At 36.3% G+C, this 72,089-nt stretch overlaps 3 protein-coding genes and 4 long non-coding RNA genes across 11 annotated transcripts; 3 read left to right on the top strand and 4 right to left on the bottom strand.

The window, feature by feature from the left end:
• The first annotated feature begins 1,244 nt into the window (after window positions 1-1,244).
• Window positions 1,245-10,246, top strand: LOC118484338. Of its 3 annotated transcripts, XR_004873378.1 has the most exons (7): window positions 1,245-3,026; window positions 3,750-3,940; window positions 4,398-7,790; window positions 8,094-8,210; window positions 9,157-9,203; window positions 9,284-9,651; window positions 9,742-10,246. It is a non-coding gene; the product is annotated as an uncharacterized LOC118484338 (long non-coding RNA). The 3 variants fall into 3 exon arrangements; XR_004873377.1 differs by having other exon boundaries at window positions 4,398-8,210; XR_004873379.1 differs by having other exon boundaries at window positions 1,250-1,692; window positions 4,398-8,210.
• A 6,375-nt stretch (window positions 10,247-16,621) lies between these two features.
• On the top strand, window positions 16,622-18,497 carry LOC110891456. The gene is made up of 6 exons (XR_002565359.2): window positions 16,622-16,730; window positions 16,803-16,922; window positions 17,636-17,773; window positions 17,861-18,013; window positions 18,177-18,320; window positions 18,424-18,497. It is a non-coding gene; the product is annotated as an uncharacterized LOC110891456 (long non-coding RNA).
• Window positions 18,498-37,275: 18,778 nt separating this feature from the next.
• Window positions 37,276-37,671, bottom strand: LOC110924507. Its single transcript, XR_002584346.2, has 2 exons — window positions 37,600-37,671; window positions 37,276-37,505 (listed from the first exon to the last, which is right to left on the bottom strand). It is a non-coding gene; the product is annotated as an uncharacterized LOC110924507 (long non-coding RNA).
• Window positions 37,672-38,188: 517 nt separating this feature from the next.
• On the bottom strand, window positions 38,189-38,931 carry LOC110924506. Its single transcript, XR_002584345.2, has 3 exons — window positions 38,856-38,931; window positions 38,488-38,561; window positions 38,189-38,332 (listed from the first exon to the last, which is right to left on the bottom strand). It is a non-coding gene; the product is annotated as an uncharacterized LOC110924506 (long non-coding RNA).
• Window positions 38,932-41,813: 2,882 nt separating this feature from the next.
• Window positions 41,814-43,570, bottom strand: LOC110922053. The gene is made up of 6 exons (XM_022166376.2): window positions 43,442-43,570; window positions 43,198-43,359; window positions 42,970-43,120; window positions 42,807-42,902; window positions 42,599-42,721; window positions 41,814-42,166 (listed from the first exon to the last, which is right to left on the bottom strand). Exons 1-5 carry the CDS (start codon window positions 43,540-43,542, stop codon window positions 42,620-42,622), a joined length of 612 nt encoding a protein of 203 aa, XP_022022068.1. The 5' UTR covers window positions 43,543-43,570; the 3' UTR covers window positions 41,814-42,166; window positions 42,599-42,619.
• Window positions 43,571-58,568: 14,998 nt separating this feature from the next.
• Window positions 58,569-60,388, bottom strand: LOC110925415. The gene is made up of 2 exons (XM_035980216.1): window positions 58,635-60,388; window positions 58,569-58,575 (listed from the first exon to the last, which is right to left on the bottom strand). The coding sequence occupies exons 1-2, from the start codon at window positions 60,386-60,388 to the stop codon at window positions 58,569-58,571; spliced, it is 1,761 nt and encodes a 586-aa protein (XP_035836109.1).
• A 1,203-nt stretch (window positions 60,389-61,591) lies between these two features.
• LOC110925974 (monosaccharide-sensing protein 1-like) lies at window positions 61,592-63,453 on the top strand. Of its 3 annotated transcripts, XR_002584894.2 has the most exons (4): window positions 61,592-61,710; window positions 62,195-62,852; window positions 63,116-63,176; window positions 63,309-63,453. XR_002584894.2 is itself a non-coding variant. In XM_022169759.2 (2 exons), exon 2 carries the CDS (start codon window positions 62,320-62,322, stop codon window positions 62,818-62,820), a length of 501 nt encoding a protein of 166 aa, XP_022025451.1. In that variant the 5' UTR covers window positions 61,592-61,710; window positions 62,195-62,319; the 3' UTR covers window positions 62,821-63,098. The 3 variants fall into 3 exon arrangements, 1 of the variants encoding a protein (XP_022025451.1); XR_002584893.2 differs by lacking the exon at window positions 62,195-62,852 and having other exon boundaries at window positions 61,600-61,710; XM_022169759.2 differs by lacking the exons at window positions 63,116-63,176; window positions 63,309-63,453 and having other exon boundaries at window positions 62,195-63,098.
• Window positions 63,454-72,089: the final 8,636 nt, after the last annotated feature.

Genomic DNA, 72,089 nt, shown 5'->3' on the forward strand with positions numbered 1-72,089 from the left:
ATTTTTATTGTATACATTAAGTATTCCTTATACTTAATTTCATATTAATTATTCCAGAATATTATCTTTAATAAAAGCCCACCAATATATATTTCCAGAATATGTACTGTAGTAAATATTATATAGAAAAATTATTTATAATTTTTCTTTTGGCAAAAACATTTGTATTTTCTCATAAGTTTCAAAGATAATATATTTTCTTGTCTAACTTGGAAAATATACATATAAACTCATTTTTCTCCAAAAATGACATATTTCATATTTATTCGGAAAGTTATATCTTTCGCCTCAAAATATTGTATTTGGTGTGTGTTAGAAAATATATATTTCTTAAAAATAATACATCTTCTAAAAATTTCAAGAAAATACATATTCATACATGCTAAAACTAATATATTTTTCCCTTGTCAAAAATCTGATATAACTTTGTAGTAGTTATGAAAATCCCATTTTCATTCTCTTGGTGTTCAAAATGCCGATTACCAAAATATACTTGCAAATAATTTTCCGGAATATTTTGTGAGTTATATTCCTTTGTTTGGTTCTACCGGTATTTTGGGTATTCTTTATATATTTATTCCTCAGAATTTTGGTAATATTTAGGATTGTAATTTTTGGTATTTTGATAAGTTATATTATTTCAAGCACCAAAATAATATAACTACTACACATAATATACACACTACGTCACTGGGCTTTAGCCACATTTTTCCCAAAACCGCCCTGCCATACATCTGAGAAAATGTGTGGCTAAAAGTCATTTATAATATTTTAAAATACTTCTAGCCACACAATTTATTATTAATGTGACTATTGTATGCCAGTTCGAAACCTTTAGCCACACTTTTCAGAAAAAATGTGACATTTACTAGTATGTCTAGCCACAGCTTAAAAAGTGTTGCCAAAGATAACCTATTGCCACAATATTTGTTTGATTTTTTTAATTAATGTGACGGAAACACATTTTTTTGAAACCTTTAGTCACACTTTCAATAAAAAGTATGGCAATTACTAGTCACGGTAGAAAAGTGTGGCCAAATATTACTAACCGTCATAGTAGGTTTTTAATGATGTGGCTAAAAATGATTCATATAAATGACTTTCAAATTGTCTGACCAAAGATTATTATTTATTTAGTCACTTCTAAGTTTTATGTGTGGCTAAAAGTTATTAACTGTGTCCATAAAAAATTGTGGCTATATGTATTCTATAATCACACTTTAATTACTTTACTTTACGTGACCAACCTTTTCACTCCTTATCCCCTCCATTTCTTCAATCCCCAACCATGTTCTCTGCTTCAACAAAGCTACTCAGTCTCTCTTTCACCAAAAAACCCTAATCCCCAAATCCCAGTTTCACCCAAAATTCAATATAATAAGCCATTTATTCGATGCGATATAACAAGGTCTAAATGAACATATGCCAATCGGAGAAAAGGAAGCTTAAATCAATATAACATACTAAACCATTTATCCGAGGTCCGTTTCGAGGTGTCTGAATGGTGGTAATTCGGTTGTTGTTGTTTCTGGTGATGGTGATAGTGTGAATTTGTTCTAAGAGGCGTGGGAGGTCTGTGTCTAAGAGAAATGATGGTGATGATGCTGGTAGTGCAGTTAGGGTTGTTTCGGATAGTGATTGAGGAAAAGGCGGTCTATTTCGGTTGTTCAGCATCAGATTAGTGGCTCTAGGGTATAATTTGATACTTAATTAGTTAATTGTATTATGTTGCTGTGTTTATAGAGTGTTTTCATGAAGTGTTAGTGAAATTAAGTGTGTTTGTTTAGTGCTTTTGGTTTATTGATTAAGAATAATGCTAAGTTTATAAGAGAATTTCACTACTACATTACCAAATCAATAAAACCATTAAAGAGGTTTCAATTTCACAACACACTAATAACCTACACCTATAGTACACACACAAAATGAATCAAAAAACATGGTTCTATGTAGCTAGTGATAGTAAGAAAGCTTATACACAAATCATTTCCACATCTTGTGCTTTCTAAACATGCCCCCCTTGTGCCTTCCAAACATCCCATGCTTCCATCTGTTCCCAAACTTTCCATCTGTTCCCAAACGTTTTATGTTTTATCTCTTAACGGGTCAAATGGATAAATTTAAAAAAAAAATAGCTGAAATGGAACTGGTTAAACGAGTAGGCTCTATAAAAAAATAGTTAAAATGATGCGGGTCAAATGATACAGGGAAATAGGTACTTTTAGCTTGACCAAGTTGATGCGTTTTATGTTTTATCTCTTAACGGGTCAAATGGATAAATTTTAAAAAAAATTAGCTGAAATGGAACTGGTTAAACGAGTAGGCTCTATAAAAAATAGTTAAAATGATGCGGGTTAAATGATACAGGGAAATAAGTACTTTTAGCTTGACCAAGTTGATGCGTTTTATGTTTTATCTCTTAATGGGTCAAATTGATAATTTAAAAAAAATAGCTGAATTGGAACTGGTTAAACGAGTAGGCTCTATAAAAACAGTTAAAATGATGCGGGTCAAACAAATCTAAAGTTGTGAAAGTTTTTTATAACACACATCACCTTGTAGTTTGTTTATAGAAGGTTATTATTATTATTACTATGGTATAGGTTTGTAATAACATCTATTTACGATGAGCGGTATTCTGGGTCAAATGGGTCAACAAATGGGTAATATATTATAAATTAGCTGAAAATGAAATGGCTAGCCGAGTGGCAGGGGATTCATGTGGCTGGAGGTGGGAATGGAAGAAGGCGGCTTTGGATGGGAATGAGTCTAGGGAGCTGCTGCAGTTTGTGTACGTAGTGGGGGTTTTGAGGGTCACATCGGGTCGAGATAGATGGGTAAAGGTGAGCATAAGTAGGTCCGACCCGACTAGAATCCGATAACCAAACCGAATAGTACCCGAAACCGACCCTAATAGAGTAATTCGGGTGTAAAAAAAGCTCTGCATTTGCCCATAAATTGCTCAAATCTGATATCATACTGCATTCTCAGTTATGGTTTCGTTGAATCCGTATGCTTTCGGAAAGGTAACATAACTTGATTTTTGTATTCAGCTCTGTATTTCTGTCCAAATGTTGATTTTTGTCAAAGTCAACGTACCCGTCTGCAAAAACTTAAAGTTTGATTAATGTTTGTATTTGTCTATATGTGCGGTTCTGTGTTCACTGTTCAGGATAGTATAGCTTGCTTATTGTATTTGACTAAGTCAACGCACTAGTTTTCTGTCGAAATTTGACCAATTCGATCAAAACACATGATTCTTCAATAAAACTTCAATAATTTTCATCACTTTTGCAAGTTTTGCTGCTTCACGACTCACGAGGTACATGGTTTCCGACACATGTAAAAGAACATGCATGCAGAATCCATATATAAAAACTAAATAATATAACGGGTACGGGTACACAGCTTATTCGCAAGCCGGTCTGCAGCTTATTTGCAGCCTGTTCGGAGCCTGTACGCAGGCCTGTTCGCAGGCCGGTACGTAGCTTATTCGCAGACTGCTCGCAGCCTGTTCGCAGCCGGTACGCAGGCCTGTTCGCAGCCGGTACGCAGGCATGTGCGTGGCCCGTCTGAGTTGTCAAACATGCGATGTTTATAACATTGTTAGAATTAAACATGCCACTTTTCTTAACCATTTGAGTCCAAATTTCTAACATTATTAGAATTATTCTGTTAACTTTTGTTAAATGACCAAATTACCCTTGTACTTAAATAACCAGTTTATCATTAATCTTATTCCAACACAGATTTCGATCTCTACGATCTTCTAGGCGTCGATAGTTCTTCCGATCATTCGGCGATTAAACACGCGTACCGGTTTCTGCAGAAGAAATGCCATCCGGATATAGCTGGTTTGGTTGGACACGATATGGCTATTGTTCTCAATGAAGCTTTTGCTGTTTTATCTGATCCTCTTTCACGTTTCTTGTATGATAAGGTATACTTTAATAGTATAATTGATCATTTGTAGTTTAATTTTGTTATTTGAAGCTTAATCTGAAGATTTTTTTAATTCGAGTTCATGCTAATTTGTACTTCAGGTTTGTAATTATATACATATTTCTCAAACATGTGTTCTTTTATTCATGTTTGTAATTATATAAATATTTCTCAAACATATGTTTCACCTGGACATCATGCTCTTATTTACAAAAAAGTTTGGAGCAAACAACTCAAATGAAGATCTTCAATCTCAACTAATTAGTTAGATCAGAACTGCCATTAGTGGCATACTTCGAACCTTTGAGTAGGTGACAAAGGTTATCTATTTGACATAAAGCGTTGTTGGTGCTTAAATTTTGTAATAAGGATTTTTAGTTAGGTATCATATTTTCAGTACTGGGTTACAGTTGTGTATTTTCCATTGTTACCACTTACCAGTTAATCGGTTTTAGATCAAGAGGAAGAACGTCGATGGATGGCTCAAGAAGTACGCAGTTACGTTGAAGCAGTTCTCAACAGCCTTGCTGCCAATGTCCAAAGGTGTATTTAAATTATCCTATCATAACCCATTATGTTTTTCTTAACTTTCTTTTTATATTTTTTCTTGTTATGCGGGCAGTTGTTCATTGCCAAATAGAAAAGGCTAAAGAAGATAGCTCAATAAACTAGTTTTGTAAGTTTAGCTGCTATATCTCGTCCTCCTTGTCTTGTATAGTATTAGTAGAGAATCTATCAGTTGGAATACTAGCAGGAATGGTCAATCTAATGGTGCCATTGCATTGATGGAAGTATTCAAATACCATCGGTTGATTAATGTCCTGGTGGTTGCTCAAAATCCCTACATTTTGATGCATATTTTTGAAGATGGTGCTAAACAGGTTTAATCTGATTGGGAAGATCTTGTGGACCGATAACGGAGCCCCCTTCATATATAGGAAGTATTTAAAAAACTCAGTTTTCAATGGAAAAGCAATATATATACCAGATCTAGAAATTTAATAAGGTAGGGGTAATATGGGAATTTTTTGAAATGAAAACCAACTAGCAAATTGTTGGATTTTATTTGATGAGTTATAAGTGGGGCTAGCTCACTTGGTAGAGGCTCTTGCCTCTTAGTGGGAGGTCTTAGGTTCAATCTCAAGCAAGGGTGAGTTATTTGTACATTCATCTGACATATTTGTAACATGTGTTACACCAAAACTTGTTTATTTTTTTTAAAATATCTACTCGGCGCTTTTTTGATTTTTTTTTGCCCAAAACCCTTAAAAACATGTATATAACATGTGTAAATTTTTTCAAGAAAAAAAAACATCGGGAGCTTTGAGTTTCCCGGGTTTTCTAAATTAAAGTGGGTTTCTATAGATACTTACATTATATATATATATATATATATATTATATAGATGACAATGGATAATAGTAGATCATATATTGTCTTAATGGACAATATTGGGTGTTGATGGATCATAGTGGATAATAGTAGTTCATACATGTCTTAATGAACCATATTGGGCCTTAATGAATCAGAATGGACAATAATATATCATATATGTCCTAATGAACCATATTGGGCCTTATCGGATGACAATGGACAATAGTAGATCATATACGTCTTAATAGACCAAATTAGGCTTTAATGGATCATAATAGACGATAGTAGATCATATATGTCTTAATGGACCATGTTGCGCCATAATTGATCACAATGGACAACATTAGATCATATATGATTAACGGAATATTTTGGGCCTTAATGGATCATAATGAACAAAAGTAGATCATAATTGTCTTAATGGACCATATTGGGCCTTAATGGATAACAATGGACAATAATATATCATATAGGTTTTAATGGACCATATTCGGCCTTATTAGATGACAATGGACAATAGAAGATTCTATACGTCTTAATAGACCATATCAGGCTTTAATGGATCATAATAGACGATAGTAGATCATATATGTCTTAATGGACCATATTGGGCCTTAATGAATAACGATGGACATTGCTAGATCACATATGTCTTATTGGATCACAATGAATAATAGTATATCTTATATGTCTTAATGGACCATATTGAGCCTTAATGAATCACGATGGACAATAGTATATCAAATATGTAATAATAGACCGTACTGGGCCTTAATTGACCATGATGGACAACATTATATCATATATGTCTCAACAAAACATATTGGGCCATAATGGATCACGATAGACAATGGTAGATCATATATGTCTTAATGGACCATATTGGGCCTTAATGGGTTATGATGGATAATAGTAGATCATGTACGTCTTAATAGACTATATCAGGCCTTAATGGATCATAATAGACGATAGTGATCATATATTGACTTAATGGACCGATCGTCGACACAAGGTGATTAAGAAATTAGGGGTCCGTCACGACAGTCATTGGGCTACTCACTGTCTTCGGGCAATTAGGTATGGTAGCAGTTTCTGGTATTCTTTTATTTTACTAGATTATTACTTTTTATTTTTTATACTTGATTAGTTTATTAGTTATAGCATTTATACATATGTATTTTATCATATAAACGCGTATTTTCTAAAACTCAAAGTAAATGTCTATATTGAGGAGATCTATTAATTACCAACTAAATTAATAATAAAATAATGAATAAATTAATAATAAAATAATGAATAAGTATAAGAAGATAAAATTCTTCGTAAAAAGGTAAATACATGATACTAGCGAATGTAAAAAAGAAATATTACGACTTTACGATTAAAATTTTCTAGTTTATATATTACCTATAACAACAGAAGACATGGCAGGGAATAATGTTTCTCTGTCATTGGAGGAAATGGGCGGCCAACTGCTTGCGTGGTACTTTCCTATTAGTCAAGCCAAATTACGATTTTGTCCTCTTTAAATTACAGGTTTGCCATTGGTTTTGTTTTTCCCATCCCAGCCAAATTACGATTTTGTCCTCGGCCAGTATTACAGTTTTGCCATCGTCTATGTTGTTTCCCCTGTCAAATTACGATTTTGCCATAATGTAAAATTATAGTTATGCCATCGTTTTAGTTTTTTTTTTTACAAAGTAGTGTTTTGTTTTAATTGGTTGACTCAGTGTTGTTTTTATTCATGCCAGCCGGCTGTCTGACACACACTCATTAAAATACAATTTCCCCCAGTTAAAAATTATAGTGTTTCATCATTTTGGATGGTTGACTCGATGTAATTTTTTTGAGATCATGTAATGAGTAGTATGTACAAGTAATCAAAACACAGACCTACATGTTATGAGAGGAAAGTTTTCGGTTTAATGCCTGCAACGCGGGCAGGATAAAAACTAGTTAATTTACTAAACAAAGTTGTGTAATTTCAAGTTACTTTTATAACTTTATATTTTCCTCCTAAAATTTTCACCCCTAAAAATTTCCCTCCCAACCTAATCTGGCTCCCATTTTGAACTCCTCCCAAAAAAATTCTAATAAACAGCAAAACTCTAGACAAATAAATCAAAACCCTAGCTTCCAATTTTACACCAATGGTTTCCAACTCTTTGATCACCATCGTTCCTCTGCCCCTCCATCTCCTATCTCACTTTTGTCAGATTATACAACGAAATCCCTAAATACGGCAAAGGAAGAATCAATGGAGTCTGTGACGGAGGCAATGAGATCTGCTTCGGTAAATTATACAACCCATGAACGTTCGTCGTTTGTTGTGGTGTGTTTGCGTTCAAGTTCGGTCAAGTTAACACAACACTTACTCTGTGATCTCTCTTTTGTCCAACTTTTTGGGCTCACATGTCATCTATCGGTCGAATTAATGGAGTTCGTGACAGAGGCATGAGTGTAACGATCTTTAGGTAATTACGCTTCATCGTCTTGTTGTTTTCAAGAGTTACTTCGATTAACCTGATTTTGCAACGATTGCAGCGAGTATAATTAGATCATTAACTTGAATTTCTATTGTATTGTTGTATAAGAGGGTTTATAGAAACTACTATCAGGAGAAGGCTGTTGAATATGCCAGAGCTCTTAATGCTGCTAAATTACATAAGGCCATAGTTTATAGGATATAGTTAATTAATTTGTGTTTAAATCTTATGTTGTAGTTTGAGTGTGAATTATTTTTTTTTTGTATATTGATGTTTGTGGTTGCAAGCTAGATTTGCGTGATGAACACTATCTTGTTAACCTTTTGAGTCTAGAGCTGGTGATGGCTTCAATAATGCAACAGGGAGATTGAAACTTGTATTGAGTGTTCTGCAGCTAATCTTGTACAGGTATGATATTTGTTTAACTTCAATTAATGATATGAAGTTCTCAAGTTTTAAGTTTAGTGTTAATTTTTGCTACAACTAGACAATTAGAATATTCATGGTTATGCTTTTTTTGAGTTGAATTAACTCAAACGTGCTATTTTACTATGTAAAAGTTCTATATATTGCCTTAATACCATATACTTTATGTATAAGTATATTATACTACTAAAGCAAATCTATTTAATATTATATACATAATCTAATCTAGGGGTGTAAACGAGCCGAACCCAGCTCGAGCTCAACTAGGCTGGAGCTTGAGCTCGGCTCGTAGGTAATTTTCAAGCTCGATCATGGCTTGGGTTTGATTCGTTTATTATTCTATTAACTACTTTATATTTTATATAATTATTATTTAAATATATATTTAATATATTAATAAAACATTATATGATCGTTTAGGCTCGTGAGCCGACTAGACTAAGCGAAGCTCGGGCTCGTTTACTAAACGAGTTTTTTTCTAGGCTTGTGCTCGAGCTCGATTAAGCTCGGCTTGTTCAAGTTTTATTTCAAGCCGAGTAGCTCGGCTCGTTTGCACCTTTAAACTAATCTTATAAAAACGAATAATATAATTGGCAATTGTTTTACTTGGTGATCTGGATGTCGATAAATGGATACCAAACTACCATATGCTTAGATAACTGCCGATCAACCAAATTGATAGCTGTTATATGTTTTTTTTTACCTTTTTAAGTGCGTTTTTTAAATACCATGTGAGTGTTGGAGATAGTTTTTGAGCCCACACCTAGTTTCATTCATAGTTTTTGAGTAACAATTTTGATGTACAGTTCTAGTATGAAGTTTCACCAGGCAAGTTCTCCATTCCTCTACTTGACCAAATGTACAGTTCTAGAAAGTATGCTACACCATGAGGATGATATCTTAACATTCTATGTTATTTTAAATTCAGGAGCTGGCTCAAATGAGGCATCGTCTTAGAGGGCTAACGTGATCCGCGTAAGTTGTTTTGTTAATAAGCTGTGTGACCAAGTTTGATTAAAGTTGTATAAATTCTTGGTTGTTTTATTGTTAATCAGAAGCACATGCAAGAGACATATATGCCACAACAAGCCTGGTGGGATTTTGGTATAATCGAGACCCAAAGAAACATCTGAAGAACATGGTTCTTGGTCTCCCTTGACTCCCAGCTAACGGGGCACCAGAAAACACATGTGTTTGCCCAGCAATATTGTGGAGTGGTGTTAGGCCTTCTAGATCTGGTTCTGTATTTGCAATACAACCTTGGAGTGGTGTTACGACTGCAATGGTTTAAACAATTCCAAAGTTGTCACCGTAGGTACACTAATTCTTGGCATGCTTACAAGTGTTTAATTCTTTTTATATGCTGCTCTACGTGCTGGTTCTTCGACATCATTCCTATCCCCTCTATCTTATCCGAGAGAAGGTAATACTTGTACTTTGATCATAGAAATTGTATTTTTTTTTTTCAAATTTGATTCATGAAACTAACATTTTAGTTCACCTTTCACAACAGGTGAGCGATCACCATTTCTAGAAGCGGAGGAACTGGAATCAGGCAAAGGCAAGAAACAAGTGGAAGCATAACCAGTGAGTTATTCGTACACGTTTTTTCATATGATATTTACATTGGCGAGCATGTATTCGGACATGCTTTTATTGGGATTGAGTAGTTCAGAAAGCCCGGATCTCATTGATGTTGGTTGGCTGGTCATTGATTGAATTGTTCACAACTTGAATCTGGTGGCTGGTTATTGATTTTGCAATCAAATCTTGGAGCATTCCACAACGACAAACCGACTTGATATAAATTTGTAGCACTTTCAAGTGTAAAAGAAATGAGTATATTGATTTGAAGACACAACCTAGAATTAGTTCTTAGTTTATGTCTAGAGGCATTCCCTTTGCAACTTTGGTAGATAGGTTTTGATTAGAAGTTTGTCTTTAAATAGTATTTTGAAAACTTATGTATGGATTTTGGTTTATTATTGTTAATATCATTTGGTTTTAAGGTTTTCTCATGATTACTGTATAAAATTTGAAAATAAAATGGCTAATTATATGAAAATGGCCACATAAAACCACACTAAATATGTGTGATTAATGTTAGACAATAGCCATACTTAAATTATAAAATTTCATGTGGCAATACATAATTGTTAGCCACACTTTCGTCAGTTTGTTTTTTTTTTTATGTGGCGGAACCATAACAAATGTGAGGGAAAAAACAAATTATGTGACCAAATGTTGATAACAGGTACACTTAAAATTACCAAATTTCATGTGGCTATACATAACCATTAGCCACACTTTCGTGACTTTGTTTTTTGTTTGTGTGACGAAATAATAGCAAAAGTAATGGGGAAAACAAATAGTGTGACCAAAGGTTAGACAATAGCCACACTTAACATTACAAAAATGGCGTGTCTAGTAAACGTTTTTTGCCACACTTACAATAAATTAATGTGACTATATACTAGAACCGGCCACAATTCGTCACATTGTTTTTTGTTTGTGTGACGAGATTATAGTAAATGACATGACTAAAACAAATATGTGTGACCAAAGGTTAGACAATTAGTAAATGACATGACTAAAACAAATATGTGTGACCAAAGGTTAGACAATAGCCACACATAATCACTTTGTTTCTTGTTTGTGTGACAAAATGATAGAAGTCGCCATAAGAAAAAAAATGTGTGTCACCAAAGGTTAGACAATAGCCACACTTAAAATTACTTGATTTCGTGTGGCTATAAATAACTATTAGCCACACCATAATCACTTTGTTTTTTTGTTTGTGTGTCCGTATAATAGAAACAACTACACTTACAGTAAGTTCATGTGATTACCCAAAAAAAAAAAAAAGTTCATGTGACTATATAATGGAAATGACTACACTTACAACAATTCATGTGGCCGTTGCTACCATCTAGCCACAAGTAATGGGCAAAAAATTGATCAAAACAACCCTTTTTGCCACACTTTTTTTTAATTGATGTGGCTAAAACAAATTATTTTGGTAGTTTATGTGACTATATATCAGTAACGGTCATGCTTAAAGTAAATACATGTGGCCGTTGCTATCATTTAGCCACACTTAATGAAGGAAATGCTAGATTTTAACAAGAAATGTTGGTACCCTTAAGCCACACTTTTAAGCTCTACGGCCATTAAAAAGTGTGTGTGGCCGTATGATACCTACGATGACTCGAGCTTTGGTCACACTTGACCTGAAAAAAATATGTGAGGCGAAAAACATATAGTCACACTTTTTTTATGTGGCTATATCCCTATTTTGGCGTAGTGACAAGTAATCACACATGTGTGCCTTCAATGTATATATATTCTAAATATTTATATTTAGCCACTTTTATTTATAAAAACCAACCTCCAATAAGTATAATTTTTGTAACAAAATTTATGGCAAAGTTTGTATAACAATTTATGGTTTAAAATACACTTGTATGTGTATGTTAATAAATATTTTTCTAAGTGTTTAGATTTTTAGAAAATTTTGCCATAGTTTCCCCTAAAAATGGAGGTTTCCATGCTTTCAAGCATATCATTTTCTTTTGTAAAAATCATTACAATCAATTAACAATCATCAACAAACATCCTTTACTTACCCATTTTGCCAAAATCATGCATTTTCTACTACTTCATGAACTTGAATATTTGTAAAAATTTGTAGTAACTTACTAATGTTCTTAGTAAGTCTTGTTACCTTTTAATGTGTGGTTGTTTATATAAAAACATCATTCTTCAATGATTTAGATGTGTACAACTTGTAATCATATTTTTCAAAAATATTTCCTTATGTATTCTTCTTGTTACGCAAGTGTTTCTACACTTGTTTAACCACTAAAATAAGATTTGTTTATGTAAGAACCAAGTTTTAGCAAAAATTATATTTTTAGCTTGGTTTCTTTAGAAATCTCCCATAAATCTTTAGATCTACAAGACTTACATCTTATTCTAATCATTATTTTACAAGAAAACAATATATTCTTTCAAGTTCATGCTTTGTGTGAGAATGATTTATGAATCTCTAACATGTTCATCCTCTCATCTTGCTAGATTATGTTTTTAATCATGATCTAGAAAGATAATATGATGATCCAGATCATTTATACAAGCAAACAATGTTCAACAAGTAAATCAATACATAAACAACATGATTTCTTCATTAAACATGCTTATGTTCAAGTTAACTTCTTATGTATCTTAGTGTTCCTGATGATTAACATTATGTTTCTTCTTTTAACCACTTAAAATGGAAGTAAAATAGCAAGATCAATACTCTTACCACTAGCTCAAGGCTAGGGATGATCAAGAGGATAAATGAAGTGGATAAAAGCAAATGGTGAAGGTCCTTCAACTTCCGAAAGCTCCAAGCTTCCTAACTTAGCTCCTTACACCTTAATATCACTTGGGAATGGATGGAATGGAAGTGAAAATGGAGGTGTGTGTGAGCCGTAGGTATGGAGGTGAAGAGAGAGGAGTTTTGTGTTGAAGAAGATGATATGAACTTTGGCTAAATCTCATGGTTTATAGGCATTTTTTTCCAACATGTAAAGGAATATGGCATATTATGTATAGAATATGCCCAACAAGATCTAATTAATAATTAAAAGAAAATCTTCTAGGTGGGTCCGTTGATGGGGCCGGATTTGGTGAGGGGGGGGGGGGTAAAATGTAAGTTTTTTTTGGAAGTTTGGGGTTTAAAGTGCAAACTAGAAGGTTTAAGTATGTTTAAGTGTGTTTCGGTGTTTTTATGACTTTTAAGGTGTTCTACCACCAATACTAGCTTAATATCATAAAAACATTACTTCTAGTAAAATTTTGATGTTTCCGGTTATTGTCCGGTTGTTCGGTTCGTTACGGTTCGTTAAAGTGCTGAATTGCGCCGTTTCACTAAGTATGAAACCCCTTTTTTGGCAGTTTTAATTCCCGACACTTTGTAAGTTATTTTGGACAACAAAACATAAATTTTGCATGATATTATTGTGTTAAATAGCTAGTTATAGCTAAATTGTGCTGATTTTCTACAGAATTCTGCAGTTTATGTGAGTTTTTGGCACTTACCGGCACTTAAACTATCACTAGGAATGCAGTTTTGTGAATTCTTACTTTCCTACACACTATACTAGTGTAATACTTGGTTTCTGGCTCATTCTGTGTCTCAACACAATGTATGTCTATCTACTGAACTCTGTCAACATTTTTCTGATTTGTCAGATAACTGTGCTAACTACGGTTCGTGCATCATTTGAGTCAATAAAGTTCTCATGCGATAATGACAAGACATTAAGCAATATATGATGCACATGTATGTATGGTATCAATCAGAAGCAATTCAAGTAAATAAATTGTAATTTAGCACAGTCATTAAGAACTAGTCATTATTTAATAATTGTACGGATGTATGCAAATTTGATGGTTGTCACATACTAAGTTTTTATAGAATTCATGAATTAGATAGTTGGATGACTTGTTTACAGTTATTATAACAGTATTTGAATAGGTTAGGATAGTAAAACAGTTGCATGTACACATATGTACTAAACATCTCTGAATATTTTAGAATGGATGGTTTTACAGATTTAGTGAAGTCACTGAATATTTGTAGGTTAAGATAACAGAGCATGTCCACATATGTATTGATATATGGGATGACTTGTTTACAGATAAATATGACTAACCGAATGTTTTTAGGATAATGAAATAACTGCATCTATACATATGTACTCAACATTCCTGAATTTTTTTCGAATGACTTGTTATGTTTGGCTAACTGTAGCAATTCAGGAAGTTATTGCCCACACTGAACCGGACGAGATATCGAGATATCGTGTACGGCACCAAATAAAATTCGTAACAAGGGATGTGGGAAGCACAAAAGACCGATTGGTCCACGAGAAAAAGCAATAAAAGCTATCAAGAAGCCAAGAAGGAAGTGTAATTATTGCGGAAAACGAGTCCGAAAACACACGACAAAAGGAATTGCCCTTTAAAAAAGGGAAGCCAACTAAGGATGACTCGTCTACAGATGAGGATGATGAGGAAGACGAAGATGAGGAAGACATGGAGATAGAATCGGACGAGACGGATAGGGACGACAACGCTAGAGATTATTAGTATACATGCAAATAAACTACCTTTTTACACTGTTTTTTTTGTTAAATTTTATTATTTAAACACTTAAATTGGTCATTGTTTTTAATGATTATCTATTGTCTATGTTTATCTCCAACAACTTACTTGCCCAAAGGCAGTTTTCATTAAGCCTGCATATATACTGAACATAACCTGTTCTCCGAGCCTTAACCAAAGGCAGTTTTCATTAAGCCTGCATATATACTGAAGATAACCTGTTCTCCAAGCCTTAACCAGATGGCAGTTTGTTTACGCATGCATATACACTAGTGTTTTCACATACGTTACATATACGTACCTAGCCCTTATACCCTTGTAATCAGTGTCACTGTTACTGTGTGTTTTAACAAAACACTTGTATACATACACTGGCGTATTTCAGTTACCTTTGTAAACCCAGTCTAACCATAAATAATCTCCAATCCTTAACTAGAAGGAAGTTTGCTTAAGACTCCATATACATGAGTGTTTATTATTTATGTTACATATGTGTACTTAACATTTTTACATTGGTGTTTTGTTTTTACATTTTATTTGTTAAAATATATATGCATTGTCAATCTCCTAACAATGTATTAAACCAAGCAAAAACACCATGTACATGCACAAAACAAAAGGTTTACCAACATTGTCACCTAACAACAAAGCAAAATTTCAAAAACTTTTTCTTCCTATATTATTTTCATTTTTACCCTTTGCAGTTGTGAAACTTGTAGGCACATATCGTTTTTAAGAAACCTTTAGTACATGTAAAAAAATATATATATACAAAGTAAAAAAATAAAACAAACAAGTAATGGGTACAATAAGTTAAAAAACTAAATCGTTAAATATTAATTGAAGTTGGAATAACTATTAAATATTAATTGAAATTTGAATAATTGTGAATTCTGACTTGACTTGACTTTTGGCAGACCCCTTTTCATTAACAATCCCATTCTTTATCCCAATGCTTATTATATATATTATATTAATAAATATAACTTTCATCTTCATCTTTAAGAAGTTGTGCTGCCGCTGCAAGTTTCCAACGGGAAAAATTTTTCCGTCAACCATAAAATTCTATTTCTCATCTTCATCTGCATTCAGGGGTATCTTAACATTTCCTTAGGGGTATCCCCGGAATATAAAATGAAGATTAAAACAAAAAAAAATACACTTCGCCAAGAAAGTTGAGGGGTATCCCGGGCTACACCTCGCAACTACGAAGATCCGCCCCTCACTGGTGGGAATATAATATTCCATGTGTGTATTTGTTTTTCTCCCACCCATGTTCTTCGAAGAGTCCCTACACATACTCATGTGCATACTCAAATTCACAATTCTTCATCAATGTTCGTAACGTCGATCCCCGATCTGACATTTTAGCCTTGATTTGTGGACTTTGTTTCTTCCGTGTAAGCTAAAAGAAAACACAAAAACGCTAAAAATGTAATAGCCTCTAGAATGTTATATGCTATCGTGTATCTATTTATACTGACGTCAGGGGCGTAGGTACATAGAGATGTACGAGTTCAGTCGAACCTGTATCAAAAATAGATTTAGTGTTATATATACTTGTATTTTGACAATGTATCCGTAGAAATTTCGACATCAAACCCGTAGAAAAAGCCGAAATTTATTGATAGACAATCGATTGTTCGTCCCTTTAAAATTTCCAAACCCGTAGGAAAAAAATCCTGATCTCATTAATGCATAACTAAATACATGGGATACTTTAATTACCTTTCATTTGCATAGCATCATAAAACGCATCTTTTTTGTTACTCCAACGCATGTGTAACTTGATTGTATGGAGCCCATGGCTCATAGCCTAGTAAAATTTTGGGGGGTGTGATAAAAAGCTTGGGAATCGAGGTCCTGGATCCGATTACCACAAGGGGGGGTTTTCCCACATTATTGCCTAGTGGAGATGGAAATGATCAGGTGATTCCGATGGCAGCATGATGATACTTAAATGGTCCCACTACAAGAATAATCCAATATTAGTGGCGACAGTATTAGCGACGACTTCATATGTGTCGTCGCTAAGGGGTTCAATCCGGGTCAAGGGTTACTGAGCATTTATTGGCCATTGGATGAAGATCTGATCCAACGATCAGGGTAATGTCTGATACTTGTCGCCGCTAAAGGGTTTTAAGCGGACAAAACCCTTCATCCCTCCCTTTCCCTCCATTCTATCCTACTATACCCCTTCACCATCGATCTGTCGGTCTCCGCCAGCCGTAATGCGGGGCTTTCGGTGTCTGTGAGCCCGTTCCAAGCTGTGCTCCGTCCACCCCACTCAAATCACCCAAGATTCGGGCCAACTCCACTCAATTCCGACCACCTCCGGCGACATACACGGTTAGGGTTCTTTATATTGTTGTTTATTTTAGTTATATATTTATATTTCTTGATTTTGTGTAGTTTTTGTAGGTCACCTCCACTAAAATGCAACCACTTCCGGTCATCTCCGCTGAAATCCGGCCAACTCTACTGATATCCGGCCACCTCTACTGAAATCCGGTCACCTTCACTGACATTCGATCACCTCCGGTTCGTTCTTTTCAATTTCTCTTTTTATTTACTAATTTTGTGTAGTACAGTATGTATAAGCATGTATATTTGTAGGTTTGTTATTTTTATTTTGTGTTGAACTGTATTTATACATATATGTTTGTAGTTTATTTTTTTCAATTTTGTGTTGAACTGCATGTATATGGGTAGGTTTATGGAAATTGGGGAGTCAAATAGATGGCTAATGGATATTTCTTGTAGTGAAATACTTGTAATCGTACTTTATTCAGGGTCGGCTCTGTTAGGAATAATCTTGATCGGGTCATCGGTACGGGTTGGATAATTTGAACGGGTCAAAGTAGCTGATTATATTCAGCCGTCAGTTTGTTTTTAATACGTTTTTATTAAGTTTAGTTAGAGTTAATGTGATGGGTATATGCAATAACTTTTGTTTTTTAAGCAAAGGGCGAAACAATCAACAGAGGGTATATGCAGTAACTTATGGTTTAGAGCAATACATGATATGGACTTTGGAGTTGGTCAGTCAACAGCTGCACTTTCATATAATTTGTTTAGTTTATGTTTGAGGTCAATTCATGGTGTTTATAGCGGTTTGCAATAATTTATAGTTTATGCGAATCAAGTACCTCGTTGTATGAAAAAAAAAATACCCCATTTGTTTGTTGATCCAGCATCCACATATTATACAAACTAATATCATTGTTAAGTTATTCATATGTGAAACTAATCAGCTATCAAAGATATTGTGGGAAGTGCCTATTATATTGCACCCGAAGTCTTGAAGAGAAAATACGGACCAGAAGTTGATATATGGAGTATTGGGGTCATGCTATATATTCTTCTGATGGGAGTTCCGCCTTTCTGGGCAGGTGATAATTTTCATGGTTTCTTGATTCATTAAGCCGAGAAAGATTAGTAATTCAGTGAACTAATAAGAAATACATGTGGTGATACAGAACCTGAGCACAGGATATTCAATGCAATCTTGAAAGGGCACGCCGATTTCACGAGTGATCCGTGGCCTTCCATATCTCATCAGGCCAAAGATCTTGTAAAGAAGATGTTGACTTCAAATCCCAAGCAAAGGTTAACAGCTCATCAAGTTCTTTGTAAGTACTAATCTGAAATGGAAATTTATATAGTAATTGAAAAATAAAAATGGTACAGTATGCATATTATGTAATGAGGGAACCCTGTTAAATACCAATGCTTTGATAAATGTTATCTTCAATGTCGTTTTTCTATGTTTATCGGTGCATCCGTGGATTAAAGAATATGGAGAAGCACCCGATACACCACTTGATAACGCGGTCCTTGGAAGGCTAAAACAGTTTAAAGCTATGAATAACTTTAAGAAAGTTGCACTTCGGGTACTTTATAACTGTGGATATAGAGAAAGGAATGCAAGATGCGGAGGTAAACAGTTAATTCATGGTTAAGATACTTTATTATTTTTATATATAAACTTGCTGGTTGTAATTGATTGTTAAAAATGGTTCTGATGATTTTATCATGGCAGGAAGTGGTCTTTTATGAGGAGTGTGAACCAATTATAGATGTGTTGGTTAATCTTGACGGGTTCAAAGCGGGTCATGGATACGGGTCGAAAATGGATATGGGTCAGCAGGAAGTTTGTTTATTAAGTCACATGTTAATTGTATTTTTAATTAGTCGTGGGTAAGTTTAGTGGGTCAAGAAAACGTGGCATAAATATAGGAGTCTTAGGAGATAATTTGTTACATAGTTAGTTTGTTTAGAGGTCTATTTAATGTAAATTTCCAATCAATGAAAGGTGTGGGTTTGAAGCAGTAAAATAAGTTTCCTATTCGTGAGTTTATCTTTGTGTATTTTTGTGTTTTGAAGCTTTGAAACCCAACAAGATGGTGTACCTGGAGATTTGAGGGTTAGTTTGTCATTATTGATGTCTACTCTTATTATACAACAGATCAAAATGAGTCACTCTTGTGTAACTGCTAACTTAAAATCCAAATAGGCTGGTTTATTTTATTGTTGGCAAATGATGTCTTTTATTGTTGTCAAGGATAGTGAATTAATATCTTGAATCCATAGATGACTTGCAACCCTACTGATCAGGCTATATATGTGTTTATATTATTGACAGGTACAGACACGACAACGGCGACTCTAACATGGGCTTTAGCTTTACTAGTCAACCACCCCGTGGTCTTAAAAATAGCTGTCACACCCCCAAAATCCACCTGCGGATAACACCCGCTTCGGGGGCGTGACTGACCAGGATCCAGCCACCAATTATACTGAGCCTTTAATTGATAGTAGAAATATTTAATAACCGGAGTAATTAGCAACATTAGAGTTTAGATTCGGTAATTAGTTTAACAAACAGCGGAAGCATAAACCAAAATAGTTTTAAAGACAGTTCATTGTTCAAAACAGTTATCCCGACACACGGGTTTGACGAACACTACACATCCCCAAGCAGCAGCTCCTGAATCATTGGTTACCTGCAAAGCATGCAGTAAGGAGTCAACAATAATGCTGAGTGAGTTCACTAGTTGTCCAGTTTTAATTACCAAAAACTTGTTTCACCGGTTAATTTATCCGTTTATACATGCCCTGGGGAGCTACCCCAAAAGTTAGCGACTAAACTGTTTTTCCAATACCGAACACTAGGTAACCGTTGCGTATCCGCAGGATGCCCCGATGTCAATGTTCTATCATCATTGACGGATATCTGAGTACATTAGTTCACGACCGATCCCAAACCAGGGCACGGTGTGAGGCTGGTAAACACCTAAATAGCGCTATCAACTAATAACCCGCTCGCCTAACCCGGCGACTAATCGGTATTTGTAGTAGGGACTTGAGTGATAGAGTTTCGTTTAGTGCCGTTAGTTGCAATCCGTATAAACAGTAATTAACCAAAAGGTTTCCCAATACCCGGGAAGGAAAAGTAAGTTTTGTTCCCAATAACCAGGGAAAGTATGTAAATGGTATCCCCTTTTACCAGGGGATAGGGTTGTTAGTCTCGTGTCCCAAACCACCGGGACGCATGCTTTTAAGTTGTGAACTCACCTTGGGTTGCTCGGTAGGTTTAGGTTACTTGGTCAAACACGCTGGTCACCACGTCCTAACATGGTTACCGGTATAGGTCAGATACAAGTATTCACGTAAAACACATACTGGCATGCAAAACAATACAAACAGTCATGGGGTTATTGGGCCGGCCCTAACATTCACACATTCAAACAGAACACAGTGACACATAGTCCATTTAACAGATAGCCCATGATACACATAATGGCCCAATAACCAAAGTGAGCAGCCCACTCGCAACCAGATGGTCTCGAGTCGTAACCAGGAGATCTCGGCTTGTCACGTTATGGTTGCGAGTCGCAACCGTGCGGTCTCGAGTCATCATGCTGTGGTTGCGAGTCGCAACCGTCGTAGTCTCGAGTCGCAATCATGAGGTTTCGAGTTGTCATGCTATGATTGCGAGTCGCAACTATGTGGTCTCGAGTTGTCTTGCCTTGGTTGCGAGTCGCAACGACGCGGTTGCGAGTCGTAAGCTGTCCCTTTCACGTACACGTGATGATGCAGAAGCAACAGTCCGAAATTGTACCATGTATTCAGACCCAGATTAGGAAACAACCAATGATATTTCACTAACACTTTTCCTAATCTGCCCATATACAACAATAGATCAAACATTACCCTTTTTAAAATCTTCAAACCACATTCAAACAAGTTCATCTTACATTCATAGTTTTCTAGGGTTTTCATGTCACATATAACCATATTTTATGAACAAAAATCATATGTTTATAACAAGATTATCATGGCAAGAACAAAGAAACATGCATTACATAGCCGAAATCTTAAGTTCAACATCAACATTTTGCAAGAAACAAAGAAGTATAGTTTGGTTGGCCATGAACTCTCTTAGACTACCATTTTCTAAACATGTTACCAAATATTGTCAAACTTTACAAATCAACCTAAGAATCATGCATAACCATTCTAACCAAGCATTTCTAGTTCATACAACATACATAAATCTCATGCACATAGTAACAACACTAACCGGTTGTGAAGAAGGAGGATGAGCCGAAAGAAAGGAAGAAACTGAGAGAAGATGAAGTGTCCGAGTGATGGTCTTGACCGAGTGTCTTGTCCGATATGCTCCAAGCTTGAACCGAGATCAAGGAGAAGGAAAGTGGTGTTGTTGGGGTTTTCTAATGGGAGAGAATAGAAGAGTCTATGTGTGGATTGTTTGGTAACAAATGAGAGAAATGGGGAAAGTTGGGGATTATATACCAAGGGGTCACGAGTTGGGCTAGGGATTTCGGCCCAAATGGTTTCGGCTCAAAGGCCCACTCGAGACCGAGTGGCCCACTCGCAACCGAGTGGTTGCGAGTCATGGTCTCGGGTCGTAGTCTCGGCTCTTATATATTTATATATAATACACATACACAACACATATCATGTACTAAAGTCACGTTTTCATTTAATAATAATCATATATGCACAAAATATTACAAGGTGTTCGTTCGGAAAAACCTAGAGTGTCACATTATCCCCAAGTTTTAAGAACTTTCGTCCCGAAAGTTGAAGCAGCCACTGCCAAGCTAGCGTGTTTTAACGGGGTGTCACATCATCCCCCCGTTAGTTTGGAATTTCGTCCCGAAATTCGGTTGTAGCTTCAGTGCTGGGGTTTTCGTTTGGGAATAACTGGGGATACTTGGACTTCATCTGGTCCTCCCGCTCCCAGGTAAACTCTGGGCCGCGCCGTGAGTTCCAACGAACTCGCACAAGGGGTATTCTGGTGCTCTTGAGGACCTTAACATCCCGGTCCGTGATTTCGACAGGTTCTTCGACGAATTTCAACTGTTCGTCGACCGTGAGTTCCTTCAGAGGAACTACGTGCGTCTCATCTGACAGACACATCTTCAGATTCGACACATGGAAAACGTTGTGAACTGCACCGAGTTCTGCTGGTAAGTTCAGTCTGTAGGCCACCTTGCCTATTTTCTCAAGGATTTCGAAAGGTTCAACGTACCGTGGGTTGAGTTTGCCTTGTTTACCAAAACGAACCACACCCTTCCAGGGTGAAACTTTGAGTGATACCCGCTCCCCAACCTGGAGCTCAAGTGGTTTCCTGCCCTTATCGGCGTAGGCCTTCTGACGGTCACGAGCGGCCGCCATGCGTTGTCGTATTTGAGCAATCCGCTCAGTAGTGTCTACCACATGTTCTGGACCAGTGATTTGACCATCCCCCCACCTCTGCCCAACAAAGAGGTGACCGGCATTTACGTCCGTACAAGGCCTCAAACGGAGCAGCTCTAATGCTGGTGTGGTAGCTGTCATTATACGAAAATTCCACGAGTGGCAGATGCCTTTCCCAGCTGTTGCCAAAGTCGTTTACACAAGCGCGAAGCATGTCTTCTAATGTTTGAATAGTGCGTTCGGACTGCCCGTCCGTCTGTGGGTGATACGCTGTGCTCATATCTAAACGTGAGCCAAAAGACTTGTGCATTGCTTGCCACAGTTCCGAAGTAAAACGTGTATCTCGATCAGAGATGATAGAGGTGGGCACCCCGTGCCTCGAACAACTTCCTTGAGGTATATCTCCACCAGAGTGGAGAATTTATCTGTTTCTTTGATTGCCAAGAAGTGTGCGGATTTCGTGAGTCGATCCACGATCACCCAGATAGTATCGTTTCCGCGCTGTGATCTAGGTAGGCCAGTAACGAAATCCATGGAAATTTGCTCTCATTTCCATTGTGGTATCTCTGGTTGTTGGAGTAGGCCTGAGGGTTTCTGATATTCCGTCTTGACTCGCGCACAAGTCAAACACTTGCTGACGTAAGTTGCTATGTGGGCCTTCATGCTAGGCCACCAATACGTAGTCTTAATATCGTGGTACATCTTGTCCGAACCAGGGTGTACTGAGTAGCGAGATTTGTGCGCATCATCCATCGCAAGTTCTCGTAAGTCGCCATAGAGTGGGACCCAAATGCGTCCTGTTACATAATAAGCACCGTCTTCCTTCTGTTCTAAGCGTTGCCTTGACCCGCGTAGGGCTTCAGCTCTAACGTTCTCTGGTTTCAGTGCTTCTATCTGAGCAGCACGTATTTGCGAAGGTAGACTAGAATGGATCGTGAGTTGTAAAGCTCTTACGCGCTTAGGCGTAGTGTCCTTTCCGGCTGAGGGCGTCTGCCACTACATCGGCCTTGCCCGGGTGATATCTGATAGAGCACTCGTAATCATTCAGCAGTCCGACCCATCGTCGCTGTCGCATATTCAGTTCCTTCTGCTTGAATATGTGTTCTAAACTTCTGTGGTCGGTGTAGAGGGCGCACTTGGTTCCGTATAGGTAATGCCGTCATAACTTAAGTGCGAAGATCACTGCTCCCAGTTCCAAATCAAGCGTTGTGTAGTTCCCTTCGTGCGTCCTAAGTTGTCGGGAGGCGTAAGCAATAACCTTCTCGCGTTGCATCCGTGTGTAACTGGGATCCTGATTCGAAGCATCATGGTATACCGCTAGATCACCCGTACCCTAGGGTGAAGATGATGCTCAGTGCATTTCAAAGTTGGGATTCGAAAGCTGAAAAGACGTCCTCCTGTTTTGGTCTTTCACGAACACAACACCCTGCTGTGCCAACGAGACTTAAGCTGTGCGACCTTCGAAAATCTTGTGATTAAGCTGCGATAGTATCTAGTGGGACCAAGAAACTCCTGTATCCTCGAAGGGATCTTTGATGTTGATCAGTTCCTAACAAAATGGATCTTAGCGAGATCCATGTGTATTCCCACTTCGTTGTTTGATAAAAAGAAAATGTGTACTTCCCGAATCCTGAAGTCATACTTAGGTAGACTTCGCACGTAGACGCTCCTCCCCTAGAAGCTCTACAATGGAATACCAGTGTTGTTCAAGGTGCCCCTTTTTCCTAGAAGCGATTCAAAACGTACTAGATAAACACAGTTGCAGTGTGATCCATAAAGCAGCTGGTGGGTTGTTCACCCCAAAAGGTCATGGAATAATTCATCCGGTGTCTCCTGGAAATGGCCTTATTGCGTTCACTATGCCGTTTTAGGAACATCCTCCCTTTGGACTTCCATCTGATGTTAGTTTGTTCGCTACTCAATCTTCACATAGGAGCATGACCCATGTAACTGGTCAACAGGTTGTCAATACAGGATCGAGACAAACGGTTATGGGCTGTCACCTTGATGAGTTCTTAATAGTCAGTATACACAAGAAAAGGCCCATCTTCCCTAGGATAAGTGGGGCTCCCCCAAGGCGAAGAACTAGACCCTACAAAACTCCTGTCCAACGGTTCCTGTAGTTGCTTTGATAGGCCTTGCGACCTTCCTGGCGCAAAATGGTAAAAAGTACAAGTAATCAGGGCTGCCTCAGACGTGAGATCAAACTGAGATTCCGCCTAACAAATTTTCGGAAGAAAAACTGAATGTTCCTCGGATAGCACGCCGAGAGAAACAACGAACAACTGGTGGATCCTCGATCCACTTTTCCTTAGCCTTAACATCCGTAGCGGTTGCTAACACAGCGGAGTAATCCCTCTGTAGACGCTTCTGGCCTTCACAGCTGAAATGGCGCTAACTATTGAACTACTCTGATGCTTTAGAACAAATGCCGATTCTCCACACAAAGTTTTCTCCTCACTGGGTATATTCGCGTGATTCCTGGGTAACCAATTCACACTAACTACTGCGTTGTAACCATTGAGGGTGGTAGAAGGAAGGTCGACATCGGACACTCGTCCCACAAGGTCGGGTTTACATCCTAACGAACTTTTGAGATTCTATTTGACTTGCCATCAGTCGATTCCACATCTGGTTCGGTTTCAAGAAGTATCAGGGTCAAGCAGAATAGAGATGAAGCAAACAACTACTCATACAAGCTACCATGTTGCTACTATGCCTGGCGTCGCCTGCGCCAATCCTAAATGCCCTTCCACGAGCATTATTTCCACTGTTGTTACGGTTGCGAGGATTCCCATTACTATCATCATTCCCCTGGTTGTTGACCTTGATGTTGTCGCGACTGTTGTTTCTGATGTCGTTGCTTGAAATGGTGCGTTACGATCCTTTACTGACAAGTCCATCTTGTCGCGTTTCCGTGCCGCGTCCCAAGGTGTACTTATTGAGCTGGCCGTTACGCATTTCCGCACCATTGTCAATTGTCATCGCTTATGGCCCGACTGATTTGTAAGAGCTGGCTCCTATGAGCCGCTGACTAGGGTTAAGGGTTCGATTGGAGTCAATTCGCTGATGCTCGTTGTCGGTGACTAGGGTCGTTCAAATGCTGAAGCCAGTAAGGTACTACGTCTACCCTCTTGACTGAGTAATACACGGTATGTTGAGATAGTGTTGCAGAAGTGATCGCACTTCGGGATGTAAGACGTCAACACGTTAAGTTCCAGCAAGCGAAGAAAGGTGAGAAGGATATAGACCAATCATTGTCGTTTCAACATCCATCCCGGGGATGTTCGTACAGGCACCTAATGTTCTACACAGTTTGCTAGGCGTTCATATGGGTGTTCAGGTAATACTCGATAGCATCGAGGTTCGAAAGGGGTGCAGTGAGAAGTGAAAAGATCGTGTTCGAGTAAGAGACAATCACTGCTACGGCTCTTATGGACTGTTGTGTTTCTCATCATACAATTAACGAAACGGAACCCCTTTTTCACTTGTTAAGCCTCACTGGGACTCACATCCACCCCACTATATTATTATGTGTGCACCCACAATAATATTGTGATTTGCATGTTCATCTCAGCTCCTCTTAACTCATGTCAAATGGTTCCCCACACTCGAGTAGATTTCAAAGAGTACCAAGTAGTGTAAGTCATGGAGGTTTAGGGAATTACCACCCTATCAATCACATGATACTAGAAAGTGTACATGAATTCATATTGGTGTGCTAACGTGCAATCACATGCAATATCGTATGTGGGCGTTCACTAGTTAGGCATACTAGTACGTATAGCGAAACAGGAAACATAAAGTAAGCAAACAAGTAAACACTGGTCCGAGCTATGAGGTCAAAAGTGTTGAGCCTTGTACTTGGAGTGTAGTGTCGTCACGAGTCACGGGTTATAGTCTGGTTTTCTCCAAAAAGATTTTCCCCTTTTTAAAACCAAGTTCACTATAACCAATGGCTCTGATACCAATCTGTCACACCCCCAAAATCCACCTGCGGATAACACCCGCTTCGGGGGCGTGACTGACCAGGATCCAGCCACCAATTATACTGAGCCTTTAATTGATAGTAGAAATATTTAATAACCGGAGTAATTAGCAACATTAGAGTTTAGATTCGGTAATTAGTTTAACAAACAGCGGAAGCATAAACCAAAATAGTTTTAAAGACAGTTCATTGTTCAAAACAGTTATCCCGACACACGGGTTTGACGAACACTACACATCCCCAAGCAGCAGCTCCTGAATCATTGGTTACCTGCAAAGCATGCAGTAAGGAGTCAACAATAATGCTGAGTGAGTTCACTAGTTGTCCAGTTTTAATTACCAAAAACTTGTTTCACCGGTTAATTTATCCGTTTATACATGCCCTGGGGAGCTACCCCAAAAGTTAGCGACTAAACTGTTTTTCCAATACCGAACACTAGGTAACCGTTGCGTATCCGCAGGATGCCCCGATGTCAATGTTCTATCATCATTGACGGATATCTGAGTACATTAGTTCACGACCGATCCCAAACCAGGGCACGGTGTGAGGCTGGTAAACACCTAAATAGCGCTATCAACTAATAACCCGCTCGCCTAACCCGGCGACTAATCGGTATTTGTAGTAGGGACTTGAGTGATAGAGTTTCGTTTAGTGCCGTTAGTTGCAATCCGTATAAACAGTAATTAACCAAAAGGTTTCCCAATACCCGGGAAGGAAAAGTAAGTTTTGTTCCCAATAACCAGGGAAAGTATGTAAATGGTATCCCCTTTTACCAGGGGATAGGGTTGTTAGTCTCGTGTCCCAAACCACCGGGACGCATGCTTTTAAGTTGTGAACTCACCTTGGGTTGCTCGGTAGGTTTAGGTTACTTGGTCAAACACGCTGGTCACCACGTCCTAACATGGTTACCGGTATAGGTCAGATACAAGTATTCACGTAAAACACATACTGGCATGCAAAACAATACAAACAGTCATGGGGTTATTGGGCCGGCCCTAACATTCACACATTCAAACAGAACACAGTGACACATAGTCCATTTAACAGATAGCCCATGATACACATAATGGCCCAATAACCAAAGTGAGCAGCCCACTCGCAACCAGATGGTCTCGAGTCGTAACCAGGAGATCTCGGCTTGTCACGTTATGGTTGCGAGTCGCAACCGTGCGGTCTCGAGTCATCATGCTGTGGTTGCGAGTCGCAACCGTCGTAGTCTCGAGTCGCAATCATGAGGTTTCGAGTTGTCATGCTATGATTGCGAGTCGCAACTATGTGGTCTCGAGTTGTCTTGCCTTGGTTGCGAGTCGCAACGACGCGGTTGCGAGTCGTAAGCTGTCCCTTTCACGTACACGTGATGATGCAGAAGCAACAGTCCGAAATTGTACCATGTATTCAGACCCAGATTAGGAAACAACCAATGATATTTCACTAACACTTTTCCTAATCTGCCCATATACAACAATAGATCAAACATTACCCTTTTTAAAATCTTCAAACCACATTCAAACAAGTTCATCTTACATTCATAGTTTTCTAGGGTTTTCATGTCACATATAACCATATTTTATGAACAAAAATCATATGTTTATAACAAGATTATCATGGCAAGAACAAAGAAACATGCATTACATAGCCGAAATCTTAAGTTCAACATCAACATTTTGCAAGAAACAAAGAAGTATAGTTTGGTTGGCCATGAACTCTCTTAGACTACCATTTTCTAAACATGTTACCAAATATTGTCAAACTTTACAAATCAACCTAAGAATCATGCATAACCATTCTAACCAAGCATTTCTAGTTCATACAACATACATAAATCTCATGCACATAGTAACAACACTAACCGGTTGTGAAGAAGGAGGATGAGCCGAAAGAAAGGAAGAAACTGAGAGAAGATGAAGTGTCCGAGTGATGGTCTTGACCGAGTGTCTTGTCCGATATGCTCCAAGCTTGAACCGAGATCAAGGAGAAGGAAAGTGGTGTTGTTGGGGTTTTCTAATGGGAGAGAATAGAAGAGTCTATGTGTGGATTGTTTGGTAACAAATGAGAGAAATGGGGAAAGTTGGGGATTATATACCAAGGGGTCACGAGTTGGGCTAGGGATTTCGGCCCAAATGGTTTCGGCTCAAAGGCCCACTCGAGACCGAGTGGCCCACTCGCAACCGAGTGGTTGCGAGTCATGGTCTCGGGTCGTAGTCTCGGCTCTTATATATTTATATATAATACACATACACAACACATATCATGTACTAAAGTCACGTTTTCATTTAATAATAATCATATATGCACAAAATATTACAAGGTGTTCGTTCGGAAAAACCTAGAGTGTCACAATAGCCCAACAGGAGCTTGAAAACCATGATGGAAGAGATAGGAAAGTTGAAGAGTCAGACATGACTTGGTCTATCTTCAAGCCGTTATCAAAGAGACAATGCGTCTTTATCGAGCTGCATCACTTTCTGTTCCACATGAATCCACAGAAGACTGCATTGTAGGAGGTTTGAATGTGAAAATTATTGTTTTGATTCTTTGTATACTTATGAACGTTTTGGTCCATGAAATTAATTTTTTTTCCTGTTTTTTTACATGAATCCACAGAAGAAAGACTGCATAGCAGTAAATTATTTTATTTTTTTTTATTTTTTTTACTTTTAGTGGCCACATATGTCGCCCCTAAAAGTCACAAATGTCGCCGCTAAAAGTCATTCACAATAGCGATGACACACCCTTTTTAACGACAACAGGTGACCAATAGCGGCCGATCTATAGCGGCGACCCTTTAGCGACGACGTGTCGCGTTAAAGGGCAATAGCGGCGACAAAAAGGACTTTTAGCGGCGACACTTGTCGTCGCTAAAAGTGCCTGTTTCTTGCAGTGCCGTCATTGATCCAATTTGGTCGTTAAAAAAACTTGATTATATGTAGATTATAACCCGATTAGTAAAGATTTGGTTTCCAATTGTTTATACCAATCGTCTCTGCTTTAAATGCAGTTTACTCTACTATAAATGTGGTTTGGGCTCAAGATAAGACCAAGTCCAATTTCCTTTCGTGGGTAAAGACTAAAGTCTATGGGCAGCCAAAAAAAAAAACACGTCATCGTTTGGAATCTAACTAATGAAATGAATGCACCACTATAAAGCATGACATCGTTTATTCATTTGTAATTTTTTAAAGGGGTATTGGATTTTAATAATCCCAAGTTTCACTAATTGGCCGGTAATAATTCCAACTTCAAAAATTGCGTACAACAGTCCCAACTTGTAAGATTTTGGCCACCAATGATCCTTGTCTAACTGGGTATAACCCAGTTAGTTTCTTGCAGTTTTGAGCGGGGGAGAAGGTCACTAGAGGTTGGAGATGACAAGTGGTGGTCTCCTTTGGTGGTTTCAGGGGTAAAGAAGGTCGTCGGAATAAGTTGCAGGTCACCGGAGTTGCGTAGATGGTGGAAATTTTTAACTTTTGAGAAGCGGAGAAGATTACAGGAGGTCGGAGATGATTGGTGGTGGTCTCGTTTGGTGGTTTCAGGGGTAAAACGGGTTGCCGGAATAAGTTGCAGGTCACCATCCCAACAAGGTTATAACCCAGTTAGACAAGGATCATTGGTGGCTAAAATCTTACAAGTTGGGACTGTTGTAGGCAATTTTTGAAGTTGGGATTATTACCGGCCAATTAGTGAAACTTGGGATTATTAAAATCCAATACCCCTTTTTTAAATTTAATTATTTTATAACTATAATCATGCACAACACCTGTTTGATTAAATGCCCAGGTTGTTGGACTTTCAAAAGTCAAATAGCTTTCATAGCCTTTAATCATATTAACTTTTGGTGAATCTTTTGTTATCAAGTCCACTGTTAGCAAGTCTTTAGATTTTATGTCCTGAACTCCTAATACAGTCGATATTGGTAATTTTGTGGCACGTATGTGGTTAAGGATGAAGCGACAAATAACTAAATGCAATATACGAGTATTTTGACTCCAACTATAACAATCGGTTTCATAAGAATGATGATTTGTCCGCTATTGTTACCACTAAATATGTATGCCCTTAAACTTGCTACAAAGATAATACCTTTTGAGATTATTGGACTAGGAATCGTCGTTTTTTATCTGTTGAGTTTCATCTTTGTTTCACTTGTTGAAACCTTCTGTTGATATTTTGTATTTGTTGTTCATCACATCCATCATCTAAGTCTAGAATTAGTTCATATTGTTTTTGTCTGGGTTATGCATATTATTGTTTGATTGATTCAGGGTTTGTACGTACATCTGGTTTGAGATTAATAAAAGTCTACATTCTCTGTTCTTGACATTATCCTTTCTTGTCGCAACAGAAAAATAAACACAATCACTATGTTATAATTTTCGGGATATTCATAAAAATCTGTTTATTTATTTCAACCTACTACACGCTCATACATACATAGCACCAAACCGGGGCCTAACCCAAAACCCGAATAACCCACACTTGACTCGAGTAGTCGACTTGTAATTCGGTTATGAAAATATGTGGTTACGTCAGTTGAATTGGAAATAACCAACCTGTAACACAAAAGAAATAATCGATAACACCTCTAGTGTGAACAAGGCCCATGCATGAAGACAAAAGAAATATATAACTCTAGTTAATGAAATTAGTTTTCAAGTATTCAGTAGGTGTGTATTATTATTTTATAGAGTCATGGGACATGCTGTGAGTTTGTTAATGGAAATAGCATATTGCAGATTATGTATGATTATTTTATTAAGTCGTGAATCATGTTGTGAAGGGAAATAGCACCCATCTCTCAATTAATTTGATTTCTCACTGTCACTGGATCTGTATGGCTTATATCTTTAATTATAGCTTGGCGTGACTCAATTCTCAATCAATGTGATCTTTTTATATTATTATTTTAGAGTAGGATTCGATTACTAAAATGACGAAGTCAACTTATTGTAGTTAAAGTGTTATCATCTCAGCTAGAAACATGGTAATTGCACATATTCGCATGGTACCATTTATAAATATTGGCCCCCTTATTCCCACACCCCCTAAATTTTATTTTCACATCCCTAGCGTATACAGGCCGTATAAAAATATACGACCCGTATAGAATGTTTTTGAATAGGAAAATGCGCAGAGAATGTTTTTTTTTTATTTTATTATATACGGCCCGTATATAGTTATACGAGCCGTACACAAATGTATACGATTTATAAAAGGTATACGGCTCAATTGATTTATTTCTGAGGCTTTTGATGTTTACCAAATGTATACGGGCCGTATAAATGTATACGGGCCGTATAGATTGATGTTTTTCAATTATCACGTTTTTTCCCGTAAAAACACCATCAATCAAGGGTTTCTAAACTCTTCATCACCTTTAAACAAAGTTGATCGGAACACGCCGCTTAAATTGGAGGACAAGCAGAGTAACGTTACCGATCAGTCCGTTGATCAAGTAACTAGCACCTTTAAACAACGTTGCTAGGAACACACCGCTTAAATCGGAGGACAAGTAGAGTAACGTTACCGATCAGTCCGTTGATCAAGTTACTAGCAGAAAAACCCGACGCAAACAAGTTCTCCACAGTTTGTTATTCAGATCTCTATTCGGTTATCTTTCCAAACTACAACACACGATAGCTTTAAACTTTATAGTGTGTGATTTGACCAGGAGGTGAATTGCTACTTTTAATAAGCTGTCATAGTTGTCAAATTCGATTTCAACAAAGCTTTTCCTTTTCCTTCAATTTCTAGAACATTCTCCGTAACATGAAGACGTGTTGGGTTCTTCTACTAGTGGTATTTTAATGAAGTATTGAAGATTGAATGTGCAAAGCCAACCATTTTTTACTACGGACACGGTGGCTATGCGAAATACAAACCCCAATTTAAGCGGGTCGTATACAAACCCAACCGTTTTTTTACTACGGAAACGGTGGCTATGCGAAATACAAACCGCAACCGTTTTTTTTACTACGGAAACGGTGGCTATGCGAAATACAAACCGCAATCTTCTGTGACTATGGGAAACACAAGTTTTCTTTTTGAGCTTGATGGATGTCCGTTATCTCAGTTGAGGCGGGCATTGTTTAAATCTCAATATAAGTAGATGTTACGTGTAACTTCATTAAACCAAGAACAAAGCCTATTTCGAAACACATGTGTTCGTATCAGCGTTTTTTATCACCCTGTGTGAGCATTGGAAACCCGACAAACAGTCTTGACAACTGTGACAGCTGATCTATCAAAAGAATGCATACACAAATAGTTCTAGTGGACGAAGCAAAGAGACCGTTGTTGTTATTGTGCCTATCTCGGGTTGTTCAGTACTTTCATGATAATAAAACAAGATGACATTGATTTTGCCAATATTGAAGGAAAGAATCTGGCCATAAGCGTTGTGGATTCTCAGCGTTATTCGAATGTAAGTGGATCGGGTTCTGCTAGTTATTCGGAATGTTTCGAATCATCACAGAAGACGTGTCGGGTTCAACTCTCCTATATCAACATACTCTTCTCCAGACGCTTAGTTGTTACGAATGACAACTTGAGGGGTCTAGTTAACTTTCAGATTCAGATTCAGGAAACAGACAATTGGAGCGCAGGAATCAATGCAAAACCCTCACCCTCAAAATCAACCAGAAACCAAAGGAAACCGGTGATGAACTTGTGCTTTAGAAACCGGTGATGAATTTGTGTATCTAAATCAGGTTCTCTGCCTTAGATCGGTCATTCCTTGTGATACATGAACGTTGTATTCTTGTCTTTCAGAAATTCCATTGTTTAAATCAGAATCAGGTTCTCAAAACAAGGATCGTTCTAATAGATTAAAGAGAATAAACCAATTTTTACTATTTTTTACCCATAGTATACGGGCCGTATAACAATATATGACCCGTATACATCGCTCGTATACATGGTATACGACCGGTAAAAAAAATTTTACCGACAGTATACGGCCGTATAAAACGTATACGACCCGTATACATAGGGTAAAAACCTCTGTAATCTTTATATAGTGTGTGATTTGACCGGTTGTATTAAGTTATCTCCATAACATGAAGAGAAATCAATTGTATTTTTTTAGTTGCTTCTCTTGTTAAGTTTCTGAACCAACCGAAATCCACAAATTCCAACAGTTTCTTCGTTTTTACACAACTGAAGGTTCAGTGCACGAAAAGTTTCTTATGAACGATATGTATCAGGAAGCTCAGTATCAACAACTTGTGAGTGGGAATATGGCTATGAATACGTGTCGGGTTCTGGTAGTTATTCGGAATGTTTCGAATCATCACAGAAGACGTGTCGGGTTCTGCTAGTTATTCGGAATGTTTTGAATCATAACAGAAGACGGATGCGTATTCTTCTGCTAGTAGTATGAGTCTGAGTCCATGCGACAGACACAATTCTTGCAACTTAAATCCACAATTAATGTATACAGATGCAAGGGAATGGCGAGTTATCTAAAATTTTGAAAATTCAGGTTTACCTTGTTAGTTTCTCAAAACATCTGCTTCCTGAATCTGAATCTGAATGTTAACTCTTTCACTCATAAACATCTGCTTCCTGAATCTGAATCAGAATGTTAACTCTTTCACTCATCAACATCGAGGGTTGTATCGGAATCAGGCGTTGGAAGGATTGTAGTAGTAGGACATTGGTACCACTGTGAAAGTTGCATCAGGAAGCTCAACTTTAACGGACCGGTTATTCGACCGAGTAATCAATTGTATTTTTTTAGTTGATTCTCTTGTTAAGTTTTTCTGATCCAACCGAAATCCACAAATTCAAGTCAAGGATCGTTCTAATAGATTAATGAGAATAAACCCTCGTTTCTTCATCCTCATCTTCAAGAACAATGATGAACAGATGATGTTGGGAATTAAACGCATGTACGTGACAAAACAAGGATCGTTCTAATAGATTAAAGAGAATAAAGCAAGGATGTTGTGAATTCGCATAAACATATATTCGTTTCATAACCTCCTGCTATAAATCAACCACAACTGACAAAGAGCCTGTATTAGAAACCATCCTATGTCTTTTACCAACCGAAGAGGCAGCAAGGACAGATAATACTTCATTTGTCGAGAAACCATACTGTCAAGAAACTAACATCTTTTACTCATAAACCCTTGAATCCCAACGCTTCTCTAAAAGAGCCTATACTAGAAACCATCCTATGTTTTTTACCAACCGAAGAGGCAGCAAGGACAAATAATACTTCATTTGTCGAGAAACCATATTGTCAAGAAACTAACATCTTTTAATACTTCATTTGTAACCGTAAGGATGATGCAAATTTGTACGTAAAGATCTCTACACAAACTCTTCTACATCTTTTAACCAATTGTCCATCACTTAAGACCTTGAAAGATTTGTTGAAATCGAAGAAAAGAGTAACTAGCAGAAGACGTGTGAGGTTCTTCCAACAAACTGTGTATGTGCTTGTGCTGTAGAAACCGGTGATGAATTTGTGTATCTAAATCAGGTTCTCTGCCTTAGATCGGTCATTCCTTGTGATACATGAACGTTGTATTCTTGTCTTTCAGAAGAGTTGGTATTGAACCAAGAATACTTCAACCATTCTAAACCCTACTTGGAAACAAGCCAACAAACTCTTCTACATCTTTTAACCAATTGTCCATCACTTAAGACCTTCAAACATTCACGAACCATAATGGACTCAGACTCATACTACTCACCCTCCCATGAGGAAAAGTTTTCCCGACGACTCAAGACAAAGCAGTTGGTTTGGGTTCATATCACCCTGTGTAATCATTGCATTACATCCCCGTTGAAAACAAGTGATTAAAACGCTTCTCCTTACAACTCTCATCAAATGCCTCACCCTTCCTTTTATTACAGTCATACGACACGTTTTTTTTTGTTTTTCAGTCTTTGTTACTTGGGTAAAATCTATTTTCTTTTCATACGGGCCGCATACAGTTATACGACCCGTATACGTTATTCGTTTCATTGTATACGACCAGGAAAATTATTTACACATGGTGTATACGGGCCGTATATAGTTATACGGCCGTATGGAATGAAAAAAAACTGACAAAGTCTGAAGGCACAGACTTTGTTAGTTTTATTTTATTATATACGGGCCGTATAACTGTATACGGCCCGTATACACCCACTAGTACAGATTTGATCAAAAGATGCGGTTAAATTGGCTATGAGATGCGGTTTTAGACCCGCATCTTATGGCAAGGCATCTTTTGGCTATATGCCAAGAGATGCGGTTCCAAAAGATGCGGTTCTAGAACCGCATTTTTTTATAGAACCGCATCTTTTGGTATATTAACAAAAAAACTACTTTTCCATAACATGCTTTAGAGATGCGGTTCTAGAACCGCATCTTTTGATATATTAACAAAAAAGCTATTCCTAATATACTCAAATGATGGGGTTCTAGAACCGCATCTGTTGGCGTTATATATATATATATACTAGGTTATCACCCGCGAACTTCGCGGGTAGGAAAATTTACTTTATATTACTAAAACTATGTCAGAAAGTTGTTTTATAATTGTTTTGAATTGAAAGTTGTAGTCATTAGGGTTGCGAACAAACTTGTTTTATAATTGTTTTGAATTGAAAGTTGTAGTCGTTAGGGTTGCAAGTAAGGTCAGAAACTTTGGGCAAGAACCGGAGCCAGAAATTTGCCTCACTGAATGACCCACGGCAAAAAAAAAAAAAACTTTTATTTATTACAGATTATTAGAACTTTATTAATATTTTGTCCGTTCTTTATTATAACACTTAACATGTACAAAAAATAAAAAAAAAAACTATAATGAATTCTCCAAGGCTTTAACACCACCATTGTCACCAACCTTTGAAACACACAAACACAATATCTTTTGATACGCACAATCACATTGGTTGAGTACCACACATATAGGCCAAACAGGTTGAAAGTTGACTGTAGTGCAATCCAAATTTCAAATGCATAGTTTTCAAATGTATTTATTATTGTTATAATATTATTTACGTAACTATATTTGACCTATTAATTATTATTTACAAAACATACTAAAAGTGGTTTTTGAAACTTTAAAAGTTAAACATATGAGGTAAAATCTTACTTCATAATAATAGATTGTCAATTTGTAAACAAAATTATTACCTCAAAATTATAAAATAAATCTATCTATGGAGTATGCATTGGTAAACATACACGACATTCTCAAAATTACAGAGACAAATTTCAATAGTTTGTTTGATTTACAAAATATTTTATAAATTGATATTAACAAACGGGAAAAAATAAAGATAAAATATAAATTATTAATGTTTAGTTTATTAACAAATTCAAAACCTTAAATTTTTACCTACTTTGATTTTAAAAATATAAGAAAGTACTCACGGTTACGTTATTGATGGTTTTAAATTCAATTTTTTTGTTTTTAAAAATAAATTAATTTGGAAATTCAAATTGTTTGTGTAAAAAAATATTCATGTGTCTTTATTGATCAAATAAAACATTGTATCCAAATGACTTGTTTTTGTATAATAAAACATAAATGATATTAGTTTGTATTGATACAAAAATTTTCATGATCACAACATCAAACGGAATTTGATCCATTATACGAAACACCTAGTAAAATGGAAACGTATAATAAAACATAAATGATATTAGTTTGTATTGATACATGAAAAAGAGATTGTGTATTTTACTTAAGAATTTTGCAAAATACCTGGTTGAAGAAACCAAAGAATAGAATGAAAGTTGATATGTAATGGAGATGTATGTTGTAATTTATATAAAATGATATTATAAATGGAATGTTCTTTTATGATGGGAAATTTAATAAGATACATTTTTAAATCTTAGACTTAATAAGATACCTTTTTAGGTTTTAACAACACCAAAATGAACAGATTTGACAACATGGGCTTCAAGATCTTGACTAAGCATGTACGAACACATGTCCTTCGCATAATCATCCCAAAGAGTTAAATCAACCTCAACATCTCTAAAAAAAGAATATAGGCAATTAATTTCAGATTAACAAAATTAGGTAATATTTATAAAATATAAAGGAAAAAAATAATGTAAATTGTATTACTCGAGATCTTGAAGCTTAAGATTGAGGCGTTTTCAAATGCAGATTAAATTTTCAGACCCGCGAAGTTCGCGGGTGAATTTGAGTACTAGTTTGATGATTAAAGACTGAAAGCTCGAAAATTTTATTTCCAACCATTGAAAAGACAAAGATAGATCACCTGTCTAAGGCAAGATCGTTTACCATCTCAGAACATCTATGAGTAAAAACACAGCTGTCAGTTAATCCGTCCATCTTAACGTTCCAAAATCTATCTCCTAAATAAAGAGTTGATTGACCACCTTTGAAAATTTTCCCATAAAATTGCCTCCAAAATTCATCAGCCATGACCTGCATAGGCAGTGATAATTAAAAATTAATTTAAAAACCAATATACAGAAAGAAAACATTATTAATCATACTGATTGTATAATATACTACTTACAATAACGTCTTCGTCAGGTGTGATTTTAGATATAAAGCAGTATTGATGAACAAATGATTTAAACACCATTAGAAAGAATGATGATTGTCCAAATGACCGAAACATAAGATAGTTATTTTTTCTTATACAACTATCCCGAACAACTTTGGTGAAGCCATCAGCAAGAATAGGGCCAACATCAGTTTTTTTCAGTCTTACAAACCATAACTTGTTGCCATCAACAATCTTAACTGAATCTTTGTAAGGTGGTTGGTCTCCCCAAATCATTGAAGCAAAGTCATTAGGTATTTGCTATAAGTTTAAAACAAAATAAAAAAAAAAGACAAACATCAGTTTACTAAAAATATGATTAGTATTTAGAATACCAATAATCGTACCAAAAATATCGGGTCATCTTCCTCAATAAGCTTTAAAAATGAAGGACTGTTGTTCATGGGATCCATATCTGAAAATGAAATATGAAGGTTTTTTTACAAAATTAAACGGTAAAGTATTTATAGAAACACAATCAATATTTCCCAATAAGCTTTAAAACTTATCTCAATAGTTTTGTTATTACCGATTCACCCACTATTGTTGGTAGGGTAGCCAATGCAGATGCAACCTGTATTCTTATCTTGAAAATAGAAGAATTACTGAGCGAAGTAAAAGAATACAAAAAACTGAAGGAGCCCTATGCAGAGCAAAGTAAACACAAAATCCAAACACCTATTAGTTCATCAAAGCACTTATTCTGCAATCCAAATAAAAAAACTCGGTAAAATAAGTTTAAAATATACCTTCACATTATGTTTTATATCCAAGTCAAAACACAAAATAATACATTGAAAGAAATTATAAAGCAAGAGAATTCAAGTAATAGAAATATAGAATTTTGATGTTAATTACCTTAGCGCCATCCCCTGTAAGCGGAAGAGAATAATCAATTAACAAAGAAACCTTCTTATATCACTCCATCAATTCTGTCACATTAAAGATGAATTAAGTTAATTGAAAAAGGAATGGCTAAATGGATGAAACACATTAATGGTTTACTTCCAAATTTAAATTTAAAAAAATGATTGACTTCCAAATTTAAAATCAAACACATTAATGGCAAACTTCAAAATTTAAATTTAAGATAATGATTGACTTCGAAATTAAAAATTTAAAATCACACACAATAATGGTTTACTTCAAAATATAAATTTAAAATAATAATTGGCTATCATTATACCGGATCAAAAAACACCAAAAAACGATAAAATTAAACTTACCTCTTGTGTTCGAAAAAGATTCAGACTCCTGCAGTTGCATAAGTCATCATCAATAAGTTCAAGACATTGACCATATGGAAATTTTCCTTCCCACAATAAGCTTGCAAAATCATACGGTATTTCCTATGAATCGAAACAAAAAACATATAAGCTTAAAATTTAATTTTAATGATTTAAAACATATATGTAACAACCAATAATATGATTGTTGAATAATTTGAATCTAATTAGCTATATAGAAATCAATAATTATTGATTAAAGTTTATTAAAAATTAGGATAATTAACAATTATAAAAAATGAATATAATCAACTTCTATTTTAGGTAACTTTATTTAAAAATAAGTCAAATATAATTTAAATTTAAAATTACTATAATATGTTGGAAGATTTAATCAAAATTATATATAGAATTTTAAATTTTAAACCACTAACATGTCTTTGTACATTGAACCCACCTAAAAAGGAAATTCAATTAATGTTATTAACTCAAAATCGTTTACTTCCATAATATCCTCCAATTCAAAATTTTGAATTTTAAATCAAGTTATTATCTATCATCTAAATAAGGAAATTATCAGCCAAATAAGCTTGCAAAATCATACGGTATTTCCTATGAATCGAAACAAAAAACATATAAGCTTAAAATTTAATTTTAATGATTTAAAACATATATGTAACAACCAATAAATATTTTTCATATTGATTGTTGAATAATTTGAATCTAATTAGCTATATAGAAACCAATAATTGTTGATTAAAGTTTATTAAAAATTAGGATAATTAGCAATTATAAAAAATGAATGTAGTCAACTTCTATTTCAGGTAACTTTATTTAAAAATAAATCAAATATAATTTAAATTTAAAATTACTATAATATGTTGGAAGAATTTAATCAAAATTATATATAAAACTCTAAATTTTAAACCATTAACATGTCTAGGTACATTGAACCCACCTAAAAAGAAAATCCAATTAATGTTATTAACTACAAATCGTTTACTTCCATATTATACTCCAAATCAAAAATTTGAATTTAAAATCAAGTTATTATATATCCTTTAAATAAAGAAATAAAAATTAACAATAATAATTTTGGAACAAACGGATGGATAGCACCGAACCGTTATCATGATCCGAAATTCAATTGTCAAACATCAAGGATCAAACCATTAAACTCCAAGAACAAATATGATATTCAATCAAGCTTCAAACAAAACAATAGAAACGTGGAGCAAAGATTCTGACATGAAACAATAAGAATCAAGCTTTAAAAATGAAAAACTTTCAATTCAAAACAATTACTAATCGTGGAGCAAGGTCCAAATTTTAGATATTAATCATTATTTCTATAGTAGAAAAACATACCCAACTCATTTCAAGCATATTGAGTTACGATCCACAATAAGACATACATCTCGGACCTGAAACTATACTCAAACCTATCAGTAACATTCATGAAAAAACATGAACCGGTGACATGACATCATGAATCCTTATTTACATAAATCAACAAAATGAAGAAAATCACATTTCAGTTTCACTGCAATTTATTTAATGTAAAAAAGATTAATTGATGAAAGCAAGCCTAATTTTATAATTTTAATAAACATCAAAAAGACGCATAAATGCAACAATAATGAACAAATACTTGTGGGTGTACTTTCAAGCAAATAACATTCACAATAATGAAAAAAAAAAAACCTAAACAATCAATTTTTTGAAAAACAAAAAACGATAAACCAGACAATACAAATCAATTCCTATTTCATTGATCCACAATCAACAATCAACTATGCAATTTGACCATGAAACATTTTATTTTAGTGGATCCCATTTCGTGGCGATTGGGCGTATCGATTACTCACAAAAAATAAAAAAATAAAATCAGATTCATAACATGGTAAATCATGAACAAAACGTAAATCATATGATCTAAATGGATAGCCAAAGCTCTAATTCACACTAAAGCTTCAAACAAACAGTTCACAAGTTGGAAAAGAAGCTAAAACTTGAATTCTAATGGGATAATTTCCCCTAATCCTTTTAAATCCATACATGAATCAACAGTATTCTAAATACCAAAATAAAAAAAAATAAAAATCATAACAAACAAACTTACCATTGTTGAACAGATTCAAAAGGATTCCACGATCGAGCATTGTTCATAGTAAATCATTGCCACGAATCCAAAACCAAACAAAAATTCCCAAATCAAAAAATATTCGATTATAAAATCTTTAAATACCTGATTGAAAAGGGAAGAGATTAACACTAAAAATCATAGATGAATGAAATTTAGAACATAGATTTGCAAAGAAGAGAGATAAAGGAAAGATTGAAGGGTGCGATTGATTGTGTAATTAGGGTTTGTCTTACTGAATGATTGAACAACATACCTGTGATTATCAAGATCAATCGAAGGAACAAAAGAAGCATATTTTGGATTTTGATGAAAGATTCTTGAACGAAAGAACATGATGATGAAGCATATTGGGTGATACCAGAAGATAAAGTTGCCTACAAAATAAAAAAATCTCTTCCAGTCGAGAAGAGCAACTAAACAAAAATAAAGATTACCTGATGGTTTGATTTACAGACGATGATTGAAGAAGAGGATTCAATAAGACGATTGAAGAAGGAGATGATGTTGTCGGCTAGGGTTTAGAGAGAATAGATGAAGAGTTCTGATGGAATGAAATTAGGATATAAAGGATCCATTTGGATCATGTGGTCGACCCGAATTCTATTCGGATCCCGTGTCCAATATGATTTCCCTCCTAAACTAAAAAAAATGAGTTGCCACATCAGCAAAATTGTCCCAAATCCAATGCCACCTAGCCCAAATCACATCTCATTTATATATATATATAGATAATTTTCAGGAAATTTTATTAAAAATTTCCAATAAATTCCAATGATTAACAAATTGTCTAAAAATAAAAAAAAAAACAAAACTAATTAGAACAAATGTAATACAACCCAAGAACATAAAATACTAAGATTTCAAAGTAACACAATATTGCAAAAGTTTTCCAGAACTTCAACAATACAAATAACTCTAAAGATGAAATTGACATACAATAACTTCCTGAACCGACCAAAAAAGAAAGGAGCAAAGAAAGGTCTGATACTGTATCTGCAACTCTTTCATCAGTGGTGAACGCGTAGGCAAGTTTTCTTCCAAAAATCAAACCAACCAGAGAACAAAGAAAAACAATCCAACTGCAATAAGAGTCCCCAAGAAGACTTTAATTGAGAATTTGGCTGCTTTGGCATTTCCTCTCCCTAATTCATTTGCAACCTGAACACTGCACAATACAATATACTTTAGGGTGTCGAATCGGCTTAGACCAACGCACAAAACACTTTACATTAATTTTTCTTTAAACTTTACAAATACACAACACATTATATAGGATTTGACCCCATTTCAATTTTCAAGAAAACTGGTCGAATTTGCTACATCCAACAAAGTTAATTAAAAGCACCTGTAATGTTGATGAAAAAGTATGAATTTATACAAAGAATTTATTATATCCATTTACCATGCAGCACCTAAGAACCTGAGGCTGATCATGAATTCCCATGCATTGATATTCAGGGTGAAAATATTAACATAGCAAATTTCTCAAGAGAGATTTAAAATTTCACTTAAATGGATACAAAAACTGTAAAGATCATTGTGTATTAATACATATTTTTATACTAAATGAACATTAAATGGGGGAATTTGAGCTAACCTTGAGACACCTTTACGGAGTTCATGTCCGAATCCCAAACACCTCCTTAATCCAACGCTCCATCAAGTCTACGACCATAGATTCAATTTCCTCACCCGAAGTCTTCTCTTGTGTATTCCATTTCTGAAAAACAAATAAAACACAATATCTAAATGTATACAAATAAATTAAAAGGCTGATATATCTTAAATATATGAAATACACTTACACGATTAATAAAGTCATGTTGAATTGTCTCAACAAACTCCCACATGTGTTTTATCAACATATAACCGCATTCCCATGAGCCCGGTTGTTGGTAGCACTACAGTTAATCCACAATTAATTATTTTAAACACCAGAAAAAAAACATGAAAAAAAAGAAAACTTACATTGATAACTGTCCATGTAAAAGTTCTCTCGAAACCACTGGGAATTAGCTTTGAAATGAGGTAACTTTCCTCCGACTTTCCCTTTTTTATTGAATCAACAATGAATGCGCTTGAAGTGGTTGGTTCAAATATTAAAAGCTTCCAGTGATCGCTAAAAAATAAAATATATAGAACAATTTAATATATGTGTATGTGTATGTGTATGTATTGAGGAAAATTGTATATTACTTGTCATGATAAGGTGCAAGAAAATATCTTTTGTCTTCATGATGCTCGTATACCTCTTTGATGTGTTTTATCACATCATCCGGATCACTTTCGCATTTTGCACCACAAATTTTGTACGGATCAAAAAATGCACACCGGGAATTGGGAGACAGAAAAAAATACCTAATATACATATATATAAATGATAAAGTTAGTAAATTAAATTATATCTAAAAAGTTATTGTACAATATTAAAACAACTTACATGGAAAACGAATGTATTACGCTAATATCAAGCCACCGCCTTAGAAATAAGTTTAACAATTCCGAATATGGGATTAGATATTGAACCGATATGGGATACATCCCTTGCGGTGAAGAAGTACGAATGTGAGTGCGGTGCTTAAAGAGTTTGTCTAATTTATCAACTACGTCTCGAATGAGACCGGTTTTGTTTCGTAAAAATTCTGCTTGATCGAATTCAACTTAGGATCCTCCCATGTTTCGCCTTGAGAACCGGTTATGAGTTTTATATGTGGTTCGAGTTTGGGTTTGGGTACAGTTGCGAGTACGGGTTTAGGTACGGGTACCGATACGGGTTTGGGTACAAGTTTGGATTTGCGTACTTTTTTGGGTTTGGGTACGGATACAGGTTTGGGTGCTGGTACAGGTTCGGGTACAGTTTCGGGTACAGGTTCGGGTACCCTTACAGGTTCGGATACCTGTATGGGAGCATTTGTAACAGTTTGTTGCTGCAACTAAAAATCATTATAAAAACATTAGTAGGTAAATATATGTATACACACATACACGTATATATGTATATAGAAAATATACATCTATATATACAAGTTGTTATATAAACAAGTTTCTGAAAACTTACCATATTTACAAAACCATCTTTAAAAAGATCTTGATCTTCGATTTGAAGTTGACTTGGAAGTTGGTGATCGTCTTCGCCAATCTAAAATAACAAACAAAGTTTTAGGACACTAACAAATATAACTAAATTAACCAAAGATATAAGAATAAATGGGTTAGCTACCATTTGTAAGCATGGATGATAAGCTGGAGTCATTCTGGTGTCATCATCATGTATTATTGAGTCGGCTACCAATGGTGAGGCGCCTCTATGACTCTGTGACCCACGCCTCGAGTTCACAATGGGGGCGTTAGGTGACATGCTTTGTCTTCCTTCATTCTTAAGCTACAATTTATAAAAAATATATATAGTAACTATTGATATACTAAAATATATTTATATTATAATACATACACAAAAATATATACCTTTATTGCATATCTTGGCCATTGAACATATCGAAGAACCAAATCTTCAACCAATTTAATTTCACTTGTTTTGGTGACTGAATAAACTTCCGACTTCTTATGTTTATCAACAATATCATCCACTTCCACCTTGACACAACCCTCGGATATTGGGCTAGAATCTATCATCGTTGACATGCTAGGCCATGCCATACCATAAGCCACCGTCTCTAACCTATCAGCCATATTCATTAACAACTCACATTCGGTGTGACTCTGCAAAATCATTCAACGCTTTTAGTATATATATATATATATATATAACATTTAAATTTAGCAAAAAAATGTATTACCATGATTGGTGGATAGTGGACTCGTCCATTAGACCCATAGCTAGAGCCACAAAAGGTTGGCCTCGTGTCTACTAGTGGTATCGAGTCTTGGCTCACATTTTTATATAGACCTCCATGAACCCTAGAATGACCTACAACTCAATACAAAAGCATCAATTTCTATAAATATATTCAACATATATATACACAGACATAGTCATTACCTATAAACCCGGATACTGTTCGTGCTCGTCCGGGGTGCTCAGGTCCAAGAACTTGAACTAGCGGGTCTGATTTATTTTTATAATAACTTCCATCTGCCATCATCTCTTGTTCCTTTTCAAGCTATAAAATTTGTTAAAACAATCTAATATAATATTAACAAATCAAGCAAAATCGATTTTATATAATTATATAACACAATCATTTACCAAATTACGAGCCTCCAAATATGCATCATCTTCAAGTTCATACAACTGGGTTTCTATGTTATATTTGGCTCTACCGGCTAAATACAACTTTGAACGTGAGTTTTGAATACTTCTAATTTCTTTGTATACTGATTCCAGTTGAGGCAATATAATATGTTTCTTTTTTTCAATAAGATCCCACCCGCCTCGTCCCGTATGGGGCACGTGTTTGTTCATGGCAGCACTAGCTTTTGCTTTCTTGCTTCGTTCCTTCACACAAATAAACAAAATGTTATTCATTACTTGCAAGTGTATACACATAATAATATTTATAACAAAAAAAAAATAATAATAATAAACATACCAGAAATTTCTTGCTAGTCTTTATTTCAACAAATTCATCCCAATGATCACCATTAATAAATGGATATGTGTCACAAGCATTTATTCCTTCCTTTACATAATCTCTAACAAGTCGAGATCTAAAGTTGGTGCCAAGTCTTATAGCCCAACTCCTCATATACTCTCTAGGTTCATCGGTAGTAATCTTCCAATATTTCTAAAATTTAGAAAACACGGTGTAAAACATAATAAGCATCAGAGATTTAAACTTAGGTCTTATCGCTAAGTGGTGGTGGAGATATAAGAACTGTGGCAATGATTTAAACCCAAATCAACAAGTTAAAAAGCAAATGGGTAAAAACTGTCAGATCTAATAAATACAAAGCAGTGTTCTTATTAAGACCGAACTGGTTCAACTAAAACGCGCTACAACAAACCGTACGGTTTTTAAACAAACACGGTTGAACCGGATTAAGTAAAGATTGTCACTTCATGTTCTTAAAGCTGGAAGAACCCAAAGAAATGAAAGCAACCAGCGATGAGAGATGGGTTCTCATTTAGACAAATGAGCTTACAGATGGATGACCCTTATTCATTTAAAGCAACACGCAGCGTTGAATCAATCCGCAGTGAGACACAGACTAATTATAAAAGCAAAGTAAGCATGTTTTGAACACGGCAACCAGGAAGTTTGATAACTTTGTCACTTGCCAACTGTTTTTCAACTTATTTGTTAAATAAACTTATGCACATGTTACATATAGTCATATACATCAGGTTTCTGTCAGTTGCATACATACACAAATATTATGTATGCTTCAGGTTACTGTCAAGTGCATATGTTGTCAAAGACGCAAGGCGCAGGCCAGGCGCATCGGCCTCGCCCGGAGCCTAGGCGCAAGGCGCAAAAAAGCGTGGGCTTTTTTAAGAAAAGCGCATATAGAGAAATAAAATATAAAAAATATGTTATGCTTGGAAAATAAATAAGATTTCAGATATATATAAAAAAAAACTATTATATATGCCATTTAAGATCATGTAGCTAATAGTTAGTAGCAAAAGTATAGGACTTATACACACGTAGTGATACCAAAAGTTACTAGGACTTACACAAACGTTTGCGGTTACTAAAACATTTAAATTTATAGTTCATCATCAATCATCAAGAGCATCATCAAAGTCATCAAAACTTCCATCAACATCAATTGGATATTCAGCTTCGGCTCGCCTCGCTGCGCCCGAGCGCCTAGGCGCGCGCCTTTTGCGCCTGAGCACAGTTTTTACAAAAAAAAAATCCATTTTTGCGCCTAAGCTACCACCAGGCGCTATAGGCGCGCCTCGCTGAGCCCGAGCGCCTAGGCACGCGCCTTTTGCGCTTTTGACAACTATGGGTTGGACCTGGAAAACCGGGAGAGTGCGGACATAAGTGTCTGTTTGGGTGTCCCTTAGCAGCTTGCTAAGGGTCTGTGTTGTGTCTTTGTTTGTGAATAAAGTTCTATTCTCTGGGTTGGGCAAAAAAAATTTAATTTATAGCTATTTTAGATTTCTAACATGTTAAAGTATAATACGTACCTTAGTCTCCAACCACAGACGATCAAAGTATTCCTCCTCCTGGTCTTCCATCTGAATATGAACTGGGAAGATATGTTGAACCATCATCCCATACCATGACCTCACTCTTGAAAGCAGGTCACCATATGGTTTGTTATTTCTATCAAAATATATATGCCTCCTGTGCTCGGGTATCTTCTTTGAGAAACAAGCAATCCCACGTCCGCGTTTTGCTTTCTTTGTATCTTTTCCTAGTTCTCGGGTATCTTCTTGAGATTGTTTTCTTGCCATACCTAAAGTTCACATACATAAGAAAAAAGTTGACTTTATTAGAGCTTTTCGACAAAAAAGATCAAATACATATATACATATACTACATTAACTTTTCGTTTTTTTCATTTCAGAAGCATGGCGGTATTGGGGGCCGGCATCAGAAATCTAACGAATCATAAGGTTTGTGTTTTTAATTCACTTAAAATTGGATGATTAGATATCTAGAATGAGTCGAATAGAAAGAATTCAGCTGAAAAAGGAATAAGCCAAACAGGTTTAAAGTTGTTGAAAGAGTTACTTTATTTAAATTGATATAGCTATTATTGGGTTTTGTAGTCATGCTCAATATACATTGCAAATAAAGAGCTTCAAAAATCGACAAAAAGGTGTTTGCGGCCCATACCAATAAGTTTTTGTTACCCAACCTACTCGATGTGTTGTCTTGCTACCTTGACTTTACTTGAAAAATATTCTATGGTCGAGTCGTCGAGCCGAGCCACGATTCGAGCCGTCAAGCCAAGCCACGAGTCGAGCCGTTGAGCTGAGCCACGAGTCGAGCTCAGCTCGATTAAAAAACGAGCTGGCTCGGCTCGAAAACAAAACATTATAGCGTTCCAAGAAGAGGAACAAAGTGCTCCATGGGTCCAGGTTCTGAAGTAATTGTTTTCATCTGAAGTACTTTTTGCTCGAATAAATATATATTTTTTTTTCGAATAAACTACACGTGCAATACACTAAAAATCATATTCCGAATAAAACTACACGTGCAATACAAACAAGAATCTGGACCACAAACTATATTTATGTTTATACCCTCAACCACATCAAATGTAAGACCCAAACATATAAATAATAAAATTTATCAAACGGAAGGTTAAGGGTTTTCATCACCTCTTAGATGTGGTTTCGGAACTGGAGATGTCGTTTGAGGGGTGACGAAGGCCGGCGTCTGAGGGGTTGAGGCGTCGGAACAGTTGGCTGGAGAGGGGCGTTTGAGGGGTGAATTTTTTTGAGAATTAGGGCTGCAATGGAGTGTGGCAAATGGCAGGTTGAAAGATTGAATGTGGGAAGTGGTGGAAATGGAGGAGGGAAGACGTGGGGTTAGATTGTGACACCCCGAAGTTTCAAGGTTAGTGTCTCCGGTTTGTGATATCCTCGTTCTTGTTTTAATTTATTTATTCCGTAATCCGTTGAACGTGTAACATAGTGGATTGAACTCAACCCTTGATGTTTATTATTATTACATGTCCTGTGCTCGTACATTTATAGTATTGGGCCACACCGTAATGTTGTTTGTTTGAGTGGGCTGTCCCTATACCTTTGAGCCCATTACTTCGGTTCAACAAGTAAACCGACCCACATTCACATACCTTATGTTTGTTTAATAGTTATTGAATCCGATTAAATGTTAAGCCAAAAACCAAACTCCCCTTTAAATTAATTCCCTAGGTACTACCCCCCATATATTTTCTCGGCCCAGTCCCATTGGCATAAGGAATAGAACCGGCCCAACCCTCCCTATACCCTTTTATATTACGTAATAGGAGAGGGGGTGTGTTGATCAAGTAACCTTGTCAAACCCTATTCTCTTAATCATACGTACGGCCGAAGACCTCCTCTCATACCTCATATTGTTCGATCAAGATCAAGGCTTTGGTTAGTAATCTTGTATCTGTGTCAAACTCTACTCGTGTGATCTTGCTATGTGTGTGTTTGATGTCCAATGATTGTGTATGTGAGTCTATGACTAGCATATTAATTAGTAGTAGTGATATAACTATGCGCAGATTTATTGGGTATGTATGATATATTGATCTTATGAGGCTGTTGTCGTGCATGGATTGGATATCAATGATGGTAAATGTGTGCTTTAATTGTACGGTTCAATAGATGTTGTCGATGTGGTAATCGGGTAGACCTTAATCTCGTGTGCGAGTTGTAGGAAGTAAAAACGATGGGATAAATTGCTTGCCTATTAATTTTGTAAATGGTAATGTATGGATTCTATGGGAAAAAAAATAAAAGAATGTCAATTAATATTCTGCGTGTATATGTATGGGCTGATTTACTTAGGTTGGGATCCATTGAATGGGGAATTGGGCTGCCATATTATCCATGTATTTGTTAAATGATCCTTGGGTATAAAAGACTGCTTTAGTTATCAATTGACAGCATGATTTAATTACTATTTAGTCACTGCTATGTACACGAAACCAAGAAAGGGGACATCTAATTTTATTATGGGCCGGCCAAGTGGGGGTAATAGAAAGTGGGTGGATTTATGGGCCAGGCATCCACCCGTGACATGGAACTGAAATAATAAAGAGCATGTGAATTAATAAACTGAGTTGAAATATAACTTTGAAAAAAAACCGGGATACTCCTGGGCCGAAACTACTGGGCTTCACACACATGATGTACATGTAAATTGGGCAAGTAAAGTAATGGGTAAGGGTGCTAGCTGGGTCGGATGAAACTGCCAAGGCAGTGGGCCGCACATGAGGCAATGTGGGCTGGACCTTGAATATTGGATCTGTTAGATATTGTGATATATATACATGTTTTAATCTTGAGTCATACACTACTAGTCGATCTTGTAGGCATGTGCATGGTATGTTTTTGTGAAACATAATAGTGGACTACAAGTTGTCATGATTGTATGCGTGATAGTAATGATGTAATCTATTAGTGGGCTGCGCACGTTTATATTTGGACTTGAAATGTATGATAAGTAGATCATGTGTATGTGTATGACGTGTTTGGATAATTATCTACTAGCGCTTGTTGGTTGCTATAATCGGGTGAATAACTGTTATGATTCAAAAGTACATGGGTGTGTTACGTGAACTATGAACTATATATGTTTGATGTGAATCCCGAATACGTGAGTTAGTTGTAACTGACTGTGACGATAACCCTTTTAGGGCGTATTTGTTCAACTGATAAACAAGATACTTAATCTTACCGAGCAAACCAAAGGTGAGTTCATCTTTCTTGAGCATGCGTCCCGGTGGTTGGGACAGTCAGTGGGTATTCCTGGGAGGGACAAGTCTTTTGGGTTAAAACGGGAATGTTGGATAATATACTCTTCCTATCACCTTTAAAGTCCCTCCGTGTTGTTTGGTTACCTGGGAGGTAACATGGTATTAGTTAGTAGCGCTACTTAGGTTTGGCAACCTCACCCCGTACCTGGGAGGACGGGTGTTGAACTAATGACCTAGTCATGACCAATGCTTTGATAGGAGCATTGGAGAAAGGGCAATGTAAATCAGATGCCGTCTTGTATTGGGGTATTATCAACATTGTTTTCAACATTACTTTCGGAATTAACTTCAATGGATTAACTACATACTTGGTAAACAACGTTTTCGTAAAACTATGAACTCACCAGCGTTGTCTGATACACTTGTTGCATGCTCGCAGGTCGTTAGGTATTTTGGATTTGGGAACTTGCTGTCTGGAGTAGTTGGAGTGGTCATGGGTCGACAGGAAGGATTTATGTGACTGATTTCTTGATATTATACTTTGATTTTGAAACAGTTTAACTTCGTTTACTATTTGCTTCCGCTGAACTTATTGATTTTCGTTTAAACTTGTTGAATATGTTTTTATTAATAATGGGGATTTTATTTATAACTTGTGTGGGTTCAATGTAATTGGTGGCTCGTTATTGGTATGTCACACGCCTAACAGGGACACTCCCTATGTGGTAATTTGGGGGTGTGACAGTTTGGTATCAGAGCCATTGGTTATAGTGAACTTGGTTTTAAAACGTTTTCATAAAACCAGACTATAACCGAACAGTACCGAAATCGACCATGACACTCAGCTCCAGACTGCAAGGTTCGTTTCTCATCTACTATTGCATAGCATAACTAGCGTACACTTATGTATAACATTACACGTGACTGCACACTTGGCACAACAGCATGAGCCCTTACATTACCAACCCCTGTTATGTGAACTGCTAGTGTGACACTTCCCTTCGACTATTGTGATTCTTGATCCTATAAAACCTTTCGCTTGTTATTTGAATGTGGGGAACCTTTTAGCGCAAGTTAAGAGGCACTGAGATAAGCATGCAAACCGCCTTATTATTATGGGTGCACACATAATAATAACACGAGGTGCATGCAAATCCCAGTGAGGCTTAATGAGCGTGAGAAGGGTTCTGCCCTATTGTGTGTAAACTTGGTAGTTTGTAGATTTCAATGTGATACTCGACTTTTACCTCATTTCGACCCTTAAGATTGTTCCCTTCTCTTATATAGAACCATGAGGGACAACGGAGGACGGAGGTATAAGTTAATCAACTCCCGGATAAACATGATGACATAAACAATAATCTTACTCCTTGTATTGCTAGAATTGCTATTACATAACAGTTTTCCTCTCTAAGCTAGTCTATCCCCTAGCCCTTGCCTTGGCCGACGCTTACCGTTTAAGGTGACAGTTTAGTATAGATAAACCTATCATTAGTTACTGTTCTTGATATAGATAAACCTATCATTCCATTATCATGGTCACACTACATTCTCGATTGTCTACGCATAAACTCCTATAACATTGTGCTCTAGTTTAAAAATAACCTGATAAACTCTTCTTTTGATACGTAGTGATCACTTCTTGTACTCTGAGGATGGTTGTGTATTATTTTAAGACCATATCATTTCGAAAATATTTTCCTGTCCTTGTAATGAAACCTTTTGGTGACGTACTTGATGTTCCTAATACACACGCCTTAGTTCAACCCTTCAAAGTTGGCTTCATACGTGTTCGACTAATTACACACTCAATTTCGTACATAGATTGCAGTGAACCATTCTTATTCGCATACGGCAGGCTTGACGACTGTGGAGAACGCTCCGATTAAACCGGATCACTATGAATTCGACCAACCGTTACTCTTCAACATAATTCTTATTGTGTCAACACCCTCAATGTAACGCTTCCAATGACCGGTAGTGTCACCTTATTTCTACTTATACCGCTTATGTGTGCAACCAACTACACCATCATCATCGGATTTATTATTCTACTAGTGATTCTAAAACAATTATGTGGAACAGATTGATGATAGTCACGTCTTGGTATGTGTTTCGCGTCTTGTCTAAAATGGATATCATAGTTCTTGTCTAACCCTGTGGTACGCTAATTTTCGTTTGCCTAAATCTCCCTCTGCGAACATTAATCGAGAAGCAAAAGGCCATACTTAAGTTCATTAAGTGGAGGAGCATAAAATAAAATTTCTACTTCCGTGAGGTATGTCGAAGTCAACACCCTTTTCCGTGTGAAAGCGCCATGCTTATGTATAGCTTCATCGACCTCTTTGTTTAGTACCTGTACCTCGTTAACCGAAAGTTGCTCATCCATTACTACCAACTACAGCCAAAATATCATAATCAGTATCACCCGGAAAACCCCCCTTCCTTCTGTATGAACTTGTCAAGACGCTAACATTTCGAGATAAAGGGGCATAATGCCTGACTTGAGTTTTCATCTGGTCTGTTGATAAATTTATCTCAAACACTTGTTTAAAGCAATTTATATGTTTTTTTTCTTTCCTTGAATCCTTACGTACGATGGCATCACCACTGTTATTTGGTAGCGGTGACTGCACCATTTCTGATCTCCGGTAGCTAAACCACATAACCATGAATCTCCCTAACCCTTGTTTGGATTATCTTCACCACGGTTACGTTGAGTATGTCCTCGGTAGTGTTCCCGGCATACGTGATCCTAGAATTTGAGTAATTTTGGCCTTTAACAAACTACCTTAACACAATTCTAGTTCGGTTTATTTCATTGACCCTTCTTTTATGATGTATGACATTCGTGTCCATTTTGGTAACCTCAAAATGTATATTAGATACACTTGCTTCGGGAAGTGTTGGCTATTTAATATTCAGATCACTTCATGATAATTAAATACTACCTTTTATAAGCCACTCCAATTCAAGCGTGTAGAACTCATATTGACTATATTTTGGGCAATAGCCCCCCCCCCCCATACATGTTAATTACATCAGTAAATGTCATACCGATACATGACACACTAATGTTCCAACTCTTGTGAGTATTCCCCGTGCCTATCAAAACCTGCTACAACCTCCTCAGAACAAGTACAAATTGACCTACATCAGTGTTGTCTTCTTTGATAGCCTAACTGGATTTCTAATTAGAACCTATGTATACAAAGTCACTCCGAGGTATCATGTTCCCTACAAGCCATAGTAGGTTCGTCTACTCAATTTTATTATTAATATAACTACAGCGACGACAACTATGCCTGGTGACTAGGTATGATATGAACTTCACCTTACGCATGAAAGGAAATCGAACCGCCAGAATGCAATACCATAGCATCATTTTTAAAGTGTGCTATTACTTTACTTTCGTGTATGCTTAGGTTGTAAGCGACCCCCCCTATAACTCTTGATAGTCACACTTATGTGCACCCACTCTTGCTAGAATCAATTTGGTACAATTGACTATTATATACCTATATATAATCCCTTGTAACTTGTTCCGATGAACGATTTATTTCATGTTGTGGTACCGTCATTTGTCCTGACGCTCCCTTAAGGAATGAACCTTCAACCATGGTCTTAAAAATATCATAATATAAATTTTCGGGACGAAAATTCTTTCAAGTAGGGGATGATGTGACACCCCGCGAAAACGCTTAACAAAACTAGCTTCCTCAGTGACTGTTTGCTAAATTTCGGGACGAAATTTCTTTCAAGTTGGGGATGATGTGACACCCCGAAGTTTCAAGGTTAGTGTCTCCGGTTTGTGATATCCTCGTTCTTGTTTTAATTTATTTATTCCGTAATCCGTTGAACGTGTAACATAGTGGATTGAACTCAACCCTTGATGTTTATTATTATTACATGTCCTGTGCTCGTACATTTATAGTATTGGGCCACACCGTAATGTTGTTTGTTTGAGTGGGCTGTCCCTATACCTTTGAGCCCATTACTTCGGTTCAACAAGTAAACCGACCCACATTCACATACCTTATGTTTGTTTAATAGTTATTGAATCCGATTAAATGTTAAGCCAAAAACCAAACTCCCCTTTAAATTAATTCCCTAGGTACTACCCCCCATATATTTTCTCGGCCCAGTCCCATTGGCATAAGGAATAGAACCGGCCCAACCCTCCCTATACCCTTTTATATTACGTAATAGGAGAGGGGGTGTGTTGATCAAGTAACCTTGTCAAACCCTATTCTCTTAATCATACGTACGGCCGAAGACCTCCTCTCATACCTCATATTGTTCGATCAAGATCAAGGCTTTGGTTAGTAATCTTGTATCTGTGTCAAACTCTACTCGTGTGATCTTGCTATGTGTGTGTTTGATGTCCAATGATTGTGTATGTGAGTCTATGACTAGCATATTAATTAGTAGTAGTGATATAACTATGCGCAGATTTATTGGGTATGTATGATATATTGATCTTATGAGGCTGTTGTCGTGCATGGATTGGATATCAATGATGGTAAATGTGTGCTTTAATTGTACGGTTCAATAGATGTTGTCGATGTGGTAATCGGGTAGACCTTAATCTCGTGTGCGAGTTGTAGGAAGTAAAAACGATGGGATAAATTGCTTGCCTATTAATTTTGTAAATGGTAATGTATGGATTCTATGGGAAAAAAAATAAAAGAATGTCAATTAATATTCTGCGTGTATATGTATGGGCTGATTTACTTAGGTTGGGATCCATTGAATGGGGAATTGGGCTGCCATATTATCCATGTATTTGTTAAATGATCCTTGGGTATAAAAGACTGCTTTAGTTATCAATTGACAGCATGATTTAATTACTATTTAGTCACTGCTATGTACACGAAACCAAGAAAGGGGACATCTAATTTTATTATGGGCCGGCCAAGTGGGGGTAATAGAAAGTGGGTGGATTTATGGGCCAGGCATCCACCCGTGACATGGAACTGAAATAATAAAGAGCATGTGAATTAATAAACTGAGTTGAAATATAACTTTGAAAAAAAACCGGGATACTCCTGGGCCGAAACTACTGGGCTTCACACACATGATGTACATGTAAATTGGGCAAGTAAAGTAATGGGTAAGGGTGCTAGCTGGGTCGGATGAAACTGCCAAGGCAGTGGGCCGCACATGAGGCAATGTGGGCTGGACCTTGAATATTGGATCTGTTAGATATTGTGATATATATACATGTTTTAATCTTGAGTCATACACTACTAGTCGATCTTGTAGGCATGTGCATGGTATGTTTTTGTGAAACATAATAGTGGACTACAAGTTGTCATGATTGTATGCGTGATAGTAATGATGTAATCTATTAGTGGGTTGCGCACGTTTATATTTGGACTTGAAATGTATGATAAGTAGATCATGTGTATGTGTATGACGTGTTTGGATAATTATCTACTAGCGCTTGTTGGTTGCTATAATCGGGTGAATAACTGTTATGATTCAAAAGTACATGGGTGTGTTACGTGAACTATGAACTATATATGTTTGATGTGAATCCCGAATACGTGAGTTAGTTGTAACTGACTGTGACGATAACCCTTTTAGGGCGTATTTGTTCAACTGATAAACAAGATACTTAATCTTACCGAGCAAACCAAAGGTGAGTTCATCTTTCTTGAGCATGCGTCCCGGTGGTTGGGACAGTCAGTGGGTATTCCTGGGAGGGACAAGTCTTTTGGGTTAAAACGGGAATGTTGGATAATATACTCTTCCTATCACCTTTAAAGTCCCTCCGTGTTGTTTGGTTACCTGGGAGGTAACATGGTATTAGTTAGTAGCGCTACTTAGGTTTGGCAACCTCACCCCGTACCTGGGAGGACGGGTGTTGAACTAATGACCTAGTCATGACCAATGCTTTGATAGGAGCATTGGAGAAAGGGCAATGTAAATCAGATGCCGTCTTGTATTGGGGTATTATCAACATTGTTTTCAACATTACTTTCGGAATTAACTTCAATGGATTAACTACATACTTGGTAAACAACGTTTTCGTAAAACTATGAACTCACCAGCGTTGTCTGATACACTTGTTGCATGCTCGCAGGTCGTTAGGTATTTTGGATTTGGGAACTTGCTGTCTGGAGTAGTTGGAGTGGTCATGGGTCGACAGGAAGGATTTATGTGACTGATTTCTTGATATTATACTTTGATTTTGAAACAGTTTAACTTCGTTTACTATTTGCTTCCGCTGAACTTATTGATTTTCGTTTAAACTTGTTGAATATGTTTTTATTAATAATGGGGATTTTATTTATAACTTGTGTGGGTTCAATGTAATTGGTGGCTCGTTATTGGTATGTCACACGCCTAACAGGGACACTCCCTATGTGGTAATTTGGGGGTGTGACATAGATTGTAGGGGTTTGAATTTGGGGGGAGAATTTTGGGGAAGGAGGTTTAGGCTTACGGTTTTCAAAAAATATAATTATTATCCTTGGTGGAAATGGAGGAGGGAAGATTTCTCTTTGCTGAAAGTTTTTTCTCTCATCGACTTGAAAGGTTAAATTTGGTCTTCAGTTTGTTATAAAAAGATAATATTAACATAGTCAACCGTTTACGCTTACAAGTTACAACATATGATTTTCAAATAACATTTACAACTTTTACTACATGATTCATTTATTTACACCAAGTATACACAAAACAAACAAAAGGTCTTTTAAAACTAACTTCAGGTAATATTATATTTTTTTTTTCAAAAAAAAGGTAATATTATATTTTCATCATTAAATATGTACAATCATATTTAGTGGTGTATAAATCACCTCCCTGTTACACAAAATTTTGAAAATGTACGATTAAAATAATAAAGTGAAAAAGTGTATCAATAAGTTAAACATTGGGCTATCCAATGTAAAAGTTTTAAATGAAATAACACAAACAATCGACAATGTCTCCTTAGTTAGCACAAATAATCAAACACGTCTTTTTACTTCATCATTTTCGTTTATCCTGCATAAAATAAGAATAAGATATATTAATAAAATGATTATTATTATATTAAAAAACAAGAATAAGGTGTATTGATGTATTAAGTATACCATACCTTAATCAACGTAAATCCCATCGGTGTCATCACGTAGGTATTTGGGGTGCTTAATGTTGTCGTAATTACTCGGTTCAATACCGACCGAAAATGGTGGTAGATCATCAAAGTGGTCGTATTCATCCTCGTTAATGACATTATCAATACCAAGAATACGGCGTTTACCTTGCAAGACAATGTGGTATCTTGGTTTGCTTGGGTCATTGACAAAGAAAACTTGTGTGACATGCTTTGCCAAAACAAATGGCTCAGATTTATAGCCATCAGTGGTAAGGTCGACAAGTGTAAAACCATATTTGTCAACTTGAACACCTGTACTGTTGTTCACCCACTTACATTTGAACAAAGGAATAGTGAAATCATGATAGTCCAATTCCCAAATTTCTTGTATAACACCATAATAAGAATTTTTGGCGATATTCATCATTGTATCGTGGCGCCCTCTGCAGAACTCGGTCGTTGATGCTGTTATAGTAACTCCACTGTTTTGCACAACACTTTTTTTATCTTGATCACTGGTGTAAAAAGTATAACCGTTAATGTCGTACCCCTGGGAAGTTATAACTCTACAGTCTGGACCCTGCCCAAGCCTTTTCACAGTATCATCAACATCTGTTTTGGTTACCTTCATTTCCATCCACTTCGATAACTCTTTGTTTTGAGTCTTTATGTACCATAAATCATCCTTGCCCGGGTGTGTCAACCGTAGCATCTCCATGTGTTCATTAACATATGGAGCAAGGCATGTCATGTGTTTTAGGACCACTAAATGTGCATCTTGCACGTCTTTTCGTTGTGGCATGGTTGTTTTGATACCAATTACTGCCTGACCCAGAAGCCGGCCCGAATGACGAGTTACTGGAACACCAACACTGTCGACACCCTCCATATAGCCTATGAGAAAAAAAACAAATTATTATATTGTAGATAACACTAATATATATATATATATATATATAATATTATTTATTGTAATGTATTATTGATAACATTACCTTGACAGAACTCAACCGCCTCTTCAGAAGTATACCCTTCAATAATACTGCCCTCTGGTCGATTACGGTTTTTTACAAAACCTTTTAGGTAACCCATGTATCTTTCAAAAGGGTACATGTACCGTAGGAATACCGGACCGCAAGCTTTAATCTCTTGTACGATATGAGATATCAGGTGAACCATTACATCAAAAAATGACGGTGGAAAGTACATCTCTAGTTCACAAAGGGTAACATAAATATCTTTTTGCCATTTATCCAAGTCTTCTTTGTCAATAACCTTTGAGTGAATGTTGTTAAAAAACAAACAAAGTTTTGTGATCGTATGTCGGACGTTATCAGGTAGCAATCCACGAATCGCGATAGGAATCATATGTGTCATCAAAACATGACAATCATGAGACTTCATTCCAAGCAATTTACAATCTTTCATCGACACCAATCTTTTAATGTTTGAAGAATAAGTTGATGGAACCTTAATATCATGTAAACATTGACAGAACTGCCTCTTTTCTTCTTTTGTTGTGTTATAACAAGCAGGTGGCAGATAAATACGGTCGCCTCTTTGTTCTGGGGCAAGATCTTTACGTATATTCAAAAGTACCATGTCTTTTCGGACATTAATCCCGTCTTTAGTTTTACCCGGAATATTTAATAATAAGCCTATCAAGCTATCACATACATTTTTTTCTATGTGCATAACATCTAGACAATGCCTAACATTTAAATCTCTCCAGTAAGGTAAATCCCAAAAGATTGATTTTCTTTTCCAATTGATTCCACTCTTATCACGAGATCTTTTTCCCAACACAGTATTTAGATTTTCAACTCGTGCAAATGCATCAAACCGCGTCCTCATCGTTCCGGTCTCGATCTCTCCGTTAAACTCCTCTTTTTTCTTCCTAAAACTATGACCCTTCGGAAGGAATCGTCGATGCCCCATGTATACAGTTTTATTGCAATTTTTTAACCATATTGAGCTTGTTTCATCTTCACAAACAGGACAAGCTTTCTTACCCTTCGTACTATATCCTGACAAGTTGCCATATGCTGGAAAATCATTTATTGTACAGAAAATCATGGCATGCAATTGAAAGTGTTCTTTCTTATATGCATCATATACTTCTACACCCGAATCCCAAAGAGTTTTTAAGTCATCAATTAAAGGAGACAAATACACATCAATATCATTACCAGGCTGTCTAGGACCTTGAATCAACAACGACATCATAATGTATTTCCGTTTCATGCATAACCACGGTGGAAGATTGTAGATGCATAAAAGAACCGGCCACGTACTACGACGACTGCTCATGTTCCCGAAAGGATTCATCCCGTCTGAACTAAGCCCAAACCGTATGTTTCTCATCTCCTTCCCGAATTCAGGATACTTGTTATCAATGGTTCTCCACTGAGGTGAATCCGCCACATGCCTTATTTTTTGGTCAATTACACGTTCATCCGAATGCCAACGTAATAATTTTGCTTCTTTTTCGTTTGAAAATAACCTTTTCAACCTCGGTATAATGGGGAGATACCACAACATTTTAGCTGGTGGTCCATTTTTTTTCACATCATCGTCAGCGTCGTCCGAATCTTTTAGTCGTTTATACCTGGATGCACCACACTTAACACATTTATGTTCATTTGCATACTGATTTCTATACAATATACAATTATTTGGACATGCATGTATTCTTTCAACCTCCAATCCCATCGGACACATCAACTTTTTTGCTTGGTATGTCGAAACTGGTAATTCATTATCTTCCGGAAGCATGTCATGCAAAAGCACTAATAAATTTGTAAAACTTTTATCGCTCCATCCGTTTTTCGATTTCAAGTTCAACAACTTCAACACAGCATCAAGTTTCGTAAATTTAGAACCGGTATATAATGTTTTTTCTTCATCTTCAAATAGTTGTTGTAGATTTTCTTTTTCGGCATCACCCATATTAGTCTCCATGTCATTTAACATATCATTTAAATTGTCACTAGGGTCATTTGAATGGTCATCAACGTATAATGAGTCGTTGTTGTATTTACTATCATTAATGTCTAAAGTGGTCGATGAGGTGCTAAATTCAACTAGTGACTCTCCATGCCTTGACCAACAATGGTATTGAGGCATAAAACCATATTCGAACAAATGGAACTCTATTTCATTGCAATTATAATATCTAAGGTTTTCACATTTGGCACAAGGACAACAAATCGAACGACTTCCTTTCTTTATGCGATTTGCTTCGGCAGCCTTAATAAAACTTCGAACACCCACTGTATAAATTTCGGATACACGCGAAATTTTATACATCCAATAATCACGATCCATCTGAAATTATATAATATATTAAAGAAGAACTTTTTGATACCCTTAGTTAAAGAAGTTCTACCACCAAAGTTTTAACAAGAATTTATAAAGCCAAAAAAAAAAAAGGGAGCGAGAGTTCGACTAAGGAATGCACTTTCGTGTATCATACATTCTGTTATGAAATTATTATGCTATGTTTTATTTTTTATTACATGTTTTTGTTATGTAAGTTTTGTCGCCTTTCCATTTTTTGAACATTATTTACTTCTCGCACGGTGAGTTTCCTACTAGTTTAAAAAAAATAAGTGTGTATGTAAGACGGGGATCCTAACCATATTTAGACTATGGGGCGTGGGTTGGGGCGTGAGTTGGAGAGAAACGTCCAAGTCACCACCCCGGGTGGGCTTGGGTTTGGGCGTGGCCCCTTGAGCGGGATTTTAAGGCCGGGCGTGTGGCATGCTATATTTAGACTATGGGGCGTGGGTTGGGGCGTGAGTTGGAGAGAAACGCCCAAGTCACCACCCCGGCCGGGCTTGGGTTTGGGCATGGCCCCTTGGGCGGGATTTTAAGGCCGGGCGTGAGTTGGAGAGAAACGCCCAAGTCACCACCCCGGGTGGGCTTGGCTAGGGCATAGCGGGCCATGTTTTAATTTTAGATTTTTTATTTTATTTTAATACACCTGGCCAAGCCACTCCGGGCTAGCCACGCCCCGCCATACCCCACGCACACGTCAGCGAAGGGGCTCGAACTCCACGTGTCTACCCATGCCCCAAACCCCCGCCCCACCATACCTCATGGTCTTGCCTCCAATAATTTTCCTAAAATTTTCACTTTCCCTCCGATATTAACTAAGTTTCCCTCGTTCTTCAATTCGGTTTTCAAAAAATATCATCAACACCACCCCTAACCCTAATTGAATCACACACATAGTTACTTATCAGCCACCATCGGAGGAAATATGCACTTTCTCTTTTGAGGTAACTTATTATTCAAAGTTCAAACTCTAGTTCGATAACAAGTTGCCAAATTGTTATTCTTAGGTTTCAGAACTGTTTTTTTATATGCCAGAAGAGATGAAGTATTAATATGTGTATCATAAGTATCAGAATTTATGTGAATGTTTTGGCTTTAGTTGATCTGTTTTCTATTTTACTCAATTATTTAACTGTTCTCATTGAATTTATGTGAATGTTTTGGATTTAGTTGATCTGATTAGTTTTCTATTTCAGAACTGTTTTTTTTTATATGCCAGAAGAGATGAAGTATTAATTGGTATGACCATGTGATTTTCCGTCTTATATATCCCTTGTCACTTGTGAGTACTTCTTGTCAACAATTACTGTCAAGAAACAAAAACTTTGTTACACTGACATTGTAATTTGAAACCTGAAAACCTCTGTTTTGTTCTGTGGTGTCTGTTTGGTATATCACCAAAAAACCTTGTAAACCCTTGTTTTGTAGATTCACTTCAGTATGTTCCATCTATGCACAAATGATGGATCCAATGGTGACTCTATTCGGAAGTGTTCACGAGAAACAGAACGAAACCGGAAGCATGATCTTCCCAAAATTCGGAAGCATGTTTCATGGCGATCAGCATAAACCCGGATGTAGAGAGTAATCACGAAAATGGGAACTTATCCGTGGACGAAACTAATGATAATGTAAAAACCCCGTTGCTATCGCTTAATTCAACTAGTGTAGATAAAGACATGATTGCTCCGGTTTCTAGGAGTATGTTAAACACAGATCAGCCTAGCGAGTCGAATAGTGTGATAGGGATTGGTGGTGGGTGGCAGTTGGCGTATACAAAGACCGAAGACGGGAAGAAAGCGGGCGGGTTGCAGCGGATTTACTTGCACCAGGAGGGTGGTGCAGAATCCAGACGCGGGTCCATTGCTTCACTCCCGGTTGCGGATGATGGTGACGGGGTTCGGGCCTCGGCTCTTGTTAGTAGATCAGTTCTTTGTTTAGATGATACGATGGCTCAGAACCCGATTCAGTCGGGTCTGATCAAACCACAACAGTCTACTAAAGATGTGACAAGTTGGGCTGATCTTTCCAAGCTGGTATTAAACAAGCATTGATTGTTGGTGTTGGGATTCAAATACTACAACAGGTGAATTGTTATGTTTGAGGTGTATGGTAATCACGGTGAAAAATAAAGATAATTCAATATAGGATCTGGATTCTTTGTTGTGTTCTACTATGAATTGTTGTTGATGAACAAGTTTTACAACTGCTGCTAATTTTGTACCAAATTCCACAAGTTTATATCCACTTTTTCATTTATTTGTTGTATAATATCTTAGATTTGAGCTACCGCATCACTTTATCAGTTGTTTTGTATTGATTTTACTCTGAATCTTTGTTAATGAATAGGTTTACGGTCACATTTACATGCTACTAAGCTGTTTCAGCTAAATATTCTTCATTTGACAGCGTAAGCACGTTTCAATCTCGCCTACTTCGTTATGTACTAATTAGTTTTCTTTTCTTCCTCAAGTAGACCTAAATTCTGCAATGTCTTGGTGGTTTTGTATTAACTTTACTCTGATTTTTTGATAATGAACAGGTTTTCAATCGGATTCAACTATCGCTAAGCTGTTTTATCGTTCGGATTGGGCATCCTACTATTTTGGCTATGCGTTATTCGATTTGTGTTTATGTATGAACTTGGCGTCGCTGCAAGCGATGAGATGATTTTTCCTTTTATTTCACATGTAGCTCTAGTGTTTGGTTTCCTGTCAACATTATTTGGTATCAGTGTAGGCTCCTGTTGCTCTATAGACGAGTTGTTTGACCTAACGTGCAACACGACTTACGACCCACCGAAGGTATTCACACAAATATACATACACATAACAAATAACCACATAAAGTTAAAATTTCATACCTTTGCTTGATGATTGAATGAGATGTCTAAAAAAACTTGTAAAATTCGACCTTCACCTAAATATAACAAAATATATTAATAATATTCAATAAAACTAAAATAAAATTTCAATAAATGAAATAATACCTTTAGTTTAATGTATACATAAGATAAAACGAAGAAGATGATAAAAATTTGACGAGCCTTCGTTTCTTCAAGTATTAAAGGAAAAAGATATGAAAAATATGAAATGTTTGTTTGAGATATTAAAGGAAGACGATGGAAGAAGATGATGATTTTCAAACTTTTGAAATCTTTCTCCTATTCCTTTGACTATACGTGTGTAGTCAAAATATTATAAATATCTTATTTTTTAAAAATAAATATTTAAGATACATGTCACTTGATTTGTATATATTATAAATAGTTTAAGTTTATATTATTATTAACATATAATAAAAAAGAAACTGAATGAACAGTGTTTCATTCACTTTCTTTTTTAATATATATTAATTAATTTAGAATAGAATATATCATTAAGAGATCATTAAATGGTATCGGGTATAGGTACCGGTCTTAAATTTACCAAATTGGTGTATTTTTGGTACCGGTTCTGTACAGTTATTCACCGGTTTTTACCCTTAAATACCGGTGTCGTACCAGTACCGACCGGTACCGAACCGTACCATACTAGGTATATTCGGTACCGATACCCACTTTTGGGGATTTCTGTAACGGGAACAGTGCTTTATAATTTATTTTTAAATTAAAATTAGAATGGAATACATCATTAAGAGATCAGCAAATGGTATCGGGTATAGGTACCGGTCTCAAATTTACCAAATCGGTGTATTTTCGGTACCGGTTCTGCACAGGTATTCACCGGTTTTTACCCTCAAATCCGGTACCGTACCAGTACCGACCGGTACCGAACCGTACCATACTAGGTATATTCGGTACCGGTACCCACTTTTGAGGATTTCGGTAACGGTATTTTTGGTACCGGTTGGTACCGAGCTCATCAAATCCTGTAGCAACGCAGCAATGCAAGTAATTGCACCGTTTAGATTACTTTTTGTACACACAGTAAGTAAACTGTATTTCGTTTGAATGAGGTTTTATATACACAACAACTTATTTTGCTTTCTTTTTTGTCTTTTTCTGTAATGAATGAATTGTAACATGTAAAATTAACTTGCATATTTAGAATATTGATGAGCAAATCGTATCAAATCCTGTAAACAAATCGGCATCGTATCGGTACCAAATTTATTATACCAAATCATTTTTGGTACCAATTTGGTACCTACCTCTTGGCATTTTCAGAATCGTTACTTTCGGTTTGACACCGGTTTAGCACCATACCTGTATTTATTGATTTTTACCTTCAAATACCATATCGTATTGTACCGAGCATTTTCGGTGCCGGCACCTAATTTCAATGATTTTCCGGATCAGTACTTTCGCTGCCGTTACCGGTACCGAGCTCATCCATATTTTAACGTGTTAGCACCGTAATAACTGAACTGAAAACAATCGAATTTCCAACGTGTAGGACGTGTGGGTCCTATTATTATTATATATTAGGTTATTTAAAATTGTATTTTTATGACGGAGTGATTATCCTTACCACGTCATTTTATTTATGTTTTGATATTTGGTATCTGTTTGCCGTTGCTGACACGCCTTTTGTAGTCATTGGGTCCCGCCGCAACGCGCGGGCGAAAAATAACTAGTTAAGGTTAAAATGGTAGTTCGAATTTATGTATATAAAAGTCAAGTTGTCAGACTTTATAGATTGAAGGGAAAATTACGAATCTAGCCAAGAAAATTGGTTGACCACCAAATTAGCCAGCTCATGCCTCTTTGGAATAGGGCATCCGCCATCTAATGCGTCCGCCAGTAGATGATTGACACGTGGCAAGAATGTTTCAATGATTGGGGCAGAGAAATCTGCTGCTTCGAAGGCGCCTAAGTGACGCATCCACTGTAGCTTGCGTCCGGCTGAATTTGTTGCGTCTGGCTGGGCACTACTTTTTATGCGTCGCTGGAAACGCTTCCTATGCGTCTAACGAGACGCTTCCATTGTCAGAGCTGGATGCCCTATCGGCTGCTTCCTATGCGTCTACCAGACGCTTCCCGTTTCAGCTTTTGGTTGCCCCTATCAGCTGCTTCCTATGCGTCTAACAGACGCTTCCGATGTCAGCTTTTGGTTGCCCCTATCAGCTGCTTCCTATGCGTCTGCCAGACGCTTCCGATGTCAGCTTTTAAAGCCCCTAAATGCTGCTTGCTATGCGTCTGAGAGACGCTTCCATTGTCAGAGCCATGCCCCTAAAGGCTGCTTCGGATGCGTCTTCGAGGCGCTTCCAGTGTCAGTAGCTGGATGATGTGATGCGTCTTATCACGTTTATTTAGGCGTCTACCCGAGGAGTCTACGAGACGCATTAGACCACAAAAACAATAGCTACTTGTTTTTTTTTTGGTTTTTTTTTTACTTTTATTATAAATGTGTGCGTTTCTATTTTTAGATTAGAAAATACATCTTCCTATTTTTGTTTTCTCTCTCAATTGATATGGCAATGAAATTTGTTGTTTACTGTGGTGGCAAGTGGGAAGTCGTTGATGGGAGGCTAGAGTACGTGGTCCAAGCAGATTCTGTTAGACGTGGTTTTGAGACTTCTACTACAGTTTCTTATAATACATTTTTAAAAAATCTTAGTGAGTCAACCGGTCTTCAAAACATCACACGTGTATCTTACAAAATTTCAAATTTTAACGATCCCATTGATATAGTTGATGATTCTGATCTAACTTTTTTATCCAAAGTTTGGGAAACAAACCCTCTTGAGTTATTTAAATTATATGTGGTTGAAGATCAAGTTGGTTCATCGGCCGGTTCTTCGAATTTTTTTAAGTGTCCTGATCTTAATGCAAATGTTTTTCCTGGTGGCATTGCATGGCAGCCTGGTGGCGGTGTATAGTGGTTTGCTGGCGGTGTACAGTGGTGTTGTGGCGGTGCAGGGCAGCCTGCTGGCGGTGCCCGGCAGCCGGTTGGCGGTGAAGGGAAGGCTACTGGCGGGTCACGGTAGGTTGGTGGCAATGAAGGGTAGCATGGTGGTGGGTTGCAATACCCCGAGGGTTCAAATTCTTCAAATTCACCACCACCCATCTCTTCTAAAGTGATATACTAGATAAAAATTTTTCAATATATAGATGGACATATGGATAATAATGTTAAATAAAAAAAATAACGTACAACTTTTTATTTACTAAACAAACAAATTAAATTACAGAATTAAATTAAATTACAAAAATAAAGGAAAACAATAATAAAATTTTTTTTTTTAAGCAATAACACGAAGTGATCCAACTCCTCCACAAAGCTCGGTCTCCAATTCCTCTTTGTTTTTAAACAATTTGGGGCCTTAGGAGGAGCGGTGGAGGACGTGGACGAGGAAATCCGGTAACACGAAGTGATCCAACGTTCCCTTTGTAGGTGAGTTCTTCACATTTCTTCGTTAAACCCCCTACAATAAATGGCAACGACGATCTCTTCGAGCACTAGTGGCAGGTCCCGTCACCCATAAACACTAGCACTTCTAAAGCTCAGGAAAACGTCATCTTCAAAACTGTTAAACATCTTGATTTTTATTTGGAGAGTATCAAATGGCGGATACAATGACATAAGCATTTTATAAAAACTTTTAAAAATCAGTTGGTATGGAGAGAAAATATTGAAATAAATCTGATTTTTTTCAATATATATATAGGAGGGAGAAATGTAAATAGAAAAAAATGTAAATGAATTTTTTATAAAATAAGAAAAACAAAATCACGGATACCGATGCCCCCCATGCGCCACAATGCGTCGAACACATCCCAATGCCCCATTTCGCGTCTAAAAGCTGCTTCAACGAGCCACTCAACCAGACTGAGCCGAGCCAGCCATTTGCATTTTGACGCAGCTAAGCCGGACGCATCAGCCTACTTTTTGGACCGGATGCGTCGGCGGCTGACCTTTCCACTAAGTTTTGCCACGTGTCAATCATCTACTGGCGGACGCATTAGATGGCGGATGCCCTATTCCAAAGAGGCATGAGCTGGCTAATTTGGTGGTCAACCAATTTTCCTGGCTAGATTCGTAATTTTCCCTAGATTGAATTAATAATTGAATGGGTCAGTGGATGTAGATTCATTCTAGTGAATGTAAAAAATGCGGTTATATTAGAACCGCATCTTAAGAGCGAAATTGAAAGATGCTAAAAATACGATTACATTAGAACCGCATCTTTTGCGAAATTGAAAGATGCGGTTACACTAGAACCGCATCTTTTGGGCGATGTTTTTTTTTAAATAAATACATGACTTTGTTAGATGAATCAAAAGATGCGGTTGCAACCTACCAACCACATCTTTTGAAAACACCCATAGCATCCTTTGTTCATTTTTGTACTAGTGACCATGTATAAATAAGTTTTTACAATGTATTAATATTAGGACCCTAAATATTCCTAGCTAGCTCACCTTCGTTAAATATTGCTTAGGTACATATATGATAATACTTGTTCATACTAGAGTTATATTAAAAAATGAACAAGTCAACTTAATTGTGTTAAAGTATCATATCTTCGGCCAGCTCAAAACATGATAATTGCACGTTATCTGTTTTATAATTCCTAGTCAGGCTGTCATGTTCTCAGCTTCAATATGAAAATACCTATGATTAGTTATGACCTAAACAAATTAGGATCCGATGACCAGTTAGCATCGCCACAACTCATCTCCTTTGAGTCTCATTCGATCATATTTGATATATTTTGGCAATTAACTCTAAACACAATTACTATGTTATTAATTTTAGGGATATTCGTAAAAATTTGTTTATTTATTTCAACCTACTACACGTTCATACATATATATGTAGTATGAAACCCAAAACCCGAATAACCAACACCCGAGTACCCGATATGTAATTCGGTTACGAATATGGTTACATCAGTTAAATTGAAAATAACCAACACCAAACCCAAAAGATATATTCGATTAACACCTCTATAATGTGGACAAAACCCATTCATGATGAAAGCAGAAATATATACAATTCTAGTTAATCAAATTATTTTTTAAGTTTTCAGTAAGTGTGTATTATTATTTTTTTAGAGTCGTGCAACATATCTCAGTTTGTTAAGGGAAATAACATAGCCGGCTTGCAAATTCTCTATGATTATTTTATAGACGTGAAACATGTTGTTAAGGGAAATAGCACCCATCTCACAATTAATTTGATTTCTCACTGGATCTGTATGGCTTTAATCTTTAAATATAGTTTGGCGTCACCCAAGTCTCAATCAATGTGATCTTCTTATATTATTATTTTAGAGTAGGATTCGATTATTATCTCAGCTCGAAACATGGTAATTGCACATGATTCGCATGTCACCATTTATAAATATTCCTAGCTAGCTAGCTCACCTTCGTTAAATATTGCTTAGGTACATATATGATAATACTTGTTCACACTAGAGTTATATTAAAATGATGAACAAGTCAACTTAATTGTAGTTGAAGTATCATATCTTCGGCCAGCTCAAAACATGATAATTGCACGTTATCTGTTTTATAATTCCTAGTTAGACTGTCATGTTCTCGGTTTCAAATGAAAATACCTATGATTAGTTATGACGTAAACGAATTAGGATCCAGTGACTAGTTAGCATCGCCACAAAGATGAACTTCTGTACTCTATCTCCTTTGAGTCTCGTTCGATCATATTTTGATATATTTTAATCAAACAATTCATTGGTTTGTCTTGTGGTCCGTAAGGGACCATCATAAACAAATAATTTCTCTTTTTGTTCCCATTTAGCCCCCCAACTTCAATTCTTTATTATTTTTATGATTTTTAACCCTTCCTTCCAATATTGTGAATTATGTGGAGGGTTTCTAGACACATGTCACCTTAAGAATTGATCGATAATCATCGGAGTGTCACAGTCCGATTTCCTTTCATGGGTAAAGACTAAAGAGTATGGGCAGCCCAAAAACAAAGCGTGATCATATGGATTCTAACTAATGAAGTAAGACTTGGTTTATTCAAGTGTAATTTTAGATAATTAATTATTTCATAACTCTAATCATGCACACCATCCATTTGATTAAATGCCTCTGTAAATTCTTGGTTCCTCTTTGGATTTATTTTTTACTAGCATATAGCTCTTTAATTTTTATTTTTTAATGAGACGGATTTAAATCAATTCAAAGTTCAAAAGTAGGTTGTTGGACTTTCAAAAGTCAAACATGTTTCATAGCCTTTTAGAGCATTTACATTGGTTCCCTAAAATAGGTAGTGAGTCACTTGTATTATAAGGGATGGTTGTGTAAAAATATACGAGTGAGTTATTTATGTCATATTATAAGGAATGGTTGTGAGTGGAGTAGATAGAAATTATACGGGAATGTTACTATTCAACCAACTCCATGTATATATATATATATATACACATAGGGGAGGGTTATCTTGAGAACGCTAAATATTGCGAGAACCGTGAGAACGAACGAAAAAACAATCAAAACTAATTTTTTTAATACAAACCTCATTGTAATTAAGACACAACATCAAAAAAAGAATTTACAACATCAAATAATTTGTTTCTCCTTTAAAAATCATTCTTTTTAGATTTTTTACACATGTGTAAATATAACAGATTTACACATGTGTAAATGGCAAACTTACACATGTGTAAAAAAAATTTTATTTACGAATTTACGTAAATTTAAACGTGTAAATTAAATTTCTAACATTGTATTCGAATAATAATAATGAGTGTAGAAAAAATTTTTGAATTTGAATTGTTTTTGATTCAAGTTCTCGTGATTTTTTCATTTGTTCTCACGGTTCTCACAATATTTAGCGTTCTCATTTAAACCTTCCCCTATATATATATATATATATATATATATATATATATATATATATATATATAGTAGGAGTTGGGTGGAAAGTGTGTTTTTCCTAGAAAGTCTAGGAAGCAATAAGAACGCGACATGTGGCATTGAAGGATTTTATCTAAAAGGGCATTTATGTACTTTAACAATCTATTTTTATTTTAGGAAATTATCTTCAATAACTAACTATCCATAAATTTCGGAATTTTTTGTTTTCGATTTTTTATCTCACTTAATATCAACCATTCCTTCGTTTTCTTGCTGGAATCTATCAGCATGTTCTTGGTACTGTGTTTTAACATTCAGATTCATACAGTTGTGTTTTAACAGCAAGCAGATTCATACAGTTGTGTTTTAGCATTCAGATTCAAACAGTTGTGTTTTAACAGCAAGCAGATGCATACAGTTGTGTTTTAGCATTCAGATTCATACAGTTGTGTTTTAACAGCAAACAGATTCATACAGTTGTGTTTTAGCATTCAGATTCATACAACTGTGTTTTAACAGCAAGCAGATTCATACATATGTGTTTTATCATTCAAATTCATACAACTGTGTTTTAACAGCAATTCAGATTCATACAGCTGTGTTTTAACAGCAAGCAGATTCATACAAATGTGTTTTATCATTTAGATTCATACAGCTGTGTTTTAACAGCAAGCAGATTCTTGACGTTGTGTTTTAACAGCAAGCAGATTCTTGACGCTGTGTTTTAACAGCAAGCAGATTCTTGACGCTGTGTTTTAACAGCAAGCAGATTCTTGACGCTGTGTTTTAACAGCAAGCAGATTCTTGACGCTGTGTTTTACATGCCTCTCTACAATCATCAATTCAAACAGAAAAAACACAGCCAAGTTACAAGCAGATTAAGACCGAAAACATATATGCACTACAAGAATGTTAATCACAACACAAGATATGAATACCTAGTGAAGAAAAGGGGTATCAACAAGCCTTGGAACCGAAACCTGAATGCTTTTGGGATCCTGTTTTGCGTCGCCAACAGCAAAGGGGAGTAGAGATCGCAGGTTTTATTATGTTTAGGGTTGGATTGGAGAGAGAAAGAGAGAAAATCAAATCAATAATGGAGAGAGAGAGAGGGAAAATCCCATGAAAGTAGGGATTGCAGTTCTCTAATTGATTTAAAAAAAGGTCATTTGACAAATTTGCCCCTATTCATTTAAAATAATCAATTAATTAAACTCAAATATTACAAGATTGCCATTGATTTAATCTCAACCATTAAACACACCAATCGGATGGACCAGATCGCTTCCTAGACTTTCTAGGAAAAACACACTTTCCGTGCGAACCCTACTCTATATATATATATATATATATATATATATATATATATATATATATATATATATATATATATAGGATCGCTAAAATAAAAACCACATCTAGTTGTAAGAACCATTGGAACCACTTTCTGACCCTTAGATCAACTAGATAGATGGATGTGATTAAAAGTAGTTAATATTAATATTAAAAGCTTTTTGTCTTATTATGTCTTTAATATTATAATCCAAA

The sequence above is a fragment of the Helianthus annuus genome, chromosome 11 (genome assembly GCF_002127325.2).
Source record: "Helianthus annuus cultivar XRQ/B chromosome 11, HanXRQr2.0-SUNRISE, whole genome shotgun sequence".
In the NCBI taxonomy this organism is placed as follows: Eukaryota; Viridiplantae; Streptophyta; class Magnoliopsida; order Asterales; family Asteraceae; genus Helianthus; species Helianthus annuus.

Coding starts and splice junctions, on each gene's coding strand:
- LOC110922053 (XM_022166376.2), bottom strand. CDS start 43,542: ATGTATCCCATATCGGTTCAATATCTAATCCCATATTCGGAATTGTTA. Junction 43,121..43,197: donor CTTGCACCTTATCATGACAA/GTAATATACAAT, acceptor TTTATTTTTTAG/CGATCACTGGAAGCTTTTAA. Junction 42,722..42,806: donor AACATGACTTTATTAATCGT/GTAAGTGTATTT, acceptor TTTGTTTTTCAG/AAATGGAATACACAAGAGAA.
- LOC110925974 (XM_022169759.2), top strand. CDS start 62,320: ATGGCGATCAGCATAAACCCGGATGTAGAGAGTAATCACGAAAATGGG.
- LOC110925415 (XM_035980216.1), bottom strand. CDS start 60,388: ATGGAGACTAATATGGGTGATGCCGAAAAAGAAAATCTACAACAACTA.